Source organism: Bufo gargarizans, chromosome 9 (genome assembly GCF_014858855.1).
Source record: "Bufo gargarizans isolate SCDJY-AF-19 chromosome 9, ASM1485885v1, whole genome shotgun sequence".
In the NCBI taxonomy this organism is placed as follows: domain Eukaryota; kingdom Metazoa; phylum Chordata; class Amphibia; order Anura; family Bufonidae; genus Bufo; species Bufo gargarizans.
Window position 1 is genome coordinate 16,932,361 of NC_058088.1, and position 72,089 is coordinate 17,004,449.

The 72,089-nt window shown below is 42.9% G+C and overlaps 1 protein-coding gene across 1 annotated transcript; it reads left to right on the plus strand.

The window, feature by feature from the left end:
- Window positions 1-18,982: 18,982 nt before the first annotated feature.
- Window positions 18,983-27,454, plus strand: LOC122919609 (lymphotoxin-alpha-like). Its single transcript, XM_044268727.1, has 4 exons — window positions 18,983-19,133; window positions 20,248-20,290; window positions 23,946-23,984; window positions 25,562-27,454. Exons 1-4 carry the CDS (start codon window positions 19,017-19,019, stop codon window positions 25,987-25,989), a joined length of 627 nt encoding a protein of 208 aa, XP_044124662.1. The 5' UTR covers window positions 18,983-19,016; the 3' UTR covers window positions 25,990-27,454.
- The last annotated feature ends 44,635 nt before the right edge of the window (window positions 27,455-72,089 follow it).

The window sequence follows — 72,089 nt, forward strand, 5'->3', positions numbered from 1 at the left end:
ATTAGAACCATTGTTTTGGGTGGGTACTATTTATTTTATGAAGACCAGTTAATATATTATATTGTAGGCTTAAGCGATGCTCCTCTTGGTTTCTGGGAAACAATATATGCAAATAATCATGTCTAAGTTAGGAACAGGCATAGAAAAGCTAATTTGAATATTTTCCAAGAAATCCAGAGGGACATTGCCTGGCTTGCAATACTACGTACATGAGAGTAGCATACTGACTGTCTCTCATACTGAATGAAATAAACCACATTTTGAAAGATTTACTCATCTCTAGTCAGCAGCCAAGCACTAGTTCAAGAGGTAGCATCCTAGTAGCAGCCTGCAGCGAAGGCCAGATTCTTGTATATGAGTTCAAGGGTGAAAATTAGGTGACTGCCAGGATAGCGCCCTCAGGACTAGTCTAAAGTCAAACTGGTTGGTTAGCACAGTGAGTCCATATCCACTTTCTGTAACACACATCTGTGCAATGGGGCATCTTATGCTTCAGACATTTTAGTAACCTCAGGCTTTTAGCCAACCGAACTGAAGAAAGAAGCAGTACAAGCAGTAATGCATGCTTTCAGTGGTGCAGACTGATCACAATGGATACACCACTGCCCCAGTGGCTAAAAATGAAGGACGTGTTTCTCCCTCTATGGAAGGTTCACAACTGATTATGAGTCAGAGACAAAGATATGGAGTCTGTAATTAGCCTCCTTTTTACATACAATACAATACATGTAATTTCCCCTTTTATATCACAGATATTAGGTGACAGGATGGCGTAAAAGTGAGATGTTGAAAAAGTCCCTGATGTGTGTCAGTTACTCATCTCTCTGGTTTACCTGAGCTCAACCGCTGCTTTTATCTCGAGAACACAAATAAAATAATATTTTAAAAAATCCCTCCGCTCCTCCTTTCCCATCAGTCGAGTTGGTGTTGGCTCCGATTTGATCTTTTCCCCTAATGCATGCGTCGTGTGGTCAACATTAACACAGCTTTGATCTGATCACTTTCTTCTAAGAGCTTCGTGTTTGTTGTGGTTGATTCATCTGCCGTTCTCTGTCACTATCAATTCACTATAAAGGCTCCTTGAGATGAATCTGTTTCTCATAACTTTCTGTTCCTTTTTCGCTCTGTCTCACCTCTAGCCGTTATCTCATCATCAATCTTTTTTATGCTCAGAATTTTCGTTAACATTTTTGCTTCTTAAAGACCATTTCCCCTTAATATCAAAAATTCCCAGTAAATAAAAGTCCACGAGACATCCTCCTCGGCTTGGTAAAGCTTGGTCACAACTTTTATTGCCTGAACAGTTTTTCTATAATAGTGCCTGCCTCGTTGTTGTATAAATACCCTCTGCAATACCCCTATATGTAACTGCTATAGTACCACTATAAAAGTGCCTGACATGAGGCCCAAATAGTAGGACCGGCACCCATGCTTCCATAATAATACCTGCTACAGAGTTCCTATATTAGTAACTGCCACAGCACCACTATAATAGTGCCTGAAACAATGGCAACAAGTCTTCCCCAGTGAGAATCAAGTGCCTTTTCACAGTCCACTATCATAACACTGCAACACTATCACTATAATAGTGCCTGACATGAAGCACACTTGTCTTCCCAGTGGTCAGAAAGTGCCTTACACGGTCCCTTAAGACCATAGTCATCACACTGCCCAAACATATCTTTCATAGTGCCTCATTAAGGATATCTGGGTTGTAGAGGGAACCCCCACTCGGGACCCTCTCTATGAGCTTGGTGTAAAAGGGGCTCATGTTGGAACCCACCACGTGTTATGTGTAGAGACATTTCTCTGAAGGACTGCCATGAAATGCCATATTCCCCCCCGCACAGCCCGATCCAGCAAAAATGTCAGGTTGGCAACTGATTTCCAGTAAAATCAACTGGTTGCTGGTGATATTGGTGGCTCAGTGCTTAGTGTTGTTGCCTTACAGCCATTCTGGTTCAAATCTGTCTAAGGGTACTTTCCCACTTGCAGCAGAGGAATCTGGCGACGGAACTGCCTGCCGGATCCGTCAAAACGTATGCCATCCTGATCCGTCTTACAAATGCATTGAAATGCTGGATCCGTCTTTCCGGTGTCATCCCAAAAAACGGATCCGGCATTAATTTTTTCAAATTTTTTTCAGTCTGTGCATGAGCAGACCGGAAGGACGGATGCGGCATTCCAGTATTTTGAATGCCGGCTACGGCACTAATACATTCCTATGGAAAAAAATGCTGGATCCGGCATTCAGGCAAGTGTTCAGTTTTTTTGGCCGGAGATAAAACGGTAGCATGCTTCGGTATTATCTCCGTCCTGATCAGTCGAAAAGACTGAACTGAAGACATCCTGATGCATCCTGAACGGATTGCTCTCTATTCAGAATGCATTGGGATAAAACTGATCAGTTATTTTCCGGCATTGAGCCCCTAGGACGGAACTCTATGCCAAAAAAGAAAAACGCTAGTGTGAAAGTACCCTAAGGACTTGAATGTTCTCCTCGTGCTCGTGTGGGTTTCTTCCCACATGCTAAAATATATTACTAATAGGATAATTTGGTCTTTAGCAAGACCCTCTCTCATTCCTCTTGAATCCAATCTGAAGAAATCCTGATCCTAATGAATTTTCAGTTCTAAAGAATCAAATTGCTCATCTCCTTGCTACAGTATTAAAATAAAGAGATAAAAATCAAGTTTCTCATAGACATAAAATATAGAAGTGACTATTTTAGTGGCTTTTCGGATCTAAAATAACTCATACATTGTCCAATCATGGAAAGTGTGGTTAGATAGAATATCCTCACTTTCTGACCACCTATATTCTCTCTATACCTTTGAAAAATAGATAGCAATAAATTGTGACACTCACTTAATTTTTCTTGCAGCGTTTTATTCAAGGCATAAAAACAAGGTTGCAGATGCGGGCATACACTCAGTCACAGGCAGCGATGGCCGTTTTGCAAGTACTGCTCATCATCTGGCCCCTCACGTGATGGCGTCAGTGCGCTCCACTCTTTTCAATTGCAACTGACGTCATCACGTTCACAACGACAAACTTGTGTCTAAAAACAAAACTTTATTTATATATATTACTAAATGAAGACAGATAGATCATTGTTGTCATTTAAACCCAAAGGTCCTGTAGCATTCGTTTTTCATTATCCAAGAGGCCTCCTTCTGAAGTAGGTGGCGATGCCTATCGCCTCCATTTTTCGACATTCCGACTACTTCTCTACCTGCACATGTGAGGACATTGCAGTCCCCCCCATGTGCTTCTTTGACATGTGCAATTAACCTTGGTGAACCTATCCCTGTTTTTATAGATTTCTTATGTTCTCTGAACCTTACATAAAGACACCTTATAGTCTTCCCTATGTAAAACCCTCCACATGGACAAAAAAGTTACATAAATCAGGAACTGTGTTTTACATGAAATAAATTGCCTTACTACATGTCTCACTCCTCCTATATTCAAATTCCTAGATTTTATTATGAACTTACAGGCTGTACATTGGCCACATTTATAGTTTCCCTGTGGGATTCCATTTTGTAGCCAATTTTCTTTTTTACTCTCAAAGTTACTACTACATTTTTACTTGTTTTTAATGGTCTGACTTCTTCTAAAACTTACTAATGGTGGATTTCTTGTTTTCTCCTTCAAATCCTCATCATATGCAAGAAGATGCCAATTATTCATGATAGCTTTATTCATGTTCATTGCCATTGGCGTGTACTTAAATGTGAACCCTGCTCTTCCTATCTTCTCTTTTTTGTTTTTAATATCTCTCCTTCCTTTTTCTTCATCCGCCTTCACTGTTCTCAAAAAGGATTCAATTATTTTCTCAGGATACCATCTCATATAATCTCCTCTTCAAATCTTTGCATTGGTCTATGAAGTCTTCATCTTCACTGGCTATCCTTCTCAATCTTGTAAGCTGTCCGTATGGTTTTGCTGTTTTCACATATTGGGGATGGAAACTCCTGAAGTGCAAGAGGGAATTTGTCTGTTTTCTAGCTACTTTAGTTTTTTATTGTTTCCCCTTCTACATTAAACTTTACATCCTAAAACTCCAACTCTTTTGAGTCAATCTCACTAGTGAATGTCATATTTATATTGTTTTGGGTATTCAAGTACTTCACGAATTCCTCAAATCATATCTATGAAGCTCTACCAGCATGCAAAGAATTGCTTCACATGGATCTCCTTCCTGCTAGATGCCTCTACCCAGTCCATCTTCATTAAGAAGGAGACTTTCTCAAGACATAGCTTAAACGGTGGGGGTGTGGGGTCGATCTACGTGTGGAGGATAGTCTTGATTCCTGCTGCTGCTATCAGACATAACAATTTCCTACTACCAGGGGTGAACCGTGTACTGGTCGGGTCAATGTACCCAAAGATGGCCCATATAGGGTCCAGAGGTGCTGTTGATGTCAAATGGGTGGTGGTAAATGTGTAGATTTTATGCCAGAAAGATTGTATCACCGGGCACAGTGGAAAATGTCTGCTCCTGTGTCTTTACACAGAAATCAGTCAGATTCGTAGATGCCCCGAACTGGGGAGATATATGCCCGGTGATAAATCTGTAGGGTCATCTCCCTGGAGTGGCTGGATGGCAAGTAACGAAGAATGCGTTCCAGAGCCTGATAAAGGGTGAACATTGTTAACTGCGGGATGTCCTTGAGCCATTTAGCTATTGCCCATTCACCCTTACCATAGTCCAGAGGGGTGTGTAGAAATTTAGAGTAGCTAGTGGTATGTGCCCTGTAGGGGTATGTTTGAGGGAGGCCTGTAGAGCTGGGCTCCATTTTTGGGGGGTTACGTTGGGCAGTAATTTCTGGAGATAGCTGTTGACTTGTAAATAGGGAAAGCAGTTAAAACGAATGTTGGGGTATTTGGATTTAAAGGTAACCTGTCATCAACGTTATGCTACCCATACTAACGGCAGTATAAAGTAGAGACCGGTGAGCTGATTTCAGTGGCCTGTCATTTATAAGTTAAACGTAAGTTGTTGCCGAGAACCAACATCACAATCATTGCAGACTGGGCCTGGAAAAGAGTCACGGCCACCTGAGAAGAGTCATGGTTATTAATAATTCCTGCTCTCCCTGCCCACCTGCTCATGGCTGACAGTCTTCTACCTAGTTTTCTCCCTTTCTCTCTAGGAGAGAACTGCCAGTCATCAGCAGATGGGTCAGAGTACAGGAGATTATGAATAACCAGGACTCTTCTCAGGTAGATGTGACTCTTTTCCAGGCCTAGTCTGCAATGATTGTGATGCTGGTTCTCAGCAGCCACTTACTTTTAACTTATAAATGACAGACCGCAGAAATCAACTCACCTGTCTCTACTTTATTCTTCCGTTAGTATGGGTAGCATAACGTTGATGACAGGTTCCCTTTAAGCTCTTTAAATGGTAGAATCTTGTGTGTGGTGTGGTCCACCAAGTGCCTAATCAGAGTTAGTCCTCCCTTATGCCAATCATAGACATCCCTATGTGTGACCCTGCTTGGAAATGTGGGTTTGTCAGGAGGGTCATTTGTAATGAGCAATAAGGGTGTAAGTTTTTGAGAAGCTTCATCTTTTGCCAAGCCCGCCAGGTGTGGGAATATTCATCCACCAGAAACCTAGGCCCTAGTAACCCTGAAAATCCCTAGGGTTTGTGACAGGGTCTGAGACTACTGATTCCTTCCCAGATGAACAAACCAGCGTCTACCTGAGGCCTAGTAAACAACGAGCAAATGGGAACAACAAAATACAAAGGTAAGTACACTTATCTTCAATAGAAAATGGATGAGCAGGAACTCAGATGAGGACCACACACCAGCTCTTCCAACTCCAGGCAGATAATATCAACCGCATGGTATGAAGTGTGAGTCCAGACTAAATAGAGAAGCAGTAATGACCACAAGCTACACCTGAGACAAGAGGTGTGGTCATTACCAACAACAACACTGCAACAAGTGAAAACAGATAGGCTGTCAGATAACCTAACGTGCAGCCAGTCTCTCAGATATTCTAACCTCTGTCACAGGAGGGACCGTGACAGTACCCCCACTTCTACGGGTGACCCTTCGGACACCCAGGACCGACCTTATTTTGATGAGCCCTGTGAAAGGCTTTCACAAGGCGACTGGCATTAACGTCAGTAGCTGGAACCCACATTCTCTCCTCTAGACCGTAACCCTTCCAGTAAACGAGATACTGGAGGGATCTATGGAGAATTTGTGAGTCCACTATCTTGCCGATCTGAAATTCAAGATTACCGTCCACCATGACAGGAGCAAGGAGGACGGTTCAGCAGGTTCGACATATATCTTCAGCAATGATTTGTGGAAAACATTATGAATTTTTAAAGCCTGCAAAAGGCTACCGGGTTAATAATGGCAGAGATCTTATATGAACCAATAAACCTTTTTACCCAACTTCCAAGAAGGTACCTTCAACTTAATGTTTCTTGTGGACAGCCATACAGAATCACCCACTTTCAGGTCTGGAGCACTGATATGTCTCTTGTCAGCCATCTGTTTATACTTGTTGCCCATTTTTTTTTAATTATTTAGATTTTTCGTCCAAATAGATGACAAAGAGATGGAAAATCTTTCTTCTTCAGGTATACAAGAAGACTCAGTACCAGAAAATGTGCCAAACTGAGGATGGAACCCATATGCCCCAAAAAACGGCAACTTATCAGTGGACTCCCGTCTATGGTTATTTATGGAAAAGTCGGCCAAAGACAAAAATGAAGACCACTCCTCCTGATTCTCTGAGACAAAACATCTCAAATAAGTTTCCAGATTTTGGTCAGTGCGTTCAGTCTGTCCGTTCGACTGAGGATGAAAAGCCGAAGAGAAGGAAACAAACTGAGTCCCCCTATTAGACACCACATCAGAGGAAATACCATGTAGCTTCACGATGTTATCGACAAACACTTGTGCGAGAGTTTTAGCATTAGGTAGACCTGATAATGCTATAAAGTGTGACATTTTGCTGAAGCGATCAACAACCACCAAAATCACAGTTTTCCTGACGAATTTGGCAGATCTGTGATAAAATCCATGGATAAATGAGTCCAAAAAGGGGATGGACAACGGAAGTAGACATCCTGAAGGCTGAGTGTGTGTCACCTTAACACGTGCACAAGTACCACAAGCTGACACATAGCCCTCAACACATTTACGCAACCCCCGGCCACCGGAATCTACGAGAAATGAGATCAACCGTGGATCTGCTCCCAGGGTGTCCTGTAAGAACTGTACAGTGATGTTCCTCGTGTCATAATTCGGAAGGAACAAACAACTTCCCCAGAGGACAGGAATCCAGTGCATCTCCCTGGGCCTCTCATACCTCTGCCTCAAGGTCGGGATAAAAGGAGGATATTACCACCCCTTCAGCCAATATTGGATGAGGATCTTCCGAATAACCCCCCCCCCAGGAAAGCTACGCGACAAAGCATTCGCCTTGACGTTCTTAATCCCAGAGCGATAGGTGACAACGAAATTAAATCTGGTTAAAAACAAAGACCATCTGGCCTGCCTTGGGTTCAGACGTTTAGCCAACTCCAGGTAAATCAGATTATTGTGATCATAATCACCGTAATTGAATGAATCACTACTTCCAACCAATGATGCCACTCCTCAAAAGCTAACTTTATGGCCAGCAACTCTCTGTTACCCACATCATAATTCCTCTCTACAGCCAAGAGTTTCTTGGAGAAGAAAGCACATGGGCACCATTTACTAGATGAAGGACCCTGCGACAAAACTGCCCCTACCCCTATCTCGGATGCGTCAACTTCCACAATAAATGGTTGTGACACATCAGGTTGCACCAGTATAGAAGCATAAGAAAAACACCACAGAAAAGGCTTGTAATGCCACATCAGACCAGACTGAGACATCAGAACCTTTCTTAGTTATGTCCGCCAAAGGTTTCACCACAGTCGAGTAGTACAAAATAAATTTACGGTAGTAGTTAGTAAACCCCAAAAATTGCATAAGTGCTTTCAAATTTTTGGGTCGATCCCAGTCCAACACAGCACAGACCTTTTCAGGATCCATATGAAAACCTGAAGGTGAGAGTAGGTAACCCAGGAATTGCACTTCCGGAACCGCAAATACACACTTCTCCATCTTAGCATACAGCTTATTCTCTCTTAGGATCTGTAACACTTGTCTCACGTGATCCTGATGCGTCTCCATGTCAGGAGAATAAATTAGAATATCGTCCAGATACACCACCACAAACCTGCCCACCAGATGATGAAAGATGTCATTGATGAAATGTTGAAAAACCGCAGGGGCATTAGTTAACCCAAAAGGCATGACTATATTCTCAAAATGACCTTCAGAGGTATTAAGGCCCATCTTCCATTCGTCCTCCTCCTTGATTCTTACCAGATTATATGCCTCCCTCAAATACAACTTAGAGAACACCTTGGCACCGACAATCTGATTGAACAAATCCGGGATCAAAGGAAGGGGGGTACGGATCACGGACAGTAATGCGATTAAGCTCACGGAAGTAGTGTTGGGGGCGAATATTCAAAAAGCGAATTGTTATCGCGAATATCGGCACTTTGAGAAATCGCAAATATTTAGAATATAGTGATATATATTCGTAATTTTGAATATTCTAGATTTTTTTTTCATCAGTGACCTCCCTTCTTGCTTGTGGGCCAATGAGAAGGCTGCAATGTCTTTGAGCTTAGCAACATCCCTAGCAACCAATAGAAAAGCTGCCTACCCCTTACTATATAAGAACCTCCCCAGCAGCTATTTTCTAAAGTTTATTGCAGTTATGAAAGAGAGAGACAGCCGTGTCATTGCTGTGCTCTGCGCTTTGTTGTGTTACATTAGACAGTTAACTTATATATATATAAAACTAGCTAATCTATTTCATTTAATGTTTGTGTGTGTCGTTAAAAGATATCAACACTATTCACTATAACACTGACATCTACAGAATCCCGCCCCCAAAACAGTGACCTCCACAGCCCCCCACCCCTTAACACTGACTCCCCCCACAGTGCCCCTTCCCTTAAAATTGGACCTCCACAGCAGCCCACCCCCTTAACTTTGACCTCCACAGGGACTCGCCCCCTTAACAGTGGCCTTTACTGGATCAGGGGCGTTTCATTTTGAACAGCTCACTCTAAGACAGCAGCACTGTACTGTCTGAGTGTGAACTGCCAGGAGATAGTCACCCTCCCTCCCACCTCTGCAGCTGACAGAAGTTGATTTTACCTTCATTTTTTCAATCTCTGTTGGCTGAGGAGTGGAGGGGCATGGCCTAACCAGACCTGGGCGTGGCTTAGCAGGACCTAGAAGTTGATTTTTAACTTCATTGATTTCTATCTCAGTCGGCTGAGAGGGGGGGGGGGGGCGTGGCCTATCTGGATCAGGGGCGTGTGCTTTCAAACAGCTCACTCTAGGACAGAAGCACTGTGCTGTCTGAGTGTAAGCTGCAGGGAGAAAGTCACCCTCCCTCCCACCCCTGCAGCTGACAGTAGATTTTTACCTTAATTTTTTCAATCCCTGTTGACTCAGGAGTGGCAGGGGGCGTAGTCTAACCAGATATGGGCGTGGTTTAGTGGTACCTGTGGTCGGGCTTTAAAGTCTTTTAAGGGTGGACACATTGTGGCAGGGGGCATGTCTGGGCTCCTTCCTGCAAGAGTGACGCCCCTCTGGGCACCTTACTGGCTCATTTGGATACCAAATAAACAGGATTTTCCGAGGATAAAAACATCTATTGCTGGAACAAAGGCACATCTTGAAATAAGGGACTAAGTGCTATAAGGCCATGGCTTTACTTCAATAGCAATTATCCTGGTGACAGATTACCTTTAAAGCTCTCCTACAGCAGTGAAGATAAATGGCTGGGTTGTTATGGAAACCTGGAGTAAAACTGTGTATGTGGAGGCTAACGGCCTGCGAGCTTCTATTGGCTGATAAGGGTCATTTGACCAAGCTTCTATTGGCTAATGCATTTTTGGGGAATATCTCAGGAACTGTACATCCTAGAAAGCTGAGCCTGGTCTAAAACCTTCCCGGACACCTGATGTACCTGTGTGCCAAATTTCGTGATTGTAAATGCGATGGTGTGGATTCCTTTAGCGGACGTGTACACACGCATTTACACAGCTTTATATATTAGATTCAGATAGTTAGAGGGAAATAGTCAGTGTAGGTTAGATTGATCTATAGCAGGGATGTCAAACTCGTGGCCCTCCAGCTGTTGCAAAACTACAACTCCCATCATGCCTGGGCATACTACAGCTATCAGGGAATGATGGGAGTTGTAGTTTTGCAACATCTGGAGGGCCATGAGTTTGACATCCATGATCTATAGTGTAGCTGCTATCCATACATACAGTGGATATAAAAAGTCTACACACCCCTGTTAAAATGTCAGGTTTCTGTGATGTAAAAATTTTTTGACAAAGATAAATCATTTCAGAACTTTTTCCACCTTTAATGTGACCTATAAACTGTACAACAAAGGTGTTGAAGCACCTTTTGATTTTATTACAGCACTCAGTCTTTTTGGGTATGAGTCTATCAGCATGGCACATTTTGACTTGGCAAGATTTGCCCACTCTTCTTTGCAAAAACACTCCAAATCTGTCAGATTGCGAGGGCATCTCCTGGGCACAGCCGTCTTCAGATCACCCCACAGATTTTCAATCGGATTCAGATCCAGGCTCTGGCTGGGCCATTCCAAAACTTTAATCTTCTTCTGGTGAAGCCATTCCTTTGTTGATTTGGATGTATGCTTTGGGTCATTGTCATGCTGAAAGATGAAGTTCCTCTTCATGTTCATCTTTCTAGCAGAAGCCTGAAGGTTTTGTGCCAATATTGACTGGTATTTGGAACTGTTCATAATTCCCTCTAGCTTAACTAAGACCCCAGTTCCAGCTGAAGAAAAACTGCCCCTTGGCATGATGCTGCCACCACCATGCTTCACTGTGGGTATGGTGTTCTTTTGGTGATGTGCAGTGTTGTTTTTGCGCCAAACATATCTTTTGGAATTATGGCCAAAAAGTTCAACCTTGATTTCATCAGACCATAACACCTTTTCCCACATGCTTTTGGGAGACTTTAGATGTGTTTTTGCAAAATGTAGCCTGGCTTGGATGTTTTTCTTCATAAGAAAAGACTTTCATCTTGCCACTCTACCCTATAGCCCAGACATATAAAGAATATGGGAGATTGTTCTCACATGTACCACACAGCCAGTACTTGCCAGATATTCCTGCAGCTCCTTTAATGTTGCTGTAGACCTCTTCGTATCCACGCAGACCAGTTTTCTTCTCGTCTTTTTATCAATTTTAGAGGGACGTCTAGTTCTTGGAAATGTCACTGCTGTGCCATATTTTCTCCACTTGATGATGACTGTCTTCACTGTCTTTCGAATATTGCACCTGACGCTCAGCACTACACGGAAGTCCAAACATGGCCTAAGAGTGCCATCCTTTTTCTTAACAAAGAAGAATCTTGCAGCCACTGTTGATTTGGATGGTCTAATATGACCTTTAACCCAACTCTCAGTGATTTATTCCCACATGGCAGCTCTTTCGGGTTCAGAAAGATTATACAACCGAGACTTGGACAACTTAGCTCCAGGAATAAGGTTGATGGGGCAATCATACTCCCGATGTGGAGGTAACTCCTGGTCTCCACTTTCAGAGAATACATCAGAAAAATCTGAAATAAACGAAGGTACAACTTTAGTGGTTACACCAGAAAGCGATATGCTAAGACAGTTGTCTATGCAATAATCGATCCAATCAAGAATCTGTCTCACTTGCCAATCGATGGTAGGATTATGTTTGATTAACCACGGTAAACCTAGCACCAAGGGAGCAGCCAGACCCTCCAGCACAAAAGACAAAGTGGATTCTTGATGAAAATCACCCACTTTTAAACGGATGTCCTGCACCATTTGTGACAAGCATTTCTGTGTGAGTGGAGCGGAATCAATTGCAAACACCAAAATATTTTTGTCTAATGCACTTAACTCGTCAACCCATGCATATGGACGAACTGACCATCAACTAGGTTAACCCCTGCCCCACTGTCAATAAACATTTCAATTCCCACAGTTTTGGAATCATAGAGCTACCTTCGCAGACAGGAGAAATCAGGTACTACCGGTAAATGACAAAAGTAAATAGTCAGATTCCCCACCCACACCACCAAGAGTGAGATGAGGTTTAAACATTTTTCTTTTGTTTTCACCTTTACGCTGAACATAAGGACATACGTTAACATAATGTCCCCCTTTTCCACAGAAAAAGCAGAGTCCCCTCTTAAGCCTAAAGTTCTTATTACCAGGTCCAGGTGTAGCTCCCCCAACTGCATTGGTTCATTACCAGACATGAACTCAAATGTCTCTCTACCCAAAGTGTCGGAGGAGGCCGCCAACCTATATGATAGTATGTCCTGACAGTGAGGAACCTTAGATCTCTCCCTCTGGCGTCTATCAATACATACAGCAAGTGACATGGCCGCTTCCAATGACTCAGGATATTCGTGAAACGCTAACGCGTCCTTCAGGCTCTCGGATAACCCTTGACAGAATTGAATATGGAGAGCTGGATCATTCCACTCTGTATCCATAGCTCATTTCCTATATTCAGAGCAATAGGTCTCCGCAGAACGATCGCCCTGCCAAAAGCCACGCAACTTGGTCTTGGCCAGGGAGATCCGATCTGGGTCATCGTAGATAAGACCTAGAGTTGTGAAAAATGTATCTACCGACCGGAGGGACTGTGGTCTGGTCAGCATCGAAAAAGCCCAAGACTGAGCGTCACCTTTAAGTAATGAAATGATTATACCCACTCTTTGACTCTCATCCCCAGAAGAGTTAGGATGTAATTTCAAATATAATTATCACGACTCCCTAAACAGAATAAAATTGTCACTCCCTCCAGAAAATCTATCCGTGAGAGCGACCTTAGGTTCAGAACGAGCCCGGTTCCTGGTGCGGGAACCAGCCGCCTGTGGTCTCTGGATCTGTGAGACAGTCGTGTGGAGGTCAGCTACCTCCAAAGACGGCCCCTGCAGTTGTCCAACCAGTGCAGAAATAGTATCCATCGCTGCACTGACACAAACAAAATGGCAGTTTTTCGACAGTTGATAATGTCACAATGTAAGGGGAAAGGAGGTACATAGAATGACAACAGAAGGAAAATGACCAGAAACTAGGCCTCATGGCTAGGGAGAGGGTAACGGTCACCACCTAGGAAACCCTAAACCTAGCCCTGACTCCTGTCAGTATGAATAGACCCTGAAGGTGGGAATATTCATACACCGTAAACCTATGCCCCAGTAACCCTGAAAAGCCCTAGGGTTTGTGACAGGGTCTGAGACTACTGGTTCCTTCCCAGATGAACGAACCAGCATGTCCCTGAGGCCTATTAAACAATGAGCAAATTGAAACAACAAAATACAAAGGAGAGTACACTTATCTTTAATTGAAAATGGATGAGCAGAAACTCAGATGAGGACCACACACCAGCTTTTCCAACTCCAGGCAGATAATATCAACCGCATGGTATGAAGTGTGAGTCCAGACTAAATAGAGAAGCAGTCATGACCACAAGCTACACCTGAGACAAGAGGTTAGGTCACTATCAACAACAACACTGCAACAAGTGAAAACAGATAGGCTGTCAGATAACCTAACGTGCAGCCAGTCTCTCAGATCTTCTAACCTCTGTCACAGGAGGGACCGTGACAGTTCTATCATAGAGTGTCCAAATATACAGTGTTGAAATAATACTACTATATGATAAATGAAAAACAGTGCTTGTGTTGTGAAACTATGGAATGTGGGGCCAAAACTTGGAATGGCAATACTGAGTCACCAACTCACTGGAAACTAGAGGCTGGGAAAAGAAAATGAATAGACACCAAAAAAAGGAACTAAATCACTGGTTACTTTGGAATGGAGCAGTATAAACTGGAGACCAGCGCATTAAATGTAGGACACAAAACCACAAGGCCTGGGGTACTACACTACAGCATACACTGGAGCCTTTGTTACAGCAAACTACTAGACACCAGGAACCAGGGTCACCAAAACATTAAATGCTTGAAAACTGAAGCACTGAATCACTAGGTACTGGACTATAATACTACTTGACAATCGGGCCAGAGATTCACTACTCACCCCATGTAGAGTATACTTTGCTAGTTAAACCTGAAAAGTGGTACCCAGTTTTGAGCAAATTAAAAGTGTTTTCTGGTGAAATTCTTGTGAAATGTCTTTGGTTTGCAGGTAGCCCACGCATGTTTGTGTAAGTTGTTTTCAGTTCTAAAGAGTCCCACATCAAGGGACTTCCCCTCCGCAGAAGGGACTCATATTGAGGACATGAGATGCCCACTAGTTTCCACTATTCTCCAGTGAATGGTCAGTATCTCTATCAGCCTTGTCTTCCCACCTGCTGTCAACATTTGGTCATTTCTTCAACCTTGTTTCTGCTTACGGTCAGTCTGTGGTTCCAGGTAGAAGATGTGACTACAGAGGAAATTCATCAGGTCACTTATCTAATTCCTGTGGCCAAATTGCAGAAAAGAAGAGTGAAAGTTAAAAGTAGCATAGAGAGGTCACAGTGAAGAAGCAAAAGTAAACAAATGGACAAGTATCCCACATAGTGTATAGGCCTCTGGTGTCTTCATTTTGTCATGTAGCATACTAAAAGAAGCTTCTCCACCTTCAATTAATATATAAGACACCTTACCAAACTATAATTGAGGATATAGGGGTCAAGGGGTCTAGATGGTTGCATTGCTTGTTGAAACCCATGTTGGAGGAGAAGGTAGCTACTCCCACCCTCACTGATACCATTAATAATAAACCTATTTCCTAAAAGATACATCTCTCACCATAGGTCCAAAGGTCCCACCATTACCCCATTACAGACTTTGCTTTGCGACCTAGGAGCTTCAAGTTATGCCTCTGGTGCCAGATAATCTCCTGGTGGGTACAGGTTCTGATAATGGATACCATAGGCCAAAAGAAGAGAACTCTATTTAAAGTTGATTTAGTGTCCACCATTTGCTACCAGGGACAATTCTTAAGGGTTTGATTCACAACTAATTTGCAATTGACATTAGAATTGTTTTCTCTGGTGGGCACAGAGCATTCCCCTCTGACATGGAGGAGTTTTCTCTAAGTGGCTTGGTGATAGAGTTGTTTTCTCCTTTAGAGCAAATATGACTCAGAGTAGATGGTAAGTAGTTGCTTCTTGACCCAAAAACTTTCGGTAGAAGTCTGGAGTACACACATTGTGTTTTAAGAGAAAGGTGGTCCAGCTCCAATGAAATAGGCTGTGTAGCAGTACCAGACATAGCCACCCATGCGGTTGAACCACCGTGCACCAGGGGATGCTTTGCTATGCTAATGAGGGGAAGTCACTGATGTTTGGCTCCTTACCAATAAAACATTGATCAAACCTTTCCATAGGACAGGCCATCAGTGTTATAGTCCCAAAGAACTGAAGTGCTCTCTAGCAAATATACGCTCTGAGAATTTTAATGTGGTCTGTGGGATAAGCACTGGATTTTAGAACAGTGGATAGAATGCTCAGTATACATTGGGGCATATGATTCAAATGCTTTAAAATGGCCATGATAATGTCACACAATATTTGTGGCTATTTAAAATGCCCTCAGTATTTTACTTTTATTCTAGAAAAATCATTATGATCTTTGCATTTCAGTGTAGTTGTTTAAGTGCCTTACGAATATTGCAATATCAGTAGAATTTACATTGTGGACATTAGAATGCTTTGTGTAATTTACACTGGACAGTCAAATGATTTCTAAAAATTAGGTAGGATAAAATATTCAGAATGTTAGAGTAGTCATTAGAATGTTTTCCTCATTGCACATTGGTCATTAAAACACTCAGTACATTTGTAGTGCCCTGGAGCAGGGGTACTTTGAAGTCTAGAAGACTGTGGACATTTGCCCCTGTTTCCCCTGTGCAAAGTCATCAACTCCTTACTTTATTTCACTTTAAAGGGTTAACTTGCACTGACTTATACTGTTTAATACTGTGTAACTGCATTTTATATATTTGTTGTAATATATATCCTGTTCATTTGCACTGTGGAAAGGGTTAATGAATACGGAAAGACTTTTGGGACTTTCTATCTAATAACAAGAAGCTTAAAATTTTCCACAGTTTCCATAAGTGTTTAAAAAAAAGAATATATGTTTTGGAGGGAAAAAGCTAGACTTGTTTACCACCAAAACCAGAAAGCCTGAGTTTCTCCACTCTACCAGATCCCCCCCCCCCCCACACACACACACTTGAAGCTAGAAACTGTATATAAGAAGATGATGAGACGGTGATACTCTGCCACAGACCCTGAATCACCAGCATTTGCCTAGGATACTAGCCACTGAGAGGGACTACTAGCTCAGGCATTTCCTCAATACCAAACCTTCTTTCAGGGAGGAGACTGGAGATGCCATGTCAGTGCCTTGTCTGGAGAAGCCAGCCCTATGCCTCGTCTGCATTGTTTTGTACCCGAATTCCTCCAGTAAAGAATAACACTGGTTTACTGTGGACAAAGACACTCAGGACCTATTTCCCATTGAGGTGCACCATGCCTTACTATCCCTTTACAGAGGGCAGCAACATGTGGTGACACCTTGACGGTGTACAATGTTCCCTGGTCATTAGAATGCTGTCTGCATTGTTCATTGGGTATGAGCATGCTCATTGCTTCGAATATTAGTCATTGAAATGTTCTCCGTTTTGTACATTAGTCATTAGAATCCCCTCTGCATTGTATATCAGCCATTATAATGCTCTCTGCTTTGCACAATGTTCATTAGAATGCTCTCTGCATTGCATAACTGTATTTAAAATGCTCTCTGCATGGCACAATGGTCATTAGAATGCACATTTATGTGCGACTTTTGCAAGTTGCAAAAAAATCACAACCTACACCAGGCAATCCTCTGGTGTACTTTTACACATAAAGGTGTAAACCACATTGCACTCATGCCAAATATATTAACCCTTTTGCTACCAGCGCCGTACATGTACAGCACTGGAGCAATGTGAGAACATGGCGCCCGCTCGCACGTGCAGCAGGCGTCATGGCCTGCAGATCTCTGCTGTTTCACAAAAATGCTGATCGCGGTAATTAAATGCTTTAGATGCCGTGATCAAGTGAGATCACGGCACCTAAATGCACAAAAACCAAACCGTGTGGCCAATTCGGGCATCGGTGGTTGGGCTGAACACGCTCAGCCTTGCTGATAAGGTTGAAAGTGTTCATGCTGCAATTTTTATTTTGGCCACCAGTTGGCAGGCAAAGATAAGAAATGAGCAAAGTTTACTGTAAATGGCAAATATAAAATCCCTGATAAACCAAAATAAAAATAAGATTATTAATACCAAAACACTGGCTCTCTTCTGAGATCACAAGCTTAGACCATTGGGTTAACAGATTAGATCAGATCTATAGACTAGAAGAAATTTCCCATTGGGAACTTCGTTCTAGATCCATTTTTCTCCAGATCTGGTCACCTTGGAAGAATTACAGAAACTTCTCTTAGCCCTTGACCCGTCTCATAATCCACAAATCAACACTGAAGGTGATTGAAAGTCATAGTGGCTTAACTCAATACACACCTAAGTTCCCAGGTACTCAAGTCATAATGTTGACATAACTGTATTGTTACTTGAAACTTTGCTGCGCCTGTCTTGACCGTATCATACTGGTCATTTTTTGTTAATTTTATTTTATTCAATTATTATGTTTTTAGTATGTCTCTTTATCTGGCCTATTATAAAATGATGCCTGTAATGTAATTTTACATTGGACTTGGCCAATTACATTTATTTGGAAAATGGAAAACCAATAAAAATTGTCAATATAGAAAAAAAATAAAAGAATTAAAAATATAATTATTAAACACATATGAGGCACAAAATGATCACAATTTTTTTTTTCAATGTTAAAAATATATAAAAAATAAAAAATATATAAAAGTTTAAATCAACCCCCTTTCCGTATAATAAAAAAAAAAAAACCTAAATAACAATATATATAAACATCATGGGTATCACCGCGACTGAAAACGCCCATACTATTAAAATGGAAAAAAAATACCAATACGCGAATGGCATAACGAAAAAAAAAGGGTCCAAATGGCCATTTGCCATTTTTTCATTGCTTCTTTTACCCAATTTTTTTAAAATAAAATGTGATCTAGAGGTCACACACACTCCAAAATGGTATCAATAAAAAGTACAAATTGTTCTGCAAAAAATTTGCCCCTAAACAGCTCAGTAGACATAAGTATAAAAAAAAGTTATGGGGGTCAGAATATGGTGAATAAAACATTTATTTTTACACTATTTAGACATAAAAAAAACTATACATATGGGGTATCACTGTTATCGTATTGACCGAGAAAATTAAGGGCATGGGTCAGTTTTGCCATAAACAAAACGCCGTGGGAACAAAACTCGTAAAATGGTGGAGGGAATGCGTTTTTTTTTCCAATTCCACCCCATTTGGATTTTTTTTTTCGCTTCCCACTACATTTTATGCTATAATTAATTGTCGCATTAGAAATTAGAAAGTACAACTTGTCCTGCAAAAAATAAGCCATCATACAGCTATGTGACTGGAAATATAAATAAGTTATGGCTCACGGAAAATAGGGAAGAAAAATGAAAACACAAAAACGAAAAAACCTCCTGTAGCCAATTCTTCATTTCATAAATTTGGTGCAGGGACTCAAAGCAAAGACAGATTTAAAACGGACACAAAAACAACCTCAAATGATAAATGTCTCCTTTTTTATTCTAGCTCATCTTTCTTTACGTGCTGGGTTGTTTCCTGGTACGTGAAGGGGTTTCCCCTGTTATTTCCTTCCACCTTCTCATCTGCGATGATATAAAACTGGTCACTTGCACATCACTCCTCATTACTGTCAGTCAAGAGCTGCCAGCTACAGCATCCTTCTAATCTCCACATTTCCACCATGCCGGCAACATTACCCAGAAGCACATGGGCTTGGCATTGCCTCACAAGTTCAAGAATTCGATCCCTGATGACCCTTTTCTGCCTCATGTGTCTTGCAGCAGGTTCTCCGGTGCAGGTAAGAGACCTCATCTTCACACAAGGTCCCATTTCGTCTTCTACCAAGTTGGGAAAAAACCTAATCAGCCATTTCTTAGTAGGAAAGCTAGGTGACAACCAATAGAGCCACCTATGTAACAGTTGTATTGGGCATCATGTGTCCAAGGGGACCCAGGACACAAAGTCCTGTAGCTAACCAGTACCAAGGCATCATGTGTGACATAGCCTACAAAACCGGGCAGTGCCTGACGCTGGGCACAAGTGAATAGGCAGATGTGTGCAAAAAAGAATTTAGGAGTCTGAAGTTTGGCCTGATGCTTCCCATGTTCCCATCCCGTGTTTACATTATAAATTTGGTGTGAATTTTGCTCTTGCAGAATATCGTCAGATACCCTGCACAATCCACGTGTAGGTACTCTCACTAGACAGATGTATTGCTTGATTTTCCAGGAACGCGTACAGCTGAGGTTCACATTTGTGTTGAAGGCTCCGTTGGGGGCTTCAGTCACGGAGTTCATCAAAAATAGTGGAGAAAAAAGTCCTGCATGAAAAAAAAAATGTTCTCCCGAATAGAAACCTAACGTATCCCATCATAATCAATGGGATCTGTTTGACTCCGTTCATGTCAGTTACGTGCTGAATCTGGCACTTCTTCGATTTTCGTTCTTCTGCTCGTATGACGAAGCAGAAGAATGGGAATAAATAGCGCTGATGTAAAAGTGCCCCAAGAGACATTTTAAAAGAATTTGTGTCCAATTTGATGACTCGAGGACTGATAGCTAGTCGTGTATTTTGGGGTTGAAAATTCTTCAAGAAATGGTTTCTATAGGACGCTCTCGTCTTGAAGCTACAGATTAGGACTCATTGAGACAAATGAATTTTCCGTCCAGGTGCTGTCCGAGTTTAGAATGGACTGAACACGGACCCAGTGAATGGGTCAGTTCACATGAGCCACGTGGATCATCAGTCTGTGAAGTCCGAGAAGGTTGCATACTGTATTCATTCACAAGACTCACTCACTCGAGACCACACATGGTCGCCATCCATTTAAAAATGTGTCCACATTTAAGGATGGATAGAACAGAAAGAGACTTTATTCTACGTTGTTTTAACAATCACATTTTTCTTTCCAGAAAGAAGCCAAGACGTCTCATCATCCAGGACCAGCTCTGCCAGGTAAGGTTGTGGCTGTTTGACATGTGTTTTTTAAATGTCTTATCTCCACCGACGTCTTATACTCAGGTTTAAATTTTCCTTCTCGAATTGCCTTAAAAGGGTTTTCCAAAACTAGAAATCCCTTTAAATATTACAAGGCAGGGTGCAAGAATTAAAAAAACAAAAAAAGACTCACTTGTTACTAGTGTTCCGGTTCCATCTCCAAACTCCTTTCTCCTCCGCCCTTGCTGGTCCGGAAGTGTGACGTGCCATCTACACGTAGGTCACTGCTGTCGACAGTGCTGTGTGCAGACCCGGCTCGTGACCGCTGTTCTCAGAAGTTGAAGCGGTCAAATGCCGGGTCTGCACACGGCACTGATGAGGCCACTGATTGTCCTGCAGCAGTGACCTTCATGTGACATGGCCCCACATGGAGTATTTTGTTGCAGAAAATCCACCGCACCAAAAGCCATGTGGATTTTGTTGCAGATTTGGCTGCCGATCTGCAGCGGATTTTACCCTCTACGTTGCAAAGGGAGAATTCTGCGGATGAAATTCTCAACATGAACTGACATGCAGCAGATTAAAAAAAAAATCTCAGCTTCTCTTTACTGCTGGTGTAAACGCTGAGGATTTACTGCACGAGATTCTGCTGCCAAAAATCCTCAGCGTCGTGTGAGGCACATCTGGCACCGGCGGATCCAGAGTCCAGAACCATTCCACTTGAATGGGTCTTTGGTCCGTCCGCACCACAAAAAAGTAGTTCTTTTCTGCGGTGCGGAGGCACTCCATGGTGCTTCTTGGGGGTTTTGTGCCTCCGTTCCGCACCAACCTTCCGGATTGCAGACCTATTCAAGGGCCACAACACGGGCACGGCTGGGCAACGGCCGTGTGCATAAGCCCTTAAGCCATGACATAGGGAATTTGGTTTGGTTTCCATTTCCATTCAGGTCAAAATCTACAATGTATTTTGTGTGATTAAAGCCAATTAGTGAATGCATTTGGATCCAGAAAATGTCCAATGTCCATGGCTGCAGCATAGACATTAAAGGGAACCTGTCAGCGGCAAAAACCACCCCAAACCGCCAGCAGTACCTTTGGTGTGTTTCTAATGATGATTTTCTTCCTGCAGTCAGATGCGGTAAAAGCAGGAAAAAAAACGCTCTTCTCTCCCCTGAGCGCTTTTTTCGAGTCACTCTTGAAGTCAAGCGGGCAGCGTCCTCCTTGCTTCAAGTCAAGGTAACCGTGCCCCCTTCCCTGCCCCTTCGCTGTGACTGACAGCACTTATGCCCAACACCCAACTGGTTTTGCCGAGCAGCCGGCTGTCAGTCACAGGAGAAGGGGCTGCCGGCTACTTGAAGGTACTGCTGGCAGTTGGGGGTGGTTTTTGCCGCTGACAGGTTCCATTTAATAGGGTCATTCACTATGCTGAAGTACGCCTTTTCTGAAGTAGGCGTATTTCTGGCGCAGATTGCGGCGCAATGGTTATTTGTGCCGCAATCTGCAACTTTTTCCTGCTCACGCAAGGTCTAAAAAAGTGTACGTGGAGTGGGCAGGGAAGGGTTCGGGCTGGCAGGCCCGTCTCATTCATCATTCCCTACACCTATTTTAGGCGTAGAAAATGGTCTAAATGAAAGACAGCAAGGACGCTGTCTTACATTTAGAAGTGGCGCTGGATGCGCAGAAGTAATGTAGAGGCCTGGGGTTATTAAGACCGGCGTCTAAAACACCGTTCTTAATAAATGACCCCCTAGGTGTTGTAATGGGGACACAGACAGTTTATGGTGTTTTATGAGACACCTCTAATTGAATTATACCGTTTTATAGCAAATACTCCCTGTTTGGCAGCAGATTTGCCCCTTTAAAATCAACATTATTGCGGTGCTTTAGTTCAGTATTCTGGTCTGTGCAGGTTTTTTTCTTGTCTTCCTGTGTCCTATTTTCTATTCTAGGTCATGTGTCTCATAAAGAGATCAGTGACTTTTATCTGAACATCCTTCTTGCCTTGTAAAAAAAAAAACTAACAATCAGTTCTGTCATTTTACGTATCCGAATATAGTTACAGGGATCTATAATTTATAGGGTTAATGCCCACTTGTCCTATTGCATGCAGCAAAGATGTCTATGACACATGGCTGCCCAGCACAACATAGAGGAACAGCTCCATGGACCTTTACTGTCTTCATGAACAGGGGTGCACCACCAATGAGGCCAGGTGAGGCAGCACCAGGTAGCGGCAAGAGGGGGGCAGCGGAAGGGCCATGGGCAATGAGCGCTTTCATTGTGGCAAAGGGGTTAGGTTAAGAAATTGGCATTGGAGGGGGGCACCTTTTCAGTTTTCGCCTCAGGCAGCAGAAAGGCTAGGCCCACCCCTGTTCGTGAGCAGACTATGGCTACTTTCACATCTGCGTTCTTGCTGGATCCGGCAGGGATCAGCAAAAATGCTTCCATTATGATAATACAACCCGCTGCATTAGTTTGTATTATCTCTAAGATAACGGATCTGGCACTAAAACCATTGTAAGTCCATGGGTGCCGGATCCGTTTTCTTTTGTGTCCGGGAAAACTGATCCAGCACCATTGACTTGCATTGTGTTTCATGCCAGATCCGTCTTGATCAGTATCCCATGACGCACACAAAAGCACTGCTTGCAGCATTTTTGTATGGAAGCATGGGAACGCAACGAAACAGAATGCATTCTGGAGCACTCTGTTCCATTCAGTTCAGTTTTGTCCTCATTGACAATGAATGGGGACAAAATTTAAGCGTTTTCCTCTGGTTTTGAGATCCTAAGTCGGATCTTAATACCGGAAAGAAAAACACAGATGTGAAAGTTGCCTATGTTGTAAAAAGTTCCACCGGAATAGGAAAGTGGACAACCTCAATCTATTTATAAGTGTAATGCCCACTTGTCCTTCTGCATGCAGCTGAGATGTCTATGACAAACGGCTGCCCTTCATATTATAGAGTAACAGCTCCATAGACCTTTACGTTCTCCATGGACAGACTATGTTGTAGAAGTACCACCTGAATGGGAAAGTGGACAAAATAAAATCTATGAATTCATACGGGTAATTCCCACTTATCCTTTTGCATGCAACTGAAATGTCTATGACACATAGTTGGCCTTTACATTGTAGAAGTAAAAGCTTCACAGACCTTTACTGTCTTCACGGGCAGACTATGTTGTAAACGTACCACCTGAATGGGAAAGGGGACAACCTCAATCTCTATGGATTCATAGGCGTAATAATACTTGTCTTTTTGCATGCAGCTGAGATGTCTAGGACACGTACGTAGCTGCCTTTCACATTGTAGAGGAACAGCTCCACAGACTTTTACTGTTTTCAAAAACAGGCTGTGTTGTAAAAGTACCCTTTGAGTAGGAAAGTGGACAACTACAATTTCTATGAATTCATAGGGGTAATGCCCTCTTGTCCTTTTTGTATGCAGCTGAGATGTCTATGAGACATACAGTAGCTCCTTCACGTTGTAGAGGAACAGCTCCAAAGACCTTTACTATGTTGCAAAAGTACCACCTGAATGGGAAGGTGGACCATCTCAATATCTACAAGTCCCTATTTTTGAGTGTTCGTGTAGAGATAAATTAGGAAGTGTCAAACTAATACCTTTACTTTATACTGTATCTCACTCCTGATTCTCTTTATTTTACAGTGTCAAGCTCCCCACTAAGACCTGCAGCTCATTTTCAAGGTAAATATTATGTGTTGAAATACGATTTAGTACAGAATGGTTGAGAAAAAGCCATATTTCAATATTAGAAAATAACAATAACTTTAAGAAAGACAGGTGCACTCTGCGGTCTTACTAAACCCTCATACTGATGTAAAAGTGAGAGATTAGCCAACATATCCTACTTTGGAGGACATGTCTGAGCCCGAACACCGCGTCAAGGTTTCTCAAGTAGCTCGGGATCTAACGCTAAACCTAGCTGTGCCGTATGGGCAATACCTGCAGTCTTACTAAACCCTCAACCCTACTGATGTAAAACTGAGAGATTAGCCAACATATCCTGTTGAGTTTAGTAAGACCGCAGAGTGCACCTGTCTTTGTAAAAGTTATTGTTATTTTGTTTTATTTTTTATCACATCCACACATTTGCTATCCTGTGTAGGATGTCTATTGTGGTACTTGTGGCAGCCTCCATTGTATGCATTTTTGCTGGGGATTGTCATTAGTAGCGGACCACAAGTGCAGGATCTGCACCCCCACCCGGTATAGATGCACCATTGCATATGGGGTTGAGCACTTTCTGCTTTTCATTACCACACCAATTTGTAGTTTATTTCAATATTAGCCCTAAAGGTAGTCTACTTTGTATAGTCGTTTTCTGTTTAAAAGTTCCACAGACCACCAAATTCAGGACACTCCAGATTGAAAATGCATAAGACTTATGTAAATCCCACCTATTAGTGGGCATTCTTAGTTTGGGAAGTTCCCACGGTGGCGCTTGCAATTGCATGCCTCAAGTTTTCCAACAGTAACCAATATTGATAAGTATGGCTGTCTTGCTGCTGGGCAACGATCATCTTTAATCTATTGAAGAAACTGCAGCGCTTCCTCAGGAGAACATAAAACATTATGTGATGTTCATGGAAGTTAGTGGACTGCCTGTGTAATATGTTAACATACTAGGTCCTCCAGAAATGCTCTTCAGAGTCACCCTGCACTATTGCTATTAGATGAGGGACACTAAGGGCCGGCCTTAGGTTGGATGGGGCCCTGTGTGACACCTCCTTTTGGCACATTCCCTATATGAATATAAAATATAATAAGGTAGGAGAAAACAAAACTCCACTAATCCCCACACAACCAGTTATTAGCCTCCAAAGAGTGCCTACAGAGACAATAATAGGATCAAAGATGATTACTAAGATACATCAGGAGATCCACCTATCCTGATGAGTGCTTCCCTAACAAAATATTCCAACACTATGGAATAAATTCTCTAATCTGCAGTATGACAAAGTATCTTAGGGTACAATCACACTACCAGGTCTCTGGATGCAGTTTTGGAAGCCAAAACCAGAAGTGAATTTAAAAAAGAGGAAATGAAGCATCTGTCCTTTATACTCTCTTTCCTTTTATGATCTACTCCTGATTATGGCTTCCAAAACTGCGGTGTGTGGCCGTACCCTTACTTATATCTCCAGAAACAAAAATACAAATTTTGTAAAGTCTCTAGATATTATACCGTGGAGTCATACCTCCAGACCTCTAGGTAAATCTTCATAATTAACACCCTGTTTCCATTATTTCCTTTTTAACAGTTGATCCATTCATTTGGGACTCACTGACATGGACCCCCAACATAGACAATGCCTTCACCCAAGGAAGCTTGATCTTAAAGAACAACAAACTGCACATCGAGCAAAAGGGCCTGTATTTCATATACAGTCAGGTCACCTTTGGAGGAAAACAGTGTCCCCTGGACAAAAATCTTGTTTCCCTTACTGTGATTCTAGAGTCCACTGAACATAAAGATAAAATGCAGCTTCTTCGATCAGATAAAACACCTTGTGAACTGTCTGGGGCCATATCTGCCAATAAAGGGAGCCGAGCAGGGTGGAACAAGTCCATTTTTCAAGCAGGTGCATTTCAACTTAAAAAAGGAGATATATTATCTGTGGTGGTCACAGGAACAGATTATCTCAAGAGGGAAAATGGGGCAACCTATTTTGGTATTTATGCTTTGTAAGACCAGGGTTGCATGATCGACCTCCTCCATACATCACACATAGATTTCAAAGAGTTGTTTGCTTTAGACAAAAATTGGTGAGTGTTTAGATCATATAAGGGGTCCTGTGATTATTAACTTTCTTTGAACCAGCGTAGAGGCATTCCAGAAGCAAGTAACTCTACGCTGGGAGACTCTCACTATCTATTAAAAGCAACAGCTGCCCATTGATTTGAATGGGTGTTGTAGAATCCCACTGCGGTTCCCCAGGCTAATCCTGTAGGGTCTTGGCAATAGGACCTTTCTAATCAGCCAGCCATCAGGAAACCAAAGCAGACAGACCCCTTCAAGATATTTAGATGAAAAAATGTATAACTATAAAGAAAATATCATGTACGCCATGATTATCTAGTATATCCTACATTCCAAAAATAGTGTTCTCCGAAGTTAATCAGCAAACTCAGTAGATAACATATTTAATTGAAAGAGATTGTCTCATGAAGGTGGCCACTTTTGATATGTAACCTGCTCATACTGCTGTAAATGGAGCACCACCATGGCTAAGGTATCGATCTTAGGAGTCTCATAAATTGTCTTTATAGCATGAATGTTAACATGTTAAAGGGTAAATACATCTAAAAACATCTTCTAAGACATCACAGTGACCATTGGTGGAATCTTCCTCTATCAAGTCATGTTTCTACTGGTGGAATACTCCATTTCCAGAGACAGAAATCTAAGATTATCTCTGGAGAGAGTTGGGTGCACTCTTTGGAAACAAGAGTGCACCCAACGATGGCATTTTTTTGTTCGAAGGTGGATTTCCCCTCTAAATATTGTATTTGTAGGCCTTGGAAATTAATTGACTTAAAGGGTTTGATTCATCTTAGACAATGAGGGCCCGCACCTATATCAGGAACAGAGCCCAGCAAAGTGGTGGCTGGAGGACTCTGGTCCAGCCACCCCCAAGCACTCTTCCCATAGAAGTGAATAGGAGTGTGCCACGCATGACCGCCAACCGCTCCCATTCACTTCTAAGGGCCCGAAGGAAATAGCCGAGCCAGCAAATAAAATGCAAGGTACAATGTCTTTAAGGTTCAAGGACAGAAACAATTAGGGTGAACTGATATTACTAAGTCATGCACAGATTTTAATACTTTAATTAATTTTTTTTATTTTGTTTAACAATCAGAACTGACTCCATCTCTTATCACTACATACTATGATTTCTTCATATTATTTAATTTTGACAAATACTTTTGTAATATTATTACTTTTTATATATATATATATATTTTATTGCCTATTTCTAGCCATGCGCTGCCCATGTGCTAGGTCTGAATGTGACACTGTGCATGTCTTAGTCAATATGGAGACACCAAACAGAAGCAGAGGTGCAAGGTACAAGAGAAAATCACACCAAGTCAATAAATCTGGCAAGCATCTCCCCCAATATCCCAATGTATAGAGGCCCCTTAAAGTGTAACTGTCAGTCTTTTTTTTTTTTTGTAATGTATAGGGGCAGTGATACTGACCATTTTTGTAATATACTTTAATTACTGAAATTGTACATTTCTATTAGAAAAATAACTCTAAATTGGCCCATTTTGAGCCCTAGCAACGCTCCTCTGTCTTCTGTTTACATAACACTATCAGTGTTGAGCAGGTCTCCACTGTTATGTAAACAGAAGACAGAGGAGCGTTGCTAAGGCTCAAAATCGGCCACTTTAGAGCTATTTTTCTAATAGAAATGTACGATTTCAGTAATTAAAGTATATTACAAAAATGGTCAGTATCACTGCCCCTATACATTACAAAAATAAACAAGTAATGACAGTTACACTTTTAATATCGTAACCAATAGATGCTCAATGACACATGTAAACTGATCTGATTGCAAAACTAAGAGGTTGAAGACTAAAGTAATACACTGTGATATGAGAGAAGCATGACACGGGGGTGATAAGAGAATGTTAAGAGGGAATATCTGTGTCATGCACCTCTGGCTCTTAATATATTTTTCGATTCGAAACTAATACAGAGCCCTAGATACCCTGCATCAGCATAGGTGTAAGAAAATAACGCTGTGGCCACCTGCTGCCACCACTAGAGGGAGCTTACTGCAACAGTATTCCGTAATCCCCTTTAGTTCCCTCTAGTGGTGGCTGCAAGCAAATGGAATTTTAGCATTTCATTCTGTGACAATGCAGGGGATTTGGAGCTATGTATCAGGGAAAAATAGAGATCTAGCCACTGTAAAAAAAAATCCGAAATAAATGAAATAAGTATATTTTCAACCTAAAGTCGATATAGTATTGAAAGACTGATCTTAACTTTAAAAGGGCACTAAACCTAAGCTCCATCTTATCTCTGGTGGCTGTACATAGATGATGCATAGGAATGATGTGTCTTTTAGAGTCATATACATTATTTATGAATATTTTGTTAAAGCTACTGTTGTCACCATAAGCTAATGTAAGTAATGACAGTATATGAAGAATTTATTTATTTAATGGGGCTTTCAAAAACTGACTTACACTATTTTATGGACGCCGTGCACGAAACACAGATGAAAAAGTAAAAATCTGACTGTGTACGGTGGAAATTTTATTATATATATATAGTACTAATAATAATAGCTTTTATAGATATTTTTGTAGAAATAAACATATTTATAACATATTCATCGATTTTGACTTTTTGTGCAAAAGTATTCATACCCTGCAGTGTTATTGCTCATTGATCACACTGAATGAATAAATTGATAGACCAGGCATCAGCAACCTTCAGCACTCCAGCTGTTGTGAAACTACAATTCCCAGCATGCTCCATTCCTTAGGAGAGGAGAGCAAGTATACATGTTGGGAGTTGTAGTTTCACAACAGCTGGAGTGTCGGAGGTTGCCTACCCCTGCGATTGACTGAAAGACAGATGATAGATAGATAGATAGATAGATAGATAGATAGACAGACAGACAGTTAGATAGATAGACAGATGGATAGATAGACAGATAGATAGGGAAAACGAATCCAGGGCAGCACACCTTGATATTGAAGAGGAGTGCCAGCGGTACAAACTCGACCACAGTTGTATATATAAAAAAAGAAGAAACCGCAGCACTTCCAGATGGTGAAAAATGTGAGATCCTTTATTTACCCGTGCAACGTTTCGGTCCGCTTACTGGGACCACTCTCAAACAACATATACAAAGTCACAGTACATATTTATAGAGGGTCAAAGCATTTGCATACACAAGTACCAATTAATAGCAAATCTCAAATTCATATTTATATATACAATAAATTCCTAAGATACATGTAGCGCCATTTGCACCAGATATAGTACATAATAACATGTGCATAATTTTCTGCCACCATAAAACCAATGTTCTAAAATTAATCATGATTCATAATTAGTAATCACAATGTATATATCAAATTACAGAGTGACCCCAAGTTTGTGATACAACAAAAAATCCCAACCTTGGTGGAACACTATTACCAGACAGGCCTGATTGATGAGAAATTACGGGAATTCTTGTTAGTAGCACATCCAGTGACCCCATTATTTTATTTACTACCTAAGATCTATAAAAAATGCAATGTCCACTGGGTAGACCGATTGTCTCTAGTAGGGGTTCCTTATTAAGCAATGCTTCAATGTTCTTGGACAAACTATTAAGCCAATATGTTAAAAAGACAAAATCTTATGTACAGGATACAACTGACTTTTTGAGGAAATTGAGTACCGTCACCGGTATGGGGGCTATTCTGGCCTCTTTCGATATTATACAGCATAGTATTGGAATGACAGCGATAGAACAGGTTTTGATTGTGTCTGATTTCACAAATGGAAGCGAGGGCATTTATCTTGTCTTTACTACATATGATACTGAATAATAATTATTTCCTTTTTGGAGATGATTACTATATACAAATTAGGGTGACCGCCATGGGGACGAACGTGGCGCCTACTTACGCCAACATGGTCATCGCCCATATGGAGGAACAACTCATCTATGAATCCCGCCACTTCGGCCATGTGCTGGAGTGGTGGAGATACATTGATGATATTTTTGTGATTTGGACAGTAACAATTCTGGAACTTAAGTTGTTCTATTCCTTTTTGAACAACTTGATTCCTGAAATACAATTGACTTTAGATTTCTCACAGAAGGATATTCATTTTTTAGATGTCAATGTAAGTATTCAGGATACAATCTTGAGCAGGAATTTATACGTGAAACTCACTGATAGAAGTACGATATTTAGATATGACACATCCCCATAAAATGATCCAGTCTTTGCCATTTAGTCAATTTACTAAGGAAAAGAGAATCATTAGCGAAGCAATAACATTGGAGAGGACACTCGACTCTAGGACATGGTCATTCCGATCAAGGCAATATCCCTTTGCTGTATTGGCGGGAACAACAAGCCCCTATACACCTAAGGGATAGACATCAACTCCTTGATAAAACCGCTAGGGATAATACTAGGAGGATACCTTTTGTCTCCACGTTTAGTGAGGCCAGTATACATATAAGCAAAATTATCAGCAGACATTGGTTTATTCTAACCAGTGGCCATAAGGATATTGTGGAGTTCAAACGTAAACCATTAATGTCGTATAGAAGGGCACGTAATTTAAAAGACAGGTTAATAAAGAATGACATCGGATCCAACAAAAATGTTCAACAACTACTTTTGGCCCCCAAGAAATTGGGTTGTTATCCATGCCTTTACTGCGTTACCTGTAGATACATGGTGAAAGGCCGAGAATTTGTGCTCCCGACTATGAATACTATTCACTAAATTAGATTTTATTTGACTTGTGATTCTGCGTATGTTCTTTACATTTTGTGGTGCCCATGTAAACTGCTTTATATGGGGGAGACGACATGTGATTTGAAAACACGGATTAATCAACATCGCTATTCCATTGGGAAACAACGTAGGGACCTACCGGTGTCTAAAACACTTTGTAGAGATGGGACATAGTGAAGGGGATTTTAAATTTATGATAATTGACCATGTTCCTCAGCCTCGTACTGGAGGCAATCGCATCAAAACATAAAAAAAACGTGAATCTGAATGGATATTCAGACTACAAACCTTTAAAAGCAAAAGGACTGAATGTGGATTATAGACCTTGGTTATTTATATGATTTGTCTATATCAGTAACTCTTTCAGGTCTCTTCTTCTGCCCCGTACAGCTAATGTAGTGAGAATTTTTAAAATTTTATATTTTTATCTTTTAAAATGGCCTGGATCGGGAGGTTTCAACTCACCATGCTACGCTCAAGATGTTTGGGAATTTTTGGATTGTGGCAGATTGTGGACATATTACTCCTATAACTGAATGTGGAGATACTGATAGCTGTATTACTAGATTACTATTCATACATTGCGGTTACTCCCCATCTTCAACTGGTGATCAAAAGGATGCCCTATATTATTTCTATGGGACGCATCTAATTAGATACAAGCTGGAAGTACTTGGTGGCGATATACATTGAGTGTAGCCATATGCTGCACCCTGTGTGGTCCACCGAGACATTGACCAGATGACAGAGCGCCGGAAGGCAGCACGTCTCCCGTTTCACAGCATCTGGATTGCGTTGCCCTGCTTATGATTCCGGTATCTCTACTTGTTTACTATGTGTGTATTTTATGAATGAATCTGCTGTCCACCTATCCGTTCATGTGATCTATCACATCATGTCATATGCAGAGCAATTATGCTGGACGACCATCATATTGAGCGCTTTTGCAGGAGAGCGGTCCCTTCCTTTACAGGCTAACACTATTTGCACAGCTGAAAAGGAATCACTAGTAATTACTAATTATGAATCATGATTAATTTTAGAACGTTGGTTTTATGGTGGCAGAAAATTATGCACATGTTATTATGTACTATATCTGGCGCAAATGGCGCTACATGTATCTTATGAATTTATTGTATATATAAATATGAATTTGAGATTTGCTATTAATTGGTACTTGTGTATGCAAATGCTTTGACCCTCTATAAATATGTACTGTGACTTTGTATATGTTACTAGAGAGTGGTCCCAGTAAGCGGACCGAAACGTTGCACGGGTGAATAAAGGATCTCACATTTTTCAACATCTGGAGGTGCTGCGGTTTCTTCTTTCTTAGATAGATAGATAGATAGATAGATATTAGATAGATTAGGTACAAGTCAGTGAGCAAAGTGCAGATTAAGGGCTCATGCACATGAACATATGTATTTTGCGGTCCGCAAAAGATTGATCCACGAAAAATATGGATGGCGTCTGTGTGCATTCCGTATTTTGCGGAACGGAACAGCTGGCCCCTAATAGAACAGTGCAATCCTTATCCGTAATGCAGACAATAATAGGGCATGTTCTATTTTTTTGCTGAACGGAAATACGGAAACAGAATGCAGATGGAGTAACTTCCACTTTTTTGGTGACCCATTGAAATGAATGAGTTCAGACTATACACCAAATTGTCAAGATTTTCTATTGAGTCTTTTTCACACGGTTTTGACAAACAACAATTTTATGTTTGGTGATTGTTTTATGTAAATGAGGGGAACATCAATGGGATCAAATGTGGCGCCCACGTATGCCAGCATTACAGTTGCCTTCCTGGAGGAGATGTACGTCTATGTATCCAACCACTTCAAACATGTTTTGAGTTGGTGGCGATACATTGACGACATCTTCCTCATTTGGACTAGTACTGAGATCGATCTATTAGAATTCTTTTCTTTTTTGAATACAATTGATGAGGACATCAAATTTACTATACATTATTCCACAGAAGAAATTCAGTTTCTTGATACAAATGTCACTTTGAGGGATAATGAGATAGAGACAAATGTATATGTCAAGCCAACAGATAAAAACACAGTACTTCACTTTGATAGCGCTCACTCTAGAACTATGGTGAAATCCTTACCGTTTAGTCACCGTTTTGGACCTCTTGTGAGAGCCCTGAACGGATCTCACAAACGTAAAGCCAAAACGCTAGTATGAAAGCAGCCTTACAGAAGGCCTAAAAACTTAAGAGATAAACTGGTACATGCAGACATAAGAGTTTCCTATGCACTCCCAAAATGGGATGTTATCCTTTTTTTAACATCTTCACACATCCTGTGACTAAGAAAAAATATAAAATCAATTTCTACTTAACTTGTGATACATCATACGTGATTTATGTGCTATGGTGTCCGTGCCAGTTATTATATGTGGGTGAAACTACGTTGGATTTCAAAACACGTTTTAATCAACACAGATACACTATACGTAAAAAACGCATGGATCTGCCGGTTTCAAAGCATTTCTCAGAACATGGACATGGTGTAAATGATATCAAATGTATGCTCATTGACCATATCCCTATGTCTTGTAAAGGGGGCAATAGAGCTATGGCCTTAAAAAAATAAGAAATTGAATGGATTCTGAAATTAAATACACTGAGACCCCAGGGACTTCATGTAGACTTTAAGCCATGGATTTGCAGATAACTATGTTCCTCTGCTAGTTTTTGATTCTGAGGTTTATCATCTTGCAATTGTAATTTTGGTACTTTTCAATTTATCAAATCCTCACTCGCTGATGCAAAACAGGCCTACTTCTCATCTCTCATATCTTCCTTGTCACACAGCCCTAAACAACTTTTTAGCACTTTTAACTCCCTTCTCCGCCCCCCAGCGCCCCCACCCTCTCCTCTCTTCTCAGCTGAGGACTTTGCCAAATATTTCAAACAAAAGATAGTCCACATCAGAGAAAGCTTTACTACACAGTCCCCACAGACCCCCTACACAACTGCTCGGTCCTCTCCCCCCAAAACCCGCTTCTCCACCATTACAGAAGAAAAACTCTCCACTCTACTCTCCAGATCACATCTCACCACCTGTGCACTTGACCCGATCCCATCCCACCTCATCCCTAACCTCACCGCAGTGTTTATCCCAGCCCTAACTCATCTCTTCAATCTATCACTAAACTCTGGTGTCTTCCCCTCTGCTTTTAAACATGCTACCATTACACCCATCCTCAAAAAGCCTTCACTTGACCCATCTTCCTTGTCCAGTTATCGCCCCATATCACTTCTTCCGTATGCCTCAAAGCTACTTGAACAACACGTACATTCAGAACTGTCCTCCCACCTCTCCTCCTGCTCCCTCTTTGACCGCCTACAATCCGGCTTCCGAACCCACCACTCGACCGAGACTGCCCTTACCAAAGTCACCAATGACCTACTGACAGCCAAAACCAAGAAACAATACTCTGTCCTCCTTCTCCTTGACCTGTCCTCTGCCTTCGACACTGTTGACCACTCCCTTCTGTTGCAAACTCTCTCATCTCTTGGCATCACTGACCTGGCTCTCTCCTGGATCACATCATACCTCACAGACTGGACGTTTAGCGTCTCCCACTCCCGCACCACCTCCTTGTCTCATGCCCTCTCTGTTGGTGTCCCGCAAGGCTCTGTCCTAGGACCCCTGCTCTTCTCAATCTACACTTTTGGCCTGGGACAGCTCATAGAGTCCCATGGCTTTCAGTATCACTCCTATGCTGATGACACACAAATCTACCTCTCTGGTCCAGACATCACCACCTTACTATCAAGAATCCCGCAATGTCTATCTTCTATATCATCCTTCTTCGCCTCTCGCTTTCTTAAACTTAACATGGATAAGACAGAATTCATAATCTTTCCCCCATCTTGTTCAACCCCCCCAACAGACCTATCTATCACGATCAATGGCTGCACATTATCCCCAGTCAACAAAGCCCGCTGCCTTGGAGTGACCTTAGATTCTGCCCTTTCCTTCCGACCGCACATCCAAGCCCTATCCACCACCTGCCGCCTCAAACTCAAAAACATCTCCCGCATCCGTGCTTTCCTTAACTTCGAATCTGCGAAAATGCTCGTACATGCCCTCATTATCTCCCGCCTAGACTACTGCAACATTCTCCTCTGTGGCCTTCCATCTAGCACCCTCGCACCCCTCCAATCTATCCTCAACTCTGCTGCCCGACTAATCCACCTCTCACCTCATTACTCCTCTGCCTCTCCCCTCTGCCAATCCCTTCACTGGCTCCCCATTGCCCAACGAATCCACTTCAAAGTACTGACAAACACATATAAGGCCATCCATAACCTGTCCCCTCCTTACATCTCTGAGCTACTTTCCCCACACGCACTCTCCGATACTCACAAGACCTCCTTCTCTCCTCTCCTCTTATCGCCTCTTCCCACAATCGACTCCAAGGTTTCTCCCGTGCATCCCCCATACTCTGGAACTCGCTACCCCAACATATCAGACTCTCACCTACAGTGGAATCCTTCAAAAGAAACCTGAAAACCCACCTCTTCAGACAAGCCTACAACCAGTGACCCTGCTGCCTCTATACCGCCATGACCAGCTTCACCCGCACCTACTGTGTCCTTCTCCCATACCATGTAGATTGTAAGCCCTCACGGGTAGGGCCCTCTCTCCTTCTGTACCAGTTTGTAACTCATCTTGTTTATGATTAGTGCAATTGTCTGTTATGTATGTGCACCGCTTATCATATGTACAGCGCTATGGAATGAATGGCGCTTAAATAATAAATAATAATAATAATAATTTATAGTTTTCATATCTTTATATTTTTTTCATCTCTTGCAGAAAGAAAATGATAGTGGACACGAAACAATGTAAAACCGGCATAGACTCCTGTACAACATGATGGAATATCTATTTTTTTATAATAAAAAATTTTTTTTGCATTATTTCTTTTAGTTTTGTTTGATATAGGCCCGATATAGATAATATTCTTTATATGGGCATATTTGCCTATTTATGAGACCTGAGGTATAGGGTTTTGGCAGGAATAAATAATGGATATGGGGATTAACTAATGCATATGTGTGCCAGTGGTCCATAATATGTGGACCTCTGATACACAGTGACACTTCATAGGGGTTACTAAGGCCTTTGGAATCTCTCCATTATCTGAATATTTTGGATTATTCCATGGGTCACTTGGGTACCCCCGTCCCCTCAATATGCATTGTGGTTTGTCATCTAAAATATGTGCATTCCGTATTTTGCGAAACAGAACAGCTGGCCCCTATTAGAACGGTGCAATCCTTATCCGTAATGCGGACAATAATAGGACATGTTCTATTTTTTTGCGGAATAGAAATACGGAGCATGGAGTAACTTCCATTTTTTTCTGCACCCATTGACTAGTTCTGCATACTGTCCACACAAAAAAACGGAACAGACACGGAAAGAAAATACGTTCGTGTGCATGAGCCCCAAGAAAGATCTCTTCAGCTATAACTTCTCGTCATCCATAGTATTACAGCAAATGTGGGGTCTTTAAAGATGGCATCTGGAGCGGAGCGAATGCCATAGCAATCAGGTGCCTGTTGTTTCACACAGTGGACACCCAAGACTAATGTCCTTGAACGGCGAAAACCCGGAAGCACGTGCTTGTTGGGCAGGAACCTCTCCCCGGGTGGAGATTGGGGAAAGTGATCCACTGCAGTAATAAGCCAGAGCCTGTACTTGGCTTCTAGGCTTATTACTTGTTGAATCCAGCAGGTGGCAGCACTGAATGGTAATACAGCGATCTTTTAAAAGGTAATGGATAAAATTCCATTACTCTATACAAATTGAAGTCTAATGATTACACATTGGGGGTCTGATATGGGCCTTAAAAAAGTTTAAAAAATATATATATAAAAAATCAAAATATTCAAATCACCCACCTTTCGTCCAAAAAAATAAATATATAAACAAAATACACATCATATGCATCGGTGTGTACTATTAAAATATTTTTTTTTAAAAACACATCATGCAGTGAATGGGAAAAAAGAATCTGAGGCCTATTAGAGAATATTAGTGATCAAACAGCATCATGATAACCAAGGAACACACCAGACAGGTCAGTGAAAAAGTTATGGAGAAGTGTAAAGTTGGGTTAGGTTATAAAAAAAATATCCTAAGCTCTCACGCAGCACTGTTCAATCCATCATTCAAAAATGGAGTATGACACAACTGCAAACCTACTAAGACATGGCTGTCCACCTATACTGACAGCCCAGGCAAGAAGAGCACTAATTAGAGAAGCAACCAAGAGGCCTATGGTTGCTCTGGAGATCCACATCTCTGGTGGGAGAATCTGTCCACAGGACAACTATTAGTCGTGTACAACACAAATTTGGCCAAATTTGGCAACATGAGAGCCATTTTTGAAAGCAAGTCCCGTTTTCAGTTTGCCACAAGCCATGCAGGGGACACAGCAAACATGTGGAAGAAGGTGCTCTGGTAAAATGAACTTTTTGGCCTAAATGCATAATGCTATGTGTGGTGGACAACTAACACCGCACATCACTCTGAACACACCATCCCCACCAAAACAGTGGTAGCAGCATCATACTTTGGGGAGGCTTTCTTCAGCAGGGACAATGGTCAGAGTTGATGGGAAAATGGATGGAGCTAAATACAGGGTAATCCTGGAGGAAAACCTTGTAGAGGCTGCAAAAGACTTGAAACTGGGGCGGAGGTTCACCTTCCAGCAGCACAACGACCCTAAACATCCAGCCAGAGCTACAATGGAAGGGTTTAGAACAAAGCGTAATCACACGTGTTAGAATGGCCCAGTCACAGTCCAGACCTAAATCCCATTGAGAATCTGTGACAAGACTTGAAAATTACTGTTCACAGATATTCTCCATCCAATCTGACTGAGCGCAAGCTCTTCTGCAGTAGAAGCATGGGCACAAATTTGCAAGCAATTTCAGGGACCGCGCAGATATCAGCAGTTTAAGACACAGTGCAGACTCGACACTCGATCCAACAGGTGGTTGTTCACATTCCACTCCTATGGACCTCTCCTGCAGCGTCTTGCCACCAACCGAAACTTTCAATACATAGCACCAAATACAAACGCGCCCAGCGTATTGGTGCTATGTATTGAAAGTTTCGGTTGGTGGCAAGACGCTGCAGGAGAGGTCCATAGGAGTGGAATGTGAACAACCACCTGTTGGATCGAGTGTCGAGTCTGCACTGTGTCTTAAACTGCTGATATCTGCGCGGTCCCTGAAATTGCTTGTGGATTTGACTGTTTTAGGGAGACTGAACCTACTCCTGGATAAGGGTTCCGCTGCTTATTTGTGACTGTACACCAAGCTTTTTCACTGGGCACAAATTTGGGCTGAATACAAAGGCACGCCACACATGTTTATGATTTTTGTTTATTACAATTTTTGGAAGCCATGTATTATTTTCTGTTCACGTCACACATACTTGATACTTTGTGTTGGTCTATCACATAAAATTTCAACAAAATATATTGATGTTTGTGGGTGTAATGTGGAAAAATGTGGAAAAGGGGTATGAATACTTTTTCAAGGCACTATACAGGGAGTGCAGAATTATTAGGCAAATGAGTATTTTGACCACATCATCCTCTTTATGCATGTTGTCTTACTCCAAGCTGTATAGGCTCGAAAGCCTACTACCAATTAAGCATATTAGGTGATGTGCATCTCTGTAATGAGAAGGGGTGTGGTCTAATGACATCAACACCCTATATCAGGTGTGCATAATTATTTAGGCAACTTCCTTTCCTTTGGCAAAATGGGTCAAAAGAAGGACTTGACAGGCTCAGAAAAGTCAAAAATAGTGAGATATCTTGCAGAGGGATGCAGCACTCTTAAAATTGCAAAGCTTCTGAAGCGTGATCATCGAACAATCAAGCGTTTCATTCAAAATAGTCAACAGGGTCGCAAGAAGCGTGTGGAAAAACCAAGGCGCAAAATAACTGCCCATTAACTGAGAAAAGTCAAGCGTGCAGCTGCCAAGATGCCACTTGCCACCAGTTTGGCCATATTTCAGAGCTGCAACATCACTGGAGTGCCCAAAAGCACAAGGTGTGCAATACTCAGAGACATGGCCAAGGTAAGAAAGGCTGAAAGACGACCACCACTGAACAAGACACACAAGCTGAAACGTCAAGACTGGGCCAAGAAATATCTCAAGACTGATTTTTCTAAGGTTTTATGGACTGATGAAATGAGAGTGAGTCTTGATGGGCCAGATGGATGGGCCCGTGGCTGGATTGGTAAAGGGCAGAGAGCTCCAGTCCGACTCAGACGCCAGCAAGGTGGAGTACTGGTTTGGGCTGGTATCATCAAAGATGAGCTTGTGGGGCCTTTTCGGGTTGAGGATGGAGTCAAGCTCAACTCCCAGTCCTGCTGCCAGTTTCTGGAAGACACCTTCTTCAAGCAGTGGTACAGGAAGAAGTCTGCATCCTTCAAGAAAAACATGATTTTCATGCAGGACAATGCTCCATCACACGCGTCCAAGTACTCCACAGCGTGGCTGGCAAGAAAGGGTATAAAAGAAGAAAATCTAATGACATGGCCTCCTTGTTCACTCGGTCTGAACCCCATTGAGAACCTGTGGTCCATCATCAAATGTGAGATTTACAAGGAGGGAAAACAGTACACCTCTCTGAACAGTGTCTGGGAGGCTGTGGTTGCTGCTGCACGCAATGTTCATGGTGAACAGATCAAAACACTGACAGAATCCATGGATGGCAGGCTTTTGAGTGTCCTTGCAAAGAAAGGTGGCTATATTGGTCACTGATTTGTTTTTGTTTTGATTTTGAATGTCAGAAATGTATATTTGTGAATGTTGAGATGTTATATTGGTTTCACTGGTAAAAATAAATAATTGAAATGGGTATATATTTGTTTTGTGTTAAGTTGCCTAATAATTATGCACAGTAATAGTCACCTGCACACACAGATATCCCCCTAAAATAGCTAAAACTAAAAACAAACTAAAAACTACTTCCAAAAATATTCAGCTTTGATATTAATTAGTTTTTTGGGTTCATTGAGAACATTGTTGTTGTTAGATGATAGATAGATAGATAGTCTGTATATGACAGGTTATTTTCAAGTCTTCGGCTGCTATAGATACCATCTGTACCCCCAATCACTGTGGTGAGGAAGCCATGGATAACAGAAGGAGTTCCCTCGCTTAGGTGCCCTGGAACCTAAAGGCGTTAATGTTCATGTGTAACACCCCAGTGTTACCACTTCTGCACCCTGATACTGTCTTTATTGGTCTAACTTCATGTCACCTTGTGTATTTATTCCAGGTCCTATACACTGTGCATTCCTATTTTGTTATGCAACTGTTATGTTCATGTAATATGCCTGGTTCACCAGCAGGTGGCAGCAAATACGGCAGAGCTGTACTTAGATAGAAGGGAACATTCCATTCTAACCCCCCTCTGGAGAGAAGTGGGTGAGTCCTACTTCCTGCAGGAAGGGTGGGGACCAGTGAGCTTCAGTCTAGCTTACCCCCAGCTAGGGGAAGGGTATGCAGGGGCATGTCTCTGTTGGACGTGCCCATGCCAGCCAGAGCACCTTAAGCTCTGCTGGCCATGGAGGCCAAAGCTTGAAGCCTCAGGAGCCAGGAGGAAAGTTCTCTGGCATACAGAGAAGAAGTGTAGCATACAGAAGAAGCTGAGTTATACAGCCAGCCTGTCAGTACAGCATATTCAGAGAGAAACAGAGACATAGCAGAGTTGAGTTTGCCTGACAGTTTAATGCTAAAGCCTGCTGGAACCAAGACAAAGCCTGAAACTATTTGGAGAAACGTTTATTCAAGTAAAGCTTGAACTTCATCTCAAGGTCTGGACTCAAGTTTTTTCTTCAAATCCCTCAATTATTCCCCCTATTTATTGCTTTGTATCCAAAGCTTGGGGTCCAGCCGTATCCAGGTAGGAGCACCATAACACACATAAAGAGACATTTTAGGCCGCAACATACCACTCGGCATTTCCTACACCTGGGAAACGCATTATAGAGAGGGCCCTGGGGGGGTGCGCCTGTTGCAGGAAAGGAAAGAAACCCATGAACCCCTCAGATTAGGCTGCCGTCAAAAGGCATACGGATGGTAAAAACGGGTTAATTATGTTCAGAATAAAGGGTCTGCTTTACTCTTTCTTGTGGGCTGTATCTGCCATTGCTGCTTGGTTCTGAAGTGCAATACCAGACAGCGGCCATGGAAAGGAGTGGCGCTGTTTTTGGAGAACAATCCGACCCTATTTTTCTATTTCTAGACAATTTGACAGAATTGTGATAATTTTGCCTGGCTTTTGCCAAGATTTACTAAACTCATTTATTGGTACCTGGTTTAATTGCCGGCAGCAACCAATCAGATTTTACCTTTAATTTTCCAAAGGAGATCTGAAAAATGAAAGGTGGAATCTGATTGGTTGCTACGGGCACGTATGTCCTAGGACAGGGATCAGCAAACTCCGACACTCCAGCTGTTCTGAAACTACAACTCCCAGAGTGCTTCATTCACTTCTATGGGAGTTAGAAGAGCAGCCAAGAATGTTTGCATAGTGGGAGTTGTAGTTTCACAGCAGCTGGCGTGCCGAAAAGGCTGCTGATCCCTGTCCTAGGGCATGCACGATAAATCTTCCCCCTTATCCCCAGTTCAGAAAACAGCGCCATAATTTTCATGCCATAAAGAAATATTTTTCCGCTTCCGAGTTTTTCTTCCACTTTAGCAAACTCTGGTGACCGTGTCCTAAAATGATACGAAAAAATATCATCTGCAATCCTGTGATTTGAACACTAGATGGCAGCAGATACACACTCATCTCATGCGACAGGTTCATTTCCCGCGCTTCTTCCTCTGTGCCGTGTCATGAACCGAATCAACATTAATCCAGATGGCCGTCATTCATGTGTCCTAGAAAATGTGACTCTTCGATCATATCGCTGTATCGGCAATATTAGGATGAGGATGAGCGCCATTGTGCGGTAAAAATTAAATCTACATAAAAATGAGTTACATCAGTTATTACACACTGGTCCGTATGTAATATGCTCAAGAGCTGTATTCATAATGCTGATGGCTGTCAACATGCCTGCTGACAGGCACTTTACAGAAGAGAGTGGATCTTGCCACCCAGTCTAGAAGGGCCTAGGGCCTGTTTCCCGCTCCACGCCCTTTCATTCACCTGGGACTCACAGCCTTTTCCCTCCTTCCATTGTATGTGTGATTTCACGCTGGAGGTAACTGGGAGCTGCTGGCTGTGTGTCGGACTTTATGCACCTATCATAAATTGTCTATACGGCATAGGTAGGTTAGCGTTAGGTCCCGTGCCATTTTGAGAGACCTTGACGGGGTGCGCGGGCTCCGGTATGTTCTTGATATAAGAATAAATTGGCAAAAGTCTCATCTTAATATCAGTATGAGGGTTTAGCCATATATTGTCAATTGCATCTATCTACCATTGTAGTGCACCATTTTCATTGATTTTTTCCTTTTACAAGGCCCAATAACGGACCAAAATTACCATACTTGCCAACATTGTAGTTAATAAATTCACGACAGGTAAGCCCCGCCCACAGAACCAGCCCCAATTCCACTGAGACGACTCATTTATGGGCTTACATAAACCATATTCTCGCTCCTGAAACAGCCTAAACTTGCCAGGACTATCTAAAAAAAAATTAGGGAGTCTCAGCAAAACTATGTGATTGACCATACAAAAAGTTGATTGGCGCTTGTTTAGGGGTTTTTACTCAGCCTATGCAAACTGGGCACCTTTTTTGGCGATCTGTCTACAGTTATAGTGCTGCCCCCAACCAGCTACCTGTGAATCTATACTCACCTGCTCCATTCCATCTCCTGGGCTCCCGTTCCCTGTCAATTTCCACGTGGACAAGGTCAAGTGCGCCACTGCCCTAGACAAGCGCCCTGCAACCTCTTCATAGAATACCAAGCACAGCGCCGTACATTGTATAGTGGTCACGCTTGGTATGACAGCTCATTCTCATTCACTTGAATGGGACTGAGCTCTAGAATGGCCATGTGACCAAAGATGTGATGTTACAGGACAAGGATGAGGCTGCAGATGTCACCCAAGCTTCTAACCTCTAACAGCTGAGTATAGGTCATTTAGGTCCTGGAAAACCCATTTAAAAAATAATATCCTGGCTGCCTACAGCCACCACTAGAGGGAGCTCACCAGACCATTCTAGGGTTAGCTCTCTCTAGTGGTCACTGCAGGCAGCCATAATGGTATGGATGACATATATGTCAGTACAGAGGATCTGAAAACTATAAACATACGGTATATTAAGAACTTAATCAGCACAGTAGTGTGGACCTATAAAACAAGGTGGACATTCCCTTGAAGGCTACAATGACTGTGTGTCAGTAGCAGTAGTCACACTCTAATGTGCAGAAAAAATAGTAATTTAATGCAAAATAAGAAAACAGAAACGGTCTTTAGTAAGTAGAAAATTCCCAGGGATAAATCATTAAACCTGGGGCTGTCCCCGGCATATGAGGAACTATAGTGGTGCATGTAGCTAATAACTGTACGAAGGCCAAGAAGTACTGATCTCACTGTGCCGCACCTTCATCAGGCTGTGGCAGCTGCAGATGTCTATGCAAGGGATTTGGTGGTCTGTATCTGAAAGTGTTCAGCAAATACCAATAATTACATGGAATGAGAACAATGTGTGCAGAAACAAAGCCTCTCTCGTCCACAGGTGGTGTCGGGCTGTTTCTGCATACGCAGCTTTCTCCATTCATGGCTATGGGGTTGAATGAGCATGCTCAGCTATTTTCAGAAGCCCCATAGCAGAGAATGGAGAGGAGGATGTGTCGCATGAGCAGATACCTCTCCATCCAATGATATGGGATTTCCAAAAATAGCCGACCCAGTACTTGACTATATTTCAGAAGTCCCATAGCAGTGAATGGAGAAAACTGCGCCTGCGCGACACGCTCTTCAATCCCACTGAACCTCCGTTCCTGAAATAGGAGTAAGACCCAGAGGTGTGGCAAGAACCTATCAGATATTTATATCTATAAGATATGTCATCAATGTCCCAGATAGGAATACTCAATTGTGACATTTAGTAAAACATGTCCACGATCCAGCAGCTGGGGCCTCCAGATTTAGAAAAGCGGGGATCCCATTGCCTGTTTGAAGCAGAGAGAGGGCACTGTAATAATAAATCTTCTAATAGTCTCTCCAATAGGGGACGCGTAGAAAGAAAAGATGAGAGGACCAAGGACTGAACCCAACAGCAAGAGGGAGAAGAAGGAAGTAGAACCAGCCAATGATACACTGAACGGGCGGTCAGAGAGATAGGAAGAAACCAAAAGAGAACTGTGTCTTTAAGGCCAATAGATTAGAGTATGGTGGGGAGGAGATGGTGGTCCACAGTGTCAAATGCTGCAGAGAGATCAAAGGAAATTAGTAAAGAGTAGTCACTGTTGTATTTAGCTGTCAGGAGGTTGTTTGACATATCGGTAAGGGCAGTTTCTGTAGAATGTAAGGTACGAAAACCAATGGGTCAAGGAGCAAGTTAACAGAGAGATAGAGGATAAGACAAAAGTAGACCAGGTGCTCCAGTAGTTCAGAGATGAGGGGAGATTAGAGACAGGTTTGCCGTTAGCTGCACAGGATGGGTGAAGAGTTTTTTTTTTAAATAATGGGGTTATGGCAGAGGAGGGGAAGATACTAGAAGAGAGTGAGAGAGAGAGGTTGAAGATTTTAGTTAGGTGAGTGGTGACACCCAGGGATAGAGACTGGAGGAGGTAATAGGATCAGTAGTGCATGTGGTAGGACAAGAAGAGGAGAGGAGTCTGGAGACTTCTTCTGTGACTGGGTCGAATGTGCAGAATGAACTATGCGGGGAGGAAGGGGATCAATGACACTTAGAAGCTGGGAGCAATTTTCCTGATAAATGTTTTCTATTTTATCGTTGAAGTAGGTGACCAGATCTTCAGTGCAGAGGTCTGTAATAGGCACCTGCACTTTTGGACTGACGAGGGATTAAAAAGCGTCAAATAATTTTTGGGGATTATTGGGTAGTGAGGAGATCAGGGTCGTAAAAAGTAGGTCGGTTTTGCAGGATGAAGGGCAGAGTTATAAGTTATCAGCATAAGTTTTTCTCCATAGGAGTTCAACACTTCTGGGGCATCGGTTTGAGATGTGTGCCAGGGTTGCATTCATCTCTCTTTGGAGGTTCTGAATGTAGGGGCGCTACTTCATCCAGGGTGCTTCTGAGGGTGACATTATAGTTTTTTGCATCCAGTTCAGGACAGGAGAGGGAAGTTGTTGGGTACAATGATGACTGTAGAGAGTCTGTAAGTTTCTTAGTACCAATGGCATGTACATTTCCGAGTGTGTGATAAGTAGTGTATATTCAGATAGATGATGACTTGTGACAGTGAAGGAGGTTGTGGTCAGGGAGCGGGAGAGGACAGTTAGTAAAGTCAGAAATGTAGCACAACCGGAAAAAGACCAGTTCAAGTATGTTACAGTCTTTATGCATCTGAGAGTTAAAAAGTTGTGAAAGTCAGGGAGAGAGGGCTGTCAATGGGAGTGTTAAATTGCCCAAAATAATAGTTGGTATGTAGTTCTGAGGACAAGAAGTTTGGCAGCCAGGCAGTAAAGTGATCCAGGAAATGGGTGGGTGATCCAAAGGGTCAGTATAGAACTACCACTCTGAGGGAGTGAAGATAGAACACCGTAGTTTGAGAGTGAGGGCCTCAAAAGATGGGAATGAGACTGATGGTATTGGGAGAATGACCTGGAAAGTGCATTTTGGGGAAAGAAGGATGCTAACTCCACCACCATGTCTGCTGTCAGGTCTGGAGGTATGAGAACAATGTAGGCCATCAGAGATCTGCAGGGGAAGCAGTGTCAGATTGTTGAATTCAAGCATCTTTGAGGGCTAGCAGGTTAAGAGAATTAGTAAGAAAGAAGTCGTGAACGTATAAAGGTTTGTTACACACCAACCGCGGCTGCCAGAGTGCACAGTTAAAAGAAGGTAGAGAGGACACACAATGAATGCTTATGAGATTAGCAGGGTTTGTATGGGAGATAGGGAAGGAGTTAAAATTGGAAAAGGGTGGGCCGAAGTTAGGAGAGATAGGGATACACCCTGAATGGCAAAAGCTTCTGTGATTTGTAAGAGTAAGAGCTTATTGTGCTGGACCCTAGAACATGATGGGTCGAGACGAATCAGGAAGATGAATAAAGCATGTGAGCTGTACATGGGGGAGGGAAGGAGAGAGGGGCTTATGTCGAGAGAGTGAAATGGAGGGTTACAAGGGCGGTGAGTATGGAGGAAAAGAGCACATTATAAAATGGACAATGAACATAATTGAAGAAAAGCATAAAAGTGTATAAGGGCGTACCTGTCTCTTGCCCTGTCTAACTGCCATGTTTAGCTGCTAGACACTTGATGACCCGTGCCCATTATCCGTCCCCCCTTCCCTACTCTGTCTAAATTTATAGTGTGCGCTTGGATCTATGGGTAATCAAGCTCCTTAAGGGTCCATACACACCTCCGCAACTGCTTTGCAGTCCGCAAATTGCGGAACCGCAAAGCACGGACACCGGCCATGTGCGTTCCGCATTTTGTGGACCGCACATGGCCGGCACTTATAGAAATGTCTTTTTTTTTTTGTTCGTGGATGCGGACAAGAATAGGACATGTTCTATTTTTTTTCGGGGCCGCGGAACGGAAGTGTGGATCGGACAGCACACAGTGTCTCGTTGAAAATGAATGGGTCCGCACCCGTTCCGCAGAATTGCGGAATGGATGCGGACCCATTTTGCAGACGTGTGAATGGACCCTTAGTAGTAAACAAAAGCAGGAAGAATTAATCAAAAATCAACACACACACATATTGCCCTGGCTGTCTCATAGAATGCACTAAGGATCAAACAGTCTAAGGCCTCATGCACACGACCGTTGTGTGCATCCGCGTCCGTTCCGTCATTTTTCACAGTTTAGCGGAGGTCCCATTCATTTCTATGGAGCTGTGAAAAAAAACTGATAGGAAGCACAACTGAAGCAAAATCGGACACGGACCACTGAAGCCAAATCACTGAATGTGAAAAAACACTATTGTGTGCATGAGGCCTAAGGCTTAGTTCACACTTCAGTTATTTGGGCAGTTATTTCGATCATTTATTGTGAGCCAAACCAGGTGCAAACCCAGAATATATGTAAATGAAATGATTACACTTGATCTCTGAGGAGGCTTCACTACTGGTTTTTGGTCACAATAACTGATGAAAATAACTGACCAAATAACTGAAGTGTGAACTCTGCCTTAGGCCTCATGCACACGACAGTATTTTTTCACGGTCCGCAAAAAGGGGTTCCATTGTTCCGTGATCCCTGTCCGTTTTTGTTTCCGTGTTTCTTCCTTTATTTTTGGAGAAAAGTAAAAAAAAAACTAAGTTTAGTTTACCATGCAAATGATAGGAAAAAAACGGACGCGGATGCCAATCTTGTGTGCATCCGTGTTTTTTCACGAACCCATTGACTTGAATGGGTCCGCGAACCGTTGTCCGTGAAAAAAATAGGACAGGTCCTATTTTTTTCACGGACTGGAAACACGGATTACGGACGCGGATGACAAACGGTGCATTTTCTGAATTTTCCACGGACCCATTGAAAGTCAATGGGTCCACAGAAAATCGCGGAACAACGGACACGGGACACAACCAACGGTCGTGTGCATGAAGCCTTACACGACAGTGTTTTTTCACTGTCAGTGATTTGGCTTCAGGGGTCCGTGTCCGTTTTTGCTTCAGTTGTGTTTCCTTGTGTCTTCCTTTTTTTTTTTGTCTGACGGGAAAAAAAAGGAAGGTTAATGAAAAGTGTAATTTTATTGCACCAAGGTCTTGTAGAAAAAAAAACGGACACGGATGACATACCAGTTGTGCATCAGTTTTTTTTGACGGACCCATTGACTTGAATAGGTCCGTCGTCCGTTTTCCACTGACTGGCATCTATGTACCTGCTGGAGGGCGTGGGATTGTGCTAGGAGACTCTACTGTGGATACTACCGATACTTTGACGGCGTTGTTGTTATTATTACTACTGTATTTATGAGTATTTTGTATCATAAACCCATCAATGACTATTCTTAAAAGGGCCGTTCCACCATTTAATATAATTTTTATGTAATTCAGCATGAAAAACCTTTACTTTTGTCTTTTGCAATCTACTTTCTGTTACGAAAAAGGATTCAGTTGCAAGATATTCTCTTTACTTCATTATAATGTCGCCCCCTGGTGTTTAAGGCTCATACACAAACGTTTTTTGCGTTCAGTTTACTGGCTGTTTTTTTAGTTCAATATGCAGTACATATACTGAACCATTCATTTCAATGGGTCAGCAAAAAAACCTGAAGGGTCTCCGTGTGCATTCCGTTTCCGTATTTCCGTTTTTCCGTTCCGTTCAAAGATAGAACATGTTCTATTATTGCCCGCAAATCACATTCCGTGGCTCCATTCAAGTCAATGGGTCCACCAAAAAAACTGAACACCTAGGGAATGTACTCCGTATGTCTTCCGTATCCGTAAATTTTATGCCCAGCCCAATTTTTTCTATGTCATTACTGTATACTGTACATGCCATACGGAAAAAACGGAACGGAACCATAAACACTACTGAAACAAAAAATGGAAAAAAGGATCCGTTAAAAAACGGCCCGCAAAACACTGAAAAAGCCATACGGTCGTGTGCATGAGCCCTTAATCTGTATAGTTATGTGCACGTCCACCTACTGAGGTGGTCGCACATGCTCAGTTCTGTCCTTCACCTGCCACCAGTTGTATCTTCTGTGAAGTTACAGAGAGACAGCTGCAGCAGAAAGGACATGCCCCCTGAGCTGTGATAAGGAGAGAGCTGCAGAAGATTGGACACACGCCTGGAAAAGCCCCCCCCCCCCCCCCCGCCCCCCCGCCTTAGCTGCCAGCCTGAAGAAGATCTAGCAAAGCAAGTGGAGCAATGAATGGGGAGATCTCTGGATCCATATGAGGTACAGGGCTGGTTCTAGCTTTGTTAGAAGTATATTGTCATGTCCTGTATGATGTCTGATTGTCATTTATTACTTCACTATTGGACCACTAAATTTTCGTTTTTGCCTTTCTGTATTTCAGCAGCCATAATTTATTCTTATTTTTTTTCGTTGATATGGCGGTATGATGTCTTGTGCATAATTTAGGGGCACAAATAAATTATATACCATATTTTCCACATTATAAAACACACTTTTCCCCTAAAAAGTGTGTGTGGGGGGGGTGACCGTACGTGTTATAAAGCAAATAATAGTGAGTGGTTTCATTATGGAAGTGCTCAGTAGTATGTAGGAGATGTGGGAAGCGGTGACTGTAGCGCTGCTTGCACTTCCTGCACTCTCCGCTCCCTGGTCTTCCTTTGGGCGCCGCACTGCACTGTTCTGACTACGTACAGCGTCAGGACATGGTGCGCACTCTAAGACCTGATATTGTAAACACTCAAGTCACAGTGCAGATCGGGCCCGGAGAAGACAAGGGAGCGGAGAGTGCAGGAGAGACCCCTGAATCTGCAGAGTAGAGGGGGCAGGATAGGAAAGCTAATTTATTTTATCTCTGACCGGGGGTCTGATCTGAGGTCTGACATGAGGGTCTGATCAAATATGAAGGTCTAATCTGAGGTCTGATATATTTTAGGGGTCTGATATACATACTGATATGGGGGTCTGATTTGAGATCTGATAAGGGGGTCTGATATGGGGTCTGATCTGCGGTTTGATATGGGGGTCTGATCTGCGGTTTGATATGGGGGTCTCATCTGAGGTCTGATATGGGGTCTAATCTGAGGTCTGATCTGAGATCTGATATAAGGGGCTGATCTAAAGTCTGATGAAGATTAGGGATCTAATTTGGGGTCTGATGAAGATTGGGGCGGTTTTCTGAGGTCCAATGAAAAATATTTTTTTCATATTTTCCCCCTCTAAAACCTAGGTACGTGTCATAATCAGCCAGCTGCATCTTATAAAGAGAAAAATGCAGTAATTTTAAATTTAATTTTTTTTTTTGCATCATGAATATAGGAAAGAGTGACTTTTGCCATTGTTTTGTTTTGCTGCTAAATTAATTCTGGTTATGACGGTTGTGTGCAGGGTTTGGGGTTTTTCATGTAATGTATGCACAATAAAATGTATTTTATATTAAATCATCACTTTTTTATTTCTATGGACTTTTTTAGTTTTTAATATTTTTATTAGTTTAATAAACTTTAATACCATTAAAGGATTACTATTTTAAAACAATTTTTCATACTGATTTTCACATTTTATCTGTAAGTATAAGGCACTTACAAACACAGTAGAAACATGCTGCTTTTTATTAAAAAATTTTCTTCACTTGACTTTTGTTGGGGTCCATGGCATTCGCAGCATGCTCTGGCTAGCGTGTTTTTGGCTCATTTGCTGCCACTTATAATCCATAGACATCCATCTTTTGAACCCCTGCACTGCAAACCGCATGTATCAATGTGTGTTGTGTTTTTGCATGGTCTTTTTCACAATGGCTTTTTTTCCATAGAGAGGTATAGAGGAAGTGACATCATAGGGGAGTACCTTCCTTGTTAAAAAACAGATGACTCAAAAAATGCATGTGCTAAAACACACTATTTGTCAAAAAATGCAAAAAAAAACAACCCAAAAACTGAAAGAATTTATAAAAATTAGATCAGCATTACAAAATGGCACATGATAGATGGGAAGGGAGCGCTGTACTCATTTCACTCCGTGCCCCCCTGGCGATATGGAAACCAATGGAAAATAGTAATAATAATTTAACCCCAGACTCACAGCTTCATGGGCACAAAATTTGTAGTTTTTCCATAAACCTGGCGTGTCTCTAGGAAAAAGTCTGGACTAGAACTGCTACGATAAAATACTTGCCATTAACGGAAACTTTCATAGTCATTAAGAACAGGAGATGAGGAGGAAGTAGTGTCAACTATGTTGTGGAAAAGTTAAAAAGGCAGCAGCGATGTTAGCGTCACGGGACAATAAACGATAGTTAACCCAGTGGAGCCCACTACAAGCCCAGCACGTCCATGCTTTACATAGACAGCCCTGGAATTTTAATGGACACTGTATAAATATTATTATTATTTATTATTAAAGTGCAATTCATTCCATAGCGCTGCACATATGATAAGCGGTGCACATACACAATACAGACAATTGCACTAATCATAAACAAGACGAGTTACAAACTAGTACAGAAGGAGAGAGGGCCCTGCCCATGAGGGCTTACAATCTACATGGTATAGGAGAAGGACACAGTAGGTGCGGGTGAAGCTGGTCATGGCGGTATAGAGGCAGCAGGGTCACTGGTTGTAGGCTTGTCTGAAGAGGTGGGTTTTCAGGTTTCTTTTGAAGGATTCCACTGTAGACGAGAGTCTGATATGTTGGGGTAGCGAGTTCCAGAGTATGGGGGCTGCACAGGCAAAATCTTGGAGTCGATTGTGGGAAGAGGCAATAAGAGGAGAGGAGAGAAGGAGGTCTTGTGAGGATCGGAGAGTGCGTGTGGGGATGTATCAGGAAAGTAGCTCAGAGATGTAGGGAGGGGACAGGTTCTGGACGGCCTTGTATGTATTTGTTAGTATTTTGAAGTGAATTCGCTGGGCAATGGGGAGCCAGTGAAGGGATTGGCAGAGTGGAGAGGCAGAGGAATAATAGGGTGAGAGGTGGATTAGTCGGGCAGCAGAGTTGAGGATAGATTGGAGGGGTGCGAGAGTGCTAGATGGAAGGCCACTGAGGAGAGTGTTGCAGTAGTCTAGGCGGAAGATAATGAGGGCATGTACAAGCATTTTCGCAGATTCAAAGTTAAGGAAAGCACAGATGCGGGAGATGTTTTTGAGTTGGAGGCGGCAGGTGGTGGAAAGGGCTTGGATGTGCGGTCGGAAGGAAAGGGAAGAATCCAAGGTCACTCCAAGCAGTGACAGTGTGCAGTCATTGATAGTGATAGATAGGTCTGTTGGGGGGGTAGAGCAAGATGGGGGAAAGATGATGAATTCTGTTTTATCCATGTTAAAGTTTAGAAAGCGAGAGGAGAAGAAGGAGGATATGGATATACATTGTGGGATTCTGGATAGTAAGGTGGTGATGTCTGGACCAGAGAGGTAGATTTGTGTGTCGTCAGCTGCTTCATTTCCACTGTGGAGGCGCTGTAGGGACATGAAACAGTTGCTTCCAGGCTTTAATCAGCTTCAAGCAAAACTAAATTGTTCAGTTAGTTTTGAACCCCAACTGTAAAGTTTGGGTCCGTACCAAACTTTACAATTTTTGGCACCCGGACCCGAACCTGAACTTTACCAGAAAAGTTTGGGATCGAGTTCGGTGTTTGGGCATTTAATAAAGGTTGTTGAAAGGCTGCAGGGCGGCCAATCAACAAGCTTTTAAGCTGTGTGCCCTTAGAAGCCATCACAGTCATGCCTGTTGGTGGAGCTCCTGTTGCAGGGAGAGGACGCGGTGAATCTGTACCAGCTACACGCTCAAATGAAACACCTTCATCAGGTGTATGTACAGTACAGACCAAAAGTTTGGACACATCTTCTCATTCAAAGAGTTTTCTTTATTTTCATGACTATGAAAATTGTAGATTCACACTGAAGGCATCAAAACTATGAATTAACACATGTGGAATTAGATACATAACAAAAAATTGTGAAACAACTGAAAATATGTCATATTCTAGGTTCTTCAAAGTAGCCACCTTTTGCTTTGATTACTGCTTTGCACACTCTTGGCATTCTCTTGATGAGCTTCAAGAGGTAGTCAAAATTCCTGGCCGTTGAAATGCTGTCATTCCGTCTGGTGGAGACAGAGACTTTTAAAAACCTTATGGTGCTGGCTGTCCCACAGTACGTCGTGCCCAGCCGCCACTACTTTTCCAGGAGTGCCATCCCTTCCCTGCACAACCAAGTGGGGGACAAAATCAGGTGTGCACTGCACAACGCCATCTGTGGCAAAGTCCATATAACCACCGATACGTGGACCAGTAAGCACGGGCAGTGGCGGCTGGGCCTGCGGCGGATTGCAATTTGGCTCATGTCCTTCTGCCACCAAGGATTGCAGGACGTTTCTCTTTGCCTACTGTTGCCTCCTCCTCCTACTTCACTTCCTCCTCTACCGCCTCCTTATCTGGTCAGTGTAACACCTTCACCACCAACTTCAGCACAGCCAGGGGGAAACGACAGCAGGCTGTTTTGAAACTCCTCTATTTGGGGGAAATCCCCCACACCGCGCAGGAGCTGTGGACGGGCATGGAGCAACAGACCGATGAGGTTGGTGCAACTGAGCATCAAGCAGGGCCTGGTGGTGTGTGAAACGGGCGTGAACGGGCGAAATCTCGTAGCAGCTCTGGGCCTTGCCGATTTGATGCACATCCCTTGCCTGGCACATGTTCTGAATTTGGTGGTGCAGAGGTTCCTGAAAAATTACTCCGATATGTCAGAGCTGCTGCAGAAAGTGCGGGCCGACTGTGCACGCTTTCGGCGTTCTCACCCTGCTGCTGCTCGCCTGTCTGCGCTACAGCGTAACTTCGGCCTTCCCGCTCACCATCTCATATGTGACGTGCCCACAAGGTGGAACTCCATCTTGCTCATGCTGGAGAGACTGTGTGAGCAGCAGAAGGCCATAGTGGAGTTTCAGCTGCAGCACGCATGGGTGAGTCGCTCTGCGGAACAGCACCACTTCACCACCAATGACTGGGCCTCCATGCGGGACGTGTGTGCCGTGTTGCGCTGTTTCAAGCACTCCACCAACATGGCCAGTGCCAATGATGCAGTCCTCAGCGTTACTATCCCACTTCTATGTCTCCTTGAAAAAACACTTCGGATGATGATGGAAGAGGATGTGGCACCGGAGGAGGAGGAGGAAGAAAGGTAATTTCCACGGTTATCAGGCCAGTCATTCACAAGTGGCTCAGAGGGTGGGTTCCTGCACCAACGGGTACACAATTGTCCAGCCACGGCACAGTTCTGGAGGATGAGGAGGATGAACCGTGTTCACAGCAGGGTGGCACCCAAAGCAGCTAATGGGCATCACTGGAGCATGGCTGGGGGATACAGAGGATACACCTCCCACAGAGGACAGCTTGTCGTTGCCTCTGGGCAGCCTGGCACACATGAGCGACTATATCCTGCAGTGCCTGCGCAACGACCGCCGAGTTGCCCACTGTGACGCACTGAACCTTCACTAGGGCTGCTGGAGAAGCCTGAGAGCCAGCCTCCTTCCTACAGAGTATGGACTGAGAACTATGGAGACCCCCTCAGACCTTTTGGGGTTACAAGGAACTATGTACCCTGATTCATGTGTGTAATTTATATGCCACATATTTCCTATTGCCCATTAAAAAGGCATGGTGTGAATTCAGCAACACAAAAAGGGTTAACTCTGCACTGAGACCCCCACTGATTGTGTTAGTGATGGAATTAAGATAGTTGATTATAATAGCAGCCGACTCCTATGATACACTCAGGAGATAATCCCATCACATGTGTCTCCTCTTCCCATTCATTCATTATGGAGGGGGTGAAGATATCTGTTTGCATGTTCATTGTTGATTGCGTCAAAGACAATGCCAGTGTGTTTGTTAATTACATCACAGACAATGCCATTGTGTTTGCTGAATAGTTTTGTGTTTAAACTGTACAGGATTGGCTGCTATGTCATGTCCTCAGTATGTCATGTGTATATAAGTCAATGCTGTGTGTTCAATAAAGAGTTCCTGTTTTACCCTTCATCATGTTGAGGCTGGTGTTTGGGTAACTGATCGACACTGGGGATTGCTATACGCTGAAGATTTGCTATACTCCCCTGGCTATACTATTAGCTCTTGTAAGAGCTGTTCCTGTTTCTGGTTCCTGTGGTGGTTTTGGTGTAGAGCGGAGTACTTGGAGTCCTCGGGAAGCAGTAGGAGCATCCATCAATGGAGGTACCCGGTCGGGGTGCTAGGAGATCCGTTACACCCATATTCTAACCAGTGCTGATTACTGGGTGGCCACCCTGCTGGATCCCCGCTACAAGGACAACATGCTGTCCTTAATTTCATCACTGGAGTGTGATCGGAAGATGTGCGAGTACATGCGCATGCTGGGAGACACGCTTGGCATTCCCACCTGACACCGGGGGCTCAGTGGATGCACAAGGCGAAGGCAAAGGAGGAGGAACAAGTCGCCAATGCAGCTGGGGCACCGTCAGCATCTCAGAAGGGAGGGTTAGCATGGCTGAAATGTGGAAAAGCTTTTCCTAGCACGCCACAATAACCAGCACCACCAGCTGATATGGAACGTCTTAGCAGGAGGCAGCATTTTAGCAACATGGTGGAGCAGTATGTGTGTACACGCCTACACGTACTGAATGACGGGTCTGCCCCCTTCAACTTCTGGGTCTCCAAATTGGGCACATGGCCTGAGCTTGCCCTTTATGCCTTGGAGGTGCTGGCCTGCCCTGCAGCCAGTGTATTGTCTGAATGTGTGTTTAGCACGGCAGGGGGCGTCATCACAAACAAGCGCAGCCACCTGTCCCATGTGGACAAGCTCACGTTCATTAAAATGATAAGAGACCTATATATAGCCACAAATCAAAGTCCAGGACCCACACCTGACTATGTCATAAGATGTTTAAATGAACCAGGCATGGATCCCTCAGGACTTGTCCGTACCTTGTGCAGGATAGACAAGTATACCGGCCGCACCCAGCCTTTGTTATACTCCAGCGCACTTTCTCTTTGTTTTCTTTTTTATATTTCCCAATGTTTTGGGTCTTCCCAAATTTATAAAAAATTAAAAATTAAAACTACAAAAATAGCGTTGGCTACTTCTTTCTCCTCCTCTACCGCCACATCTACCGCCTCCTCAACCTCCTACTCCACTTTGACCTCTGCCTCCTAGTTCAAGATCATTATTTTGGTCTTTTTTTTTAATTCTATGTCATTTTAATTCATTTCCCTATCCACATTTGCTTGCAGGGCAGTTGTCCTGCTCTTATCCCCATTTTGCTTTTTTGCTTCCTTTTGCAGCCCTTTAGCCTTTTCTATGACTTTTTTACAGCCATTTCACTGCCCCAAAGTTCGGGCCCCAATTGACTTCAATGGGGTTTGGGTTCGAGGTCAAGTTTGGGTCCCAAATCCGAGCTTTGCGGCAAAGTTTGGCCGAACCCGGCGAACCCGAACTTCCAGGTGTTTGCTCAACCCTATTCAGAGTGCATCAGTGAAAGTTGGGCTGCTACCAATATGGCCATCCTTATAGTTCCCATAGGAGTAATAATCCCGTGGACTTCAAAATGGCAAATCAGTTATGCAATAAGCTATTCCTATCGCTGTATTCCAGACAGGAATCTATACACAGGTACCTTCATCAGCTGAATGAGTTTGGTAGGTGACAACCTTTTTTTTGTGATTCAGAAATGTACACAGAATAGTGTCAGTTCCCTTCCCTCACTCGTTTTTGAACACATTCAACAGGGAGCGGCGCAATGGCCAGGAGAGAACTCTTCCCAGGAAAAATGAGATGCGTGCCCCCTCCGAGTGCATGATGGGCTTCACTGGACTTTCACAAGGACACTCCTTTGGGAATTTCCATGTAGCATGCCCTAAGACATGATAGGCTAGAAGAAGGTTGCTCTGTACACGAGTCAACCTTGAATTGTACGAGAAGGAAAACAAAACCATTGTGCAGATTAAAGAAGGTTCTCACCCTGAAAACAAGGAATCAGAACTTTTATTTTTATCTGTGAGTTGTCTGAGCCGAGCTCTATTCTACCATCATGTACTTAAAGGAATTTCCACTTTTAAACAACTTTTACTTTATAGGGATTTTCCAGGAGCAAGATATTGATGAGCTGTCTACAGGCCAATCAGCAGTTTGAAGGGACCACAGCGCTGCGAAGAGCGCCACAGCCTGCTCACAGCACATCAACCACAGCGCCCTACATTGTATACTGGCTGTGCTTGGTATTGCAGCTCAGGCCGTGAGTTGCGCCTAGGCCATGTGACTAATGAATGTGACGTCACTGGCCTAGGAAGATGTCATAGCCCTCACTGAAAACCCTCTTCCCCGTCCTGCAAGCCTTCTTTTAATTCTCAGAATTTTTGGATGAAAATAAATGAAAAGGGAATGGATCGTTTCAGCAACTTGAACAATCCATCAGCTGATAAAATACAAATTAATCTACGTAATATAAGCTTATAGTCTGCCTGGCATCTGACTGAAAAGGACATTTGGGAGGAGCATTGTAACTAGAAAACTGTCTACCAGCTATTCCCAATGATGCTGATTGGATGACGGCAGTAGTTTATAATGCCCCTCCCACATTTCCTTTTCAGTAAGATGCCATGCACACTATAGAGACTCCTAAACACTCTAGTTTAGCCTTATATGGGAATATTATAGATGTAAAGAGGTTTCCAGCTACCATATCAGTCTTTACAGATGGACTGCCCACAGAATCTGAGAATGAAGGGGGCGCATTTCTAAATAAGCACTGTACCTCCTTCACAGTTGGGGGTGTCTCCAGCTACAGCCTATGCAGTGCTCATCGTCACTACCCCTGCTATTTGACAGGGGGCACACTTCCCTAGGGGACACAAAGCACAGTGCAGCAGTTTCTCCAGGCACCAATAAATACCATATGGAAGTGTGAACTTGGCCCAATCATGATCGAAACTTTTCTTGACAGACAAGGCGATTATGATCTGCTCCATTCCTGGAGATTACAGCCTCCCCATCTTAGTTAAAGGGGTTTTCCCATTCTAGAAGGTGATGGCATATATGCCATAGCTTTATGATTGTTGGGGGTTTGACATCTAGGTTCCCCACCAATCCTGAAAATGAAGGTGCCACAGCACTGATCTAGCAGGGAACAGCAGCTTCATGGAGCAACTGCATTTCCTTGCGTGGCGAGGTGGTCAGGAGCACCAATCTGTGTGGAAAACCAAGACTGTAAAGCCTCTATTTTCAGGATCAGTAGGTGACCACCACTGATCATAAGATATTAGCATATCATAGGAATATCCTTTTAAACATATATAAAGGGTCACACAGCATATGTAAAGTTGGTCTATATACCACAAAGAGTGCTCAAAATCAACTGTTCCCAGCCTCGGAGAGTTGTGAAGGTCTGCTATCACCAGAATATTGTCTACCCCAGCCATTTTCTGTTCTCTTCTCTGGTTCCTTTCCATGAACTTTGCTTTTCATGGTTCCTCTTCCTCCTTAAGTCGCCACAAGATCTCACAGTCTGTAAATGATGAAACCTGGTCCAGATCCAAGCCGAAATATACACTGACTACAAACATAAGCCTGCTGGTGGGCGGTAGGGTGTCCCTGCCAGGGTGTACATGTATTACTACCAGCCCCTTACACAAGTCATAGGGCCCTATAGCATAACTAAGAATGGGGCCCCTGTCCCTCCCACCCACTGAGAGCTCCTTCTATGCCAATCATTCAATTTTTTAGTACTTTTTCTGTGTTGATTCATTTCATTATATTTCTGTATAGGAGAGGTCTGTCGGTGCTAAATGCATATATATTGAACTCAATGGCAGCTGTATAAATCTGCGTGCAGTGAGCTCCCCCTAGCCGCAGCTGCAGGTAGCTGCAGTTATAACAGCAAGCATGGGAAATTGTTCAATTACACCGTAGGATAGCAATCACATGTTGCTTCTTTGTGCTGGTGCAGTACCCCAACTTACAGTCACTGCAAAGGGTTAATTGTTCTAATGTTATGTTGTTAATAGAAGTGTTGGGATTTACTGTGTTTTTTATAACTAATAGCACTGTATGGACAGTTTGGGGTTAACACCTTGGTTCATCCGGCTAGGTTGCCAGGAGATGGACCCAAGTCCACCCCCTGATTGGTTAGTCAGTCTAGTTTTGCCTAAGGAAGAGAGAAGAGCTACATGTGCAAGGCCTGTGCTCAGAGAACCTTTATCTCTGAGACATGTACAGCCAAGAAAAGCAACTATATCAAAAGTGCTCCAGAGAGAAGACGTTAGATGTTCCAGAATCTGCAAGGCCATGCATTGGAGTCAGTCAGCCAGGTATTGCGCATGTTTATGGCCGAGAAAGACTTTGCTGCTGTGAGAGGGAACATTGCTGACGCGCCCTTCCACACTTTGAGATGTTTTTTGACCTGTCGTGTCTTAAGTTTCTACCCCTCAGCCCAGGAATTATGAAAACATTCACAAGGAACCTCATTGCCTGCCTAAGGTTCTACAGAGAGACTACAGTATAGAGGGACAGACAGAAGGAGTACTACAACATCCATCATTGCTGCTATCCATAAATTGCTATTTGGGAAAGAATTGCACTGTGAGCTACTTGGAACTGTGCTTTGCTACTGTTGGATGTACTACTACTCCTATTCTGAACTTTAATAAACAGAGCCTTATTTATTGGTATCAACTAGCCTGGTTACTGACTCCATTACCATCCACCTCCTTATCCATTCTCCTGCCTTGCACCCTGCCAAAACATTTATCACCAATGGCACCCTAATCAACACTAGACAGGATAGCCAAGACCAGGGTGTGCCCTGAGGGAAGAAAAGGTGCCACGTTCCAGTCATTGATCGGCCCCAGGGAGAGCCAGAGGGGGAATAGCCACTGTGAATACTACTGCCACCCTCAGGACCAAAACTACCACTCCCATCCTTCGCTCCCACTCTCCTGGGCTCAATGTACTACATATACCACTGATGGTAAATCCCATGTTTTCTAAGCATTGTAAAATCTAACCTTGCTGAGACATATCCCGGAGATGACATGAGAATAACCACCGAACTTCTCATCTGTAAAGACGTATTGCGAAATGTGGAAAGAGATTACAAATATGTCATTGTGCTCATGAGAAAAAAGTCAAAAGACCATATAAAGATGTGAACTTGAGGAGGATTTTAGGTTACTATGAGGAGGAGTTTGCCATGGTACCTCCTGAAGTGTGGGCAGTGTCATCAATGAGCTTCCATTATTCAACTAGATGTTTGTAGAAACAGCTTCCGTCTCCAAGCTTGTGCCTACATACCGATAAACAAAGAGTCATATAGCAGTTGTGGTTTCCAACCAGAAGAACTAGAGTTAAGCCTGAGTAAGCACATCTAAGGCCATGGAAAAGATTACCTTAAGCATCAATTATTCACAAAAAATCCATAAATTGTGCAAAAGAATTTGTCTGTCAGAGAGCTAAAATAGTTGGGGCTAATATTAATTCTGGCTTAGTTTCTGGATTAGTCTAATGTTACTCAACTTGACGCAATCAATAGATTGTCTTGTGGTCCCCACTGACTTTTGACTGCTGTCTGTACCTGACCACGTAACTTGCCATGGCAACCAGCGAAGCCCATAGACGTCACCACAAGCTACCTATTTGAAGTTTCCTGGCCCTCCAGACCTTGCTTCAACTTCAAGTTAGTTTGCTCTTCATTTACACGATGCATTCTGAGTATTACCTGTTCCTCATCTCACCCCTTCAGATTTTTGCCAGGCACAATGTTCACCCAATCAATAATTATTGGTCAGGTGGAACCTAAAACTGGATGACCATCTAATGTATGTGGCCATATCCTGACTCTCCCCAATGGCAGATGGCCAAGAAAGAAGGATCGGGCAGCTGGATTTTAACATGACCAATGCTTTGGTTCTCAAGGGAGATAAGTCACCATCAGAGGTGTCTGCAGTGGCTTGTTGGCTTATTCACTTTTTCCTACTGAGAAGATACACACATTTGACCAATCCAATTGTCCATGTGTATTGGCAGGGGGAGTCATATGGAATACTAAAGCTGTCTAATGAGTTTGACCAGCCTTGGGATCTTATCATGTACTTCTGCACAGCTGCCTTAGGGCTCATTTACACGACTGTGGTTTGGTTCCGCATTCGGACCCATTGACTTCAATGGGGCTGCAAAAGATGTGGATGGAACTCCATGTGCTGTCCGCATCCGTTGTTCCGTTCCGTGGCCCCGCACAAATTATAAATCATGTCCATTTTGCGGACAAGAATAGGCATTTCTATAAAGGGCCGTCCGGTCCGTTCCACAAATTGCAGAAGGCACACGAGCGGCATCCGGGTTTTGCGGATCCTCAATTTGCAGACCACAAAACACGTCGTGTTAAGGGTATATTAGACGGCAGAATTTCATAGGAATGCTCGTTAGCGATCATCTAGCAGTCTAATACTGCCTCCAATTGCCCGATAAATGAGCAATCGGGCAATTCAGATCTTTCAGCTTGCTGAAGATTGTGCTGTGTAATCACTATCTGACACCGTCACACCGCTGTCCTGCATGGGGATGAGCGATGGCATAGTGATCGTTCCTCCCCAATATGCAGAGGACATTGCTGCATGTAATAGTAGTGGTTGCCTCTGCTAGCTGTCTGGCGACTGCCGGGACGAAACACTTTGTTTGCTTAGCCTTGGATATTCTGTGACCTACACATCTGTTCCTTTCTCCATATCACATTGTCAATGATCGACTCCTCGTTCAGAGAGTCCATTCTTCTGTGTATAGGTTGAAGAAGTAGAATACCTCAAACTTTACGTTTTCGATGAGCATCGTAGGATTTCACATGACCTACATAACAAATTTAGTTTCAGACTTAAAAGGAAATGTGTCACCAAACATGTTATCTGCCAGTTAAATCCAGATAGCAACTCACATCCTTTTTTCTAATCTGTTTTTATCTTCTGATCGCAGATAAAAAAAAATTCTCCTCCCTGAACATGATTATAGGGATGGCCATCTTGCCTGAGCTGCTTTACAGCAGAAACATGGACCATAGACACAATGGTCAGCAGGAGACCTCATTGACTTCTGTGGGAGAGTTTTCTAGGCATGTCCTGTGACCTGTGTAGGAGTCATTGTACAAGGGAACAATAGATAAGCTTTGACAAACACCTATTGTGAATGGTGGATCTTGTCTTATCCATACACAGAGGTGATAACTAGTGTTAGGCATGAATATTCGAATCGCAAATATTAATCGCGAATATCGGCACTTCGAGAATTCACAAATATTTAGAATATAGTGATATATATTTGTAATTTCGAATAGTCTATATTTTTTTTCATCAGTAACCTCCTTTCTTGCTTGTGGGCCAATGAGAAGGCCACAATGTCTATAATGGGGTCCGTTAAATTTCCGCTCAGATGAAGATTTTTGAAGCGGAGACAAATCTATGGGTCTATGGGGTTCTTAGGTTCCAGTCGGCTCAGTTAAGTGCCGAATCCGTCCTTTCCATTCTTCTGCTCCTATAACAGAGCAGAAGAACGGAAAGACTGAACGCTGATGTGAACTCAGCCTATTATTAGGCTTAGTGGCCAGGGCAAAAACTGCAGGATTTTATGGTTTTTGTTTAACCCCTTAGTGACCACCCATATGTGTTTTTGTGGTGGTCACTAAGGGGCCTTAGGCTGGGCCGCCGCTTATTTACGGCGGCCCAGTCTAAGCGCTGCACGGGTCCCCGGGTCACATAAGAGCTACGGCCCTGCTCTAACATCTTTTTAACACTTTACATGCCGCGGGCAATGGTACCTGCAGCATGTAAAGTGCTGACAGAGGGAGCAGACTCCCTCTGTCTCCCATCGGCACCCCACAAATGCGACCGTGGGATGATGATGTGTGTGAAGGCTGCCTGGGGTCTGATGTAGGCCCCAGACCAGCCTTCAGTAATTTTCAGCAGGCTGCGCCTCTCTGGTCAATGTTAGAATAGCATTGCCATTAAAATGCAATGCACTATAGGGATAGCGCATTGCATTTTAAAAGCAATCAAAAAGCTGTCTGTTATAGTCTCCTTGTGGGACTATTAAGTGGTAAAAAAAAAAACTAAGTTAAAAAAAAATGATATTTAAACAATAGGTCATTTTCGGATGACACATTCCCTTTAAAACATTTGCAGGTCGAGACCATCTTGAGCCCCACCCAACAGAATTTGAATATGAAAAAAGAACCAAGAGACAACGAGGCGTAGAGATGTTATCTACTCCTTCGAGTCATAACAAGACAAGTACAGAATATTAACAACTTAAACAAAAACACATTCATTAATAAAGTCAGGGGGAAATACACAATTAGACAATGATGAGCCATGCAGAGGTGTCTCTAAAAATAGATGTATGCTATGATTCAGCGGATACGAGGTCTTGCAGTGCAGGATCCAGTCTGCGGTTGTGTTACTGGACCAGACTTGTAGAGAGCACATAACCCCCAGGTGCTCCGTAGGAGCGGGCCCTAGAAATCTGGGCAGAGAGGCAAACAATGCCATAATGAATAATGGCCACCTCATCACTTGACTCAGAAGAATACAATGCAGAATATATAATGTGATCTATCTATCTATATTCTATATCTATCTATTTCTGCCTTATCCCTGCGCAGCGAGTATCTGCAAATAGTTTGCTTTTAATGTTATGTAGTATTATGTCATGTATTGTTATGTTATGTATTATGCCCAGCATAGCTGTGTATAGATGGCACAACCAGGGTTAATACTCCGGGTTTAGCCCTTTGTAGGAAGTTGGGTAGGGATCTAAGATCCGACCTCCCAGTCCATTTAGTCTTAGTCGTGTCTTATGCTCTTTCTTTTCATGCCCAAGAACACTTCAGAGACTAACAAATCTCTGCAAGTTCCACAGAAAGAGAGAAGGAGAAAGAAAGAAAGAAAGAAAGAAAGAGAGGAAGAAAAAGAAGAACTTAGAATCTGCATGGTCAAGGATAGGAGTTATCAAGTTAACATGAAACTACAACCATTCTACCTTTGCTGCTGTGAGGGACACAATTAAGACACCCTTCACACCTGGACACATCCTGGCCAGACATGCCTTCAAAACACTGTATCCCTCAGTGGACACTACAGCCTTTATATTCCAATGTACTATTGCCCACCGTAGACTCCACTGGAAGAGCCTTGAGACAGATAGAGAGGAGAGAGGGCCATATTTCCCATCCTTGCCTAAATCCATTCATCGTTATCTTGGAGAGAATTGCACAGTGTATAGTAGGAACTGTGCTTTTGCTATTGTTGGATGTACTACAACTCCCATTTTGCACTGCAGTAAAGAGAGACATTTATCGTTCTACCACTGGTTTTCTGAATCCTACACCATACGCTGGCCATTGCACTCTACACAGCCAGCCTTGCACCCATACAGGCACTTAACATCCCAGACATCCCGACTACCATCAGGTAGGAGCCTCATAACCAGGGTGCTCCCTGAGGGAAGAAATTATATGTCTTCCTTCTTTTACTGCATGGTCCAAGGGAGCAACTGTGTCAGTAAAGCCAGTAAAACTCCAAAGACATACTGGAAGGGACATTAGATTGTGAGCCCCATTGGGGACAGTTGGATGCTAATGTCTGTAAAGCGCTGCGGAATATAGTAGCGCTCCTCCTGGGTCACTGCATTTCCTATAGATCTATGTATCTCATATCTAACTCATCTTTATCAATACAACAATCTCATATGTATCTACCAATCTATGGCTACTTTCACATCCGCACTTTCCTTTCCGGTATTGAGATCTATCACAGGATCTCAAAACCGGAGGAAAACGCTTCAGTTGTGTCCCCATTCATTGTCAATAGGGACAAAACGGAACTGAACAGAACGGAGTGCACCAGAATGCATGCTGTTCCGTTGCGTTCCCATGGGATACTGATCAAGACGGATCCAGCACCTTTGACATTGCATTGTGTTTCATGCCGGATCCTTCTTGATCAGTATCCCATGGGAATGCAACAAAACGAAACGGAAAGCATTCTGGTGCACTCCATTCTGTTCACTTTAGTTTTGTCCCCATTGACAATGAACGTGAACAAAACTGTTTTCTCGAACACGAAAGAAAACGGATCCGGAGCCAATTGACTCACAATTGTTTTAGTGCCAGATCCGTCTTGATCATTTTAGAGATAATACAACCGGATCAATTCATAACAGATGCCGCCAGTTGTATTATCATAAGCCTGCCGGATCCAGTAAAAACGCAGATGTGAAAGTAGCCTCATATCTATCTATCTCTCATATCTATCTATCTATCTATCTATCTATCTATCTATCTCATATCTATCTGTCTCATATCTATCTATCTAACATCTATCTTCCTGTCATCTATCTATCTCTCATATCTATCTATCTATCTCATATCTATCTATCTAACATCTATCTGTCTCATATCTATTATTAATCTATCTATCTCATATCTATCTGTTATCTATCTTATCTATCTATCTGTCTCCTATCAATCTGTCTCATATCGATCTATCTACAGGTAGGTCCATATATATTTGGACAGAGACAACATTTTTCTAATTCTTGTTCTGTAAATTACCACAATGCATTTTGAAGAAAACAATTCCGATGCAGTTGAAGTTCAGACTTTCAGCTTTAATTCAGTCGGTTGAACAAAATGATTGCATAAAAATGTGAGGAACTAAAGCATTTTTTAAACTCAATCCCTTCATTTCAGGGGCTCAAAAGTAATTAGACAAATTAAATAATTGTAAATAAAATGTTAATTTCTAATACTTGGTTAAAAACCCTTTGTTGGCAATGACTGCCTGAAGTCTTGACCTCATGGACATCACCAGACGCTGTGTTTCCTCCTTGTTAATGCTCGGCCCGGCCTTTACTTGCCGCGGTTTCCAGTTGCTGTTTGTTTGTGGCCTTTCTGTCTGAAGTTTAGTCTTTAACAAGTGAAATGTTCTATTGGGTTCAGATCCGGTGACTCGGCCATTCAAGAATATTCCACTTCTTTGCTTTAATAAACTCCTGGGTTGCTTTGGCTTTATGTTTTGGGTCATTGTCCATCTGTATTATGAAACGCCAACCAATCAGTTTGGCTGCATTTGGCTGGATTTGAGCACACGCTATGTCTCTGAAAACCCCAGAAATTATGCCTCCGTCCTGTGTCACATCATCAATAAACACTAGGGACCCAGTGCCACTGGCAGCCATGCATGCCCATGCTTTGGTCCATGAGCTGTAACATACCTTTACCATACTTTTTTCTTTCCATCATTCTGGTAGAGGTTGATCTTGGTTTCATCTGTCCAAAGAATGTTCTTCCAGAAGTGTGCTGGCTTTTTAAGATTTTTTTTAGCAAATTCCAATCTAGTCTTCTTATTCTTGAGGCTGATGAGTGGCTTGCATCGTGCAGTGAACCCTCTGTATTTACTTTCATGCAGTCTTCTCTTCATGGTAGATTTGGATATTGATATGCCTATATCCTGGAGAGTGTTGTTCACTTGGTTGGCTGTTGTGAAGGGTTTTCTCTTCACCACGGTAATTATTCTGCCATCATCCACCACTGTTGTCTTCCGTCCAGGACTTTTTGCATTGTTGAGGTCACCAGTGCTTTCTTTCTTTCTCAGGATGTTCCAAACTGTAGATTTTGCCACTCCTAATAGTGCAGCAATTTCTCAGATGGGTTTGTTCTGTTTTTTCGCAGATGAAGGATGGCTTGTTTCACCTGCATGGAGAGCTCCTTTGACCGCATGTTTACTTCTCAGCAAAATCTTCAAAATGCAAGCACCACACCTCAAATTAACTCCAGGCCTTTTATGTGCTTAATTGAGAATGAAATAATGAAGGAATTGCCCGCACCTGCCCATGAAACAGCCTTTAACCACTTAAGGACCACAGGTTTATACCCCCCTAGTGACCAGGCCCTTTTTTACAAATCGGCACTCCACAACTTTAGCGGTTTATTGCTCGGTCATGCAACTTACCACCCAAATTAATTTTACCTCCTTTTCTTCTCACTAATAGAGCTTTCATTTGGTGGTATTTCATTGCTGCTGACATTTTTACTTTTTTTGTTATTAATCTAAATTTAACGATTTTTTTGCAAAAAAATGACATTTTTCACTTTCAGTTGTAAAATTTTGCAAAAAATATGACATCCATATATAAATTTTTTGCTAAATTTATTGTTCTACATGTCTTTGATTAAAAAAAAATGTTTGGGTAAAAAAAAAATGGTTTGGGTAAAAGTTATAGCGTTTACAAACTATGGTACAAAAATGTGAATTTCTGCTTTTTGAAGCAGCTCTGACTTTCTGAGCACCTGTCATGTTTCCTGAGGTTCTACAATGCCCAGACAGTAGAAAACCCCCACAAATGACCCCATTTCGGAAAGTAGACACCCTAAGGTATTTGCTGATGGGCATAGTGAGTTCATAGAACTTTTTATTTTTTGTCACAAGTTAGCGGAAAATGATGATTTTTTTTTTTTTATTTGTTTTCTTACAAAGTCTCATATTCCACTAACTTGTGACAAAAAATAAAAACTTCCATGAACTCACTATGACCATCACGAAATGGGCATAGTGAAATTTCTTTCCAAAATGGGGTCACTTGTGGGGAAGTTATACTGCCCTGGCATTCTAGGGCCCCTAATGTGTGGTTAGTAGTTTGAAATCAAAATGTGTAAAAAATGGCCTGTGAAATCCGAAAGGTGCTCTTTGGAATGTGTGCCCCTTTGCCCACCTAGGCGGCAAAAAAGTGACACACATCTGGTATCGCCGTACTCAGGAGAAGTTGGGGAATGTGTTTTGAAGTGTCATTTTACATATACCCATGCTGGGTGAGAGAAATATTTTGGCAAAAGACAACTTTTCCCATTTTTTTATACAAAGTTGGCATTTGACCAAGATATTTATCTCACCCAGCATGGGTATATGTAAAATGACACCCCAAAACACATTGCCCAACTTCTCCTGAGTACGGCGATACCAGATGTGTGACACTTTTTTGCAGCCTAGGTGGGCAAAGGGGCCCACATTCCAAAGTGCACCTTTAGGATTTCACCGGCCATTTTTTACAGATTTTGATTTCAAACTACTTCGCACACATTAGGGCCCCTAAATTGCCAGGGCAGTATAACTACCCCACAAGTGACCCCATTTTGGAAAGAAGACACCCCAAGGTATTCCATGAGGGGCATGGCGAGTTCCTGGAATTTTTTATTTTTTGTCACAAGTTAGTGGAATATGAGACTCTGTAAGAAAAAAAAAAAAAAAAATCATAATTTTCCGCTAACTTGTGACAAAAAATAAAAAATTCTAGGAACTCGCCATGCCCCTCACAGAATACCTTGGGGTGTCTTCTTTCCAAAATGGGGTCACTTGTGGGGTAGTTATACTGCCCTGGCATTCTAGGGGCCCTAATGTGTGGTAAGTAGTTTGAAATCAAAATGTGTAAAAAATGACCTGTGAAATCCGAAAGGTGCTCTTTGGAATGTGTGCCCCTTTGCCCACCTAGGCGGCAAAAAAGTGACACACATCTGGTATCGCCGTACTCAGGAGAAGTTGGGGAATGTGTTTTGGGGTGTCATTTTACATATATCCATGCTGGGTGAGAGAAATATCTCTGCAAAAGACAACTTTTCCCATTTTTTTATACAAAGTTGGCATTTGACCAAGATATTTATCTCACCCAGCATGGGTATATGTAAAATGACACCTCGAAACACATTGCCCAACTTCTCCTGAGTACGGCGATACCAGATGTGTGACACTTTTTTGCAGCCTAGATGCGCAAAGGGGCCCAAATTCCTTTTAGGGGGGCATTTTTAGACATTTGGATCCCAGACTTCTTCTCATGGTTTCGGGCCCCTATAATGCCAGGGCAGTATAAATACCCCACATGTAACCCCATTTTGGAAAGAAGACACCCCAAGGTATTCAATGAGGGGCATGGCGAGTTCATAGAAATTTTTTTTTGGGCACAAGTTAGCGGAAATTTTTTATTTATTTATTTTTCTCACAAAGTCTCCCTTTCCGCTAACTTGGGACAAAAATGTCAATCTTTCATGGACTCAATATGCCCCTCACGGAATACCTTGGGGTGTCTTCTTTCCGAAATGGGGTCACATGTGGGGTATTTATACTGGCCTGGCATTTTAGGGGCCCTAAAGAGTGAGAAGAAGTCTGGAATATAAATGTCTAAAAAATGTTACGCATTTGGATTCCGTGAGGGGTATGGTGAGTTCATGTGAGATTTTATTTTTTGACACAAGTTAGTGGAATATGAGACTTTGTAAGAAAAAAAATAAAATAAATATTTCCGCTAACTTGGGCCAAAAAAAATTCTGAATGGAGCCTTACAGGGGGGCGATCAATGACAGGGGGGTGATCAGGGAGTGTATATGGGGTGATCAGCCCCCTGTCACTGATCACCCCTCTGTCATTGATCACCCCTCTGAAAGGCTCCATTCAGACGTCCATATGTTTTTTACGGATCCACGGATACATAGATCGGAACCGCAAAACACATACGGACGTCTGAATGGAGCCTTACATGGGGTGATCAATGACAGGGGGGTGATCAGGGAGTGTATATGGGGTGATCACCCCCCTGTCATTGATCACCCCCCTGTAAGACTCCATTCAGACGTCCGTATGCGTTTGGCGGATCCGATCCATGGATGCGTGGATCCGTAAAACACATATGGGCGTCTGAATGGAGCCTTACAGGGGGGTGATCAATGACAGGGGGGTGATCAATGACAGGGTGTGATCAGGGAGTGTATATGAGGTGATCACCCCCCTGTCACTGATCACCCCCCTGTAAGGCTCCATTCAGACGTCCGTATGCGTTTTGCGGATCCGATCCATGGATGCGTGGATCCGTAAAACACATGCAGACGTCTGAATGGAGCCTTACAGGGGGGTGATCATCCCATATAGACTCCCTGATCACCCCCCTGTAAGGCTCCATTCAGACGTCCGTATGCGTTTTGCGGATCCGATCCATGGATGCGTGGATCCGTAAAACACATGCAGACTTCTGAATGGAGCCTTACAGGGGGGTGATCATCCCATATAGACTTCCTGATCACCCCCCTGTAAGGCTCCATTCAGACGTCCGTATGCGTTTTACGGATCCGATCCATGGATGCGTGGATCCGTAAAACACATACGGGCGTCTGAATGGAGCCTTACAGGGGGGTGATCAATGACAGGGGGGTGATCAATGACAGGGGGGTGATCAGGAAGTCTATATGCATGATCACTCCCTTGTCATTGATCACCCCCCTGTAAGGCTCCATTCAGACGTCCGTATGTGTTTTGCGGATCCGATCCATGTATCCGTGGATCCGTAAAAATCATACGGACGTCTGAATGGAGCCTTACAGGGGGGTGATCAATGATGGAGGTGATCAGGGAGTCTATATGGGTGATCACTCCTCTGTCATTGATCACCCCCCTGTAAGGCTCCATTCAGACGTCCGTATGTGTTTTGCGGATCCGATCCATGTATCAGTGGATCCGTAAAAATCATACGGATGTCTGAATGGAGCCTTACAGGGGGGTGATCAATGACAGGGGGGTGATCAATGACAGGGAAGTGATCAGGAAGTCTATATGCGTGATCACCCCCTTGTCATTGATCACCCCCCTGTAAGGCTCCGTTCAGACGTCCGTATGTGTTTTGCGGATCCGATCCATGTATCCGTGGATCCGTAAAAATCATACGGACGTCTGAATGGAGCCTTACAGGGGGCTGATCAATGACAGGGGGGTGATCAATGACAGGGGGTGATCAGGAAGTCTATATGGGTGATCACCCCCCAGTCATTGATCACCCCCCTGTAAGGCTCCATTCAGACGTCCGTATGTGTTTTGCGGATCCGATCCATGTATCCGTGGATCCGTAAAAATCATACGGACGTCTGAATGGAGCCTTACAGGGGGGTGATCAATGACGGAGGTGATCAGGGAGTCTATATGGGTGATCACTCCTCTGTCATTGATCACCCCCCTGTAAGGCTCCATTCAGACGTCCGTATGTGTTTTGCGGATCCGATCCATGTATCAGTGGATCTGTAAAAATCATACGGATGTCTGAATGGAGCCTTACAGGGGGGTGATCAATGACAGGGGGGTGATCAATGACAGGGAAGTGATCAGGAAGTCTATATGCGTGATCACCCCCTTGTCATTGATCACCCCCCTGTAAGGCTCCATAAAGACGTCCGTATGCGTTTTGCGGATCCGATCCATGCATCCGTGGATCCGTAAAAATCATACGGACCTCTGAATGGAGCCCTTAACAGGGGGGTGATCAATGACAGGGGGGTGATAAATGACAGGGGGGTGATCAGGGAGTCCATATGGGCTGATCAGTGGTTCATAAAGGGTTAATAAGTGACAGGGGAGGTGTAGTGTAGTGTAGTGGTGTTTGGTGCTACTTTAGTGAGCTGCCTGAGTCCTCTGGTGGTCGATCCAAACAAAAGGGACCACTAGAGGACCAGGTAGCAGGTATATTAGACGCTGTTATCAAAACAGCGTCTAATATACCTGTTAGGGGTTAAAAAAATCACATCTCCAGCCTGCCAGCGAGCGATCGCCACTGGCAGGCTGGAGATCCACTCGCTTACCTTCCGTTCCTGTGAGCGCGCGCGCCTGTGTGCGCGCGTTCACAGGAAATCTCGGCTCACGCGAGATGACACCTATTGGCGTTAGCGTAGCCTGGGAGAGCCGCCGCAATGACGCCTTTCGGCGTTAGCGCGGCGGCAAGTGGTTAAGTCAATTGTCCAATTACTTTTGGTCTTTATAAAAACAGAGTGCAACATCTTAAGGAGCTGAAATTCCTAAATCCTTCATCCAATTTTAATGTGGATACCCTCAAATGAAAGCTAAAAGTCTGGACTTTATGTCCATGTCCATTATATAGATATGACTTGAATATGTTTTAGTAAACAGGTAAAACATATTTTGGGTCAGTGTCCAAATATATATGGACCTAACTGTATCTATCTATCCATCTATCTACTGTATCCATATATTTATTATCAACTTGCCAGATTTGAAGTCACATGAGGAAAGATGAGCAAAATTACCCTTTACCTCTTCAGTTTTTTTGCAGGATATTGGGCTGAACTGGATGAACTTACTGTATGTCCGTTTTCAGTTATACAAGCCATGTTACTTTATTTATCTATCCTTCTATAAGAGATTTTCGAGGAGGAGAGAGGGTTGTCTACCAATGTTTCTATATGAATATTTTTAGCTCACTGACGGTAAATGATGGCGTGTAATAAGACTGGCCTGATTATGTAAATTACTAGTGCCGGAATAGGAGGTTACCTAGAAGCCTTCACAGAACAGATTGTTGATTTCATCACCTTACAACATGACTGCTGCCAAGTATCAGCTCACCAATCCACAAGAGGTATCAACAGACTTTCAGCCATA

Excerpts from the sequence above, each read along its gene's own strand:
- LOC122919609 (XM_044268727.1), top strand. The coding sequence starts at position 19,017 with ATGCCGGCAACATTACCCAGAAGCACATGGGCTTGGCATTGCCTCACA. Across the intron at positions 19,134-20,247 it reads CAGCAGGTTCTCCGGTGCAG|AAAGAAGCCAAGACGTCTCA; the intron begins GTAAGAGACCTC and ends TTTTCTTTCCAG. Across the intron at positions 23,985-25,561 it reads ACCTGCAGCTCATTTTCAAG|TTGATCCATTCATTTGGGAC; the intron begins GTAAATATTATG and ends CCTTTTTAACAG.